General features: G+C 40.6%; 2 protein-coding genes across 4 annotated transcripts; one reads left to right on the top strand and one right to left on the bottom strand.

The window, feature by feature from the left end:
- Nucleotides 1-1966: 1966 nt before the first annotated feature.
- Nucleotides 1967-12847, bottom strand: dzip1 (DAZ interacting zinc finger protein 1). Of its 3 annotated transcripts, none has more exons than XM_042513333.1 (19): nucleotides 12776-12847; nucleotides 12041-12188; nucleotides 11250-11849; nucleotides 8430-8514; nucleotides 8101-8216; nucleotides 7786-7911; nucleotides 7528-7665; nucleotides 7389-7451; nucleotides 7141-7287; nucleotides 6755-6803; nucleotides 6609-6659; nucleotides 6321-6380; nucleotides 5765-5940; nucleotides 5295-5496; nucleotides 4868-5042; nucleotides 3640-4001; nucleotides 3171-3292; nucleotides 2848-3007; nucleotides 1967-2703 (listed from the first exon to the last, which is right to left on the bottom strand). In XM_042513333.1, exons 3-19 carry the CDS (start codon nucleotides 11712-11714, stop codon nucleotides 2594-2596), a joined length of 2607 nt encoding a protein of 868 aa, XP_042369267.1. In that variant the 5' UTR covers nucleotides 11715-11849; nucleotides 12041-12188; nucleotides 12776-12847; the 3' UTR covers nucleotides 1967-2593. The 3 variants fall into 3 exon arrangements, with proteins under 3 accessions (XP_042369267.1, XP_042369264.1, XP_042369266.1); XM_042513330.1 differs by having other exon boundaries at nucleotides 12078-12188; XM_042513332.1 differs by lacking the exon at nucleotides 6321-6380 and having other exon boundaries at nucleotides 12078-12188.
- A 25796-nt stretch (nucleotides 12848-38643) lies between these two features.
- Nucleotides 38644-66144, top strand: LOC121962980 (heparan-sulfate 6-O-sulfotransferase 3-B-like). Its single transcript, XM_042513337.1, has 2 exons — nucleotides 38644-39540; nucleotides 64705-66144. The coding sequence occupies exons 1-2, from the start codon at nucleotides 38999-39001 to the stop codon at nucleotides 65459-65461; spliced, it is 1299 nt and encodes a 432-aa protein (XP_042369271.1). The 5' UTR covers nucleotides 38644-38998; the 3' UTR covers nucleotides 65462-66144.
- The last annotated feature ends 287 nt before the right edge of the window (nucleotides 66145-66431 follow it).

The following is a 66431-nucleotide window of genomic DNA, read 5'->3' as shown; positions in this document are numbered from 1 at the left end:
ATATTTAAGCTAAACCAAGCTAAGCTAAGCAGCTGCTGGCTCCAGCATTATATTTCATGCACAGACATGCGTGGTATTAATCTTCTAATCTACCTCTCTGCAAGAAAGCACATAAAAATATTCCCTAAAATATTAAACTGATCCTTTGATGAGGTTACCATGGCTGGAGATATGAATTACGTTACTAAAGCAAAGCTTTTCAACAGAGATCCTGCAACAAATCTGTTGTTTTTTTGTTTTTTTTGAAAAATATTTTGTATTTATAGCTGTCTTTCATCAGGCAGCATCCATCGTCTGTGGACCCTTTGAGTCTCTCTTGTCTGTCTGCCTGCTTTGTTCTTTTGAGACAGGCTGAAAGCTTCAGCATAAAAGAGAAATAATACACTCACTTTGAGCTAGAGTGCATCGGAGCATGTGATACCATTTCGTATTTGTTTACAAATCTGTCCAAAAAGAAAAGTGCTTTATGATTTAGTCACCTCGTGTAACCTTTCTGGCTGTCTTGTCTGCATCAGCTTGTTGCCACGTTCCTTATTTACTAGTTTTTCGACTTATAGATCACCACAGATACAACGTATACAAAACATTACCATCATTTTTTAAAATGTCTTTTTGTTTAATATATAATATGTAACTTTCTGCATTAAAATGACTGAAAACAACTTCACTAATGTTGTGTCTTGTTGAGTTGTGTACTTGCATCATCTCAAATGGTTCCAATGATGTTTAAACCAAGAAAAATCTGTCTTTTTAATCAAAGACACAGTCCATGTCACTCAGTTGCCATCACTTATGATGCATAATGCCCCAGAGTAATCTCACACACACACACACACACACACACATATACCGAGATGCTATAAGTCACATATCTGATCACTAGTAAACCTCAGATTCCATCATGTTGAAGGAAAAATAGCTGAAAATATCTGATAAATAAAGTGTTGTGTCCTGGGGGACAGTTGTGCAGTATGTTTTAGGACTTTGGCCCTCTGCGAAAGAGCCAATGATATTTCAAGGAGGCCAAAGCTGTCAGAGCAGGAAGTGGTCACAGCTGTCACCCCTCATAAAAAAACCCCAGTTGCTCAGATTACAAAAGACTTTCATGGACGAGGAAGCCAATCAGAATGACGCTCTGAAAGCCAGGATTTCATGTCTGCTATTGACTCAATGAGTCACGCTTGTAGGTGGTGGGAACTGGTGGAGGAAGTGTTTAAAACATTTAACACACCATAGCTCAGGGATACTCAACTTACGGCCCCAGGGCCAAATCTGGCCCTTGATAGGGTGCTGGATGGCCCCACAACAAATTCACAATAATAAAGTGATTTAATCTGGAATTGTCTTTGCACTTATAGTACACAAAAGGTGCCAGAGTGCAAAAATAGCATCAAAATAGAGCTTCTTTATCAAAAATGTGCCAGACAAGATCCCCCGAAACCCCCACCTGAGGTCCAAGCTAAGCCCCTAAAATCCCAGAAATCTTGTAAAATCATCTAAACATCCCAAATACTAGAAAAGTCCTTAAATCCTATAGACATGTCGTATGGGGCTGCTGCGATTGGCCCCTGGCCACCTGTCACTTTGCAAAAGTGGACCCCAAGCAAAGCAAGTTGAGTATCCCAGCCATACACTATTTACTTACGAACTAATTGTCAGTCAGCATCTTAGTGTCATGAATTAATATGAAAACTCTACTTGTATCTGCGGTGCAGCTGATTTAAACTGCTTCATCTACTGAAGGGTGACGTTAGCTATAACTATGCATCATCTTTCATAAACTCATGAGTTATAAGTCATCTTCATCAAGTCTCGCATGCCTGGAAAAGTTATTAAACAAAAGGGTAAAGAAATTTGTACTAAATCAGTTTTGGTTAGTGTGCTCAGACAAAAATAAAGAGCCTTTATGACCCAGATTGTCTTGTTTGACAATATATGTATTTCAAAAAAACATTTTTTTATTGCTTGTATAAATATTTTCTATATAAAATCACATCTCATTTCGCCCAATTAGCACATGAAGGCGTTATAAAATTTGATGTACAAAATTTTACACAAACTACATACAGCATCTCATTTGGAGCGCGGGTTATATTTTATCGAGTAAACCAAATGACGAGTCTATCTAAAAGTAAACACTGGAAAGGTCTAAGGCAAGCAGAGGATTGGCACAAGGCATAGGGTGAAATAAAAAGTCAGTCCAAGCTCTAATCTCAGTAATCTCTATCATATTTATGATACGGTATTTCTTCTAAAAACACATCTGAATCTCTTTGTTACAAGGTCACTTTGGTCATTTTCAATATGGACCCTATTTAACCATATTTCTGTTTTCATGCGAATGATGAGAGAACATTTTTTGTGCTCTCCAATACTGGACCAATTACAAAAGTTCTGCTAGTCAGTGGCACTAAAACATGGGAAAATATGGTCCAGGCTGAAATAGTTACCCTTTAAGAATTATTGCCCTCTCTGTCTTACAGCGTCCGTGTGTTATCAGTATAAAATATGGCTATTCGGCATGGACTGCAGGAGTCAGAGGAGTTGACTGAGGTCTCAGTGTCTGTGTTTGGCGTAGAGCTACATCACCTGATCAGCTGTAGAGTTTATTGTACTTATTGCTAATATCCTCAGAGTCACTGATGTCACTGAGGGAGCACAGGCTGCTCTTCAGGGTGCTTCCTGTTCCAGCTTCAGTCAGACCTGCCGGGAACAAGACAGCTGCGTTTACTTTACTGCTTTACAAGAAAAGTCCAATATAATATTCATCACACCATATTACTGAATCAAAAGCATTTACACTTAAACATATTCTGCTGTAAAGATCGTAACAGATGTGGGACTGACCAGATTTGGGACCCTTTCCTGTGGAGGTTCCCCAGACGCTGGTGCTGGGGGAGTCCAGGCTCTTTTTCATTGGTCCAGAGCCCTTAGGCGCTTTAGACATTTCCTGTTTGTCCTCCAAGGAGGAGACGACCCACTCGCTGCTCTCCTCGAGATCCGTGTACTGCCGCCACACACAGAAACATTATATTTATGTTTTACCATCCACAACAACCTGCTTCAAGCTTATGCTGTTTCTCAGTAACAAATAATAATATGAAATGAGCTATAGCAACACTGTGCACCAAAGTTATGCACTGATGTGGCATTATCGAAGTGAATCTCACCGTGAGCTCCTGAACCTCGTCCTTCCTCTCTGGTAGGATGCTGACGCCCCCTGCTGGTTTCTTTGACACTCTCTCTGTAAACTGCTTCTCCATTTTTCTGGCCAGGTCATTGATTCTGTTCTCTGAGAGAAATAAACACAGTTTCCATTTCTAAATAACATCTGATGACTTATCAGTGTGATTTTTATAGGCCGTGTTTACATAGCAGGGAAGTAAAAACAAACAAACTAATAGCAAGTTTCAATGTTGAAAATAACAGATTTTTTTAAGGATTGACTGGAACCCTGAATACATACAACTAACCTCAGCAGAAAAATCTATACTAATATCTAATATTCCATATTTACTAATAAGACAAACATAGTAAACACATGTTTTCACTATCATCACATGTACCTGTACCGTGACTAAATAAAGGGGAGTTATTCTGATGGATGGTTTGAGCTGGCAGTGTGGAGCACTGACTCACCTTTGCCAAAGCTTTTCTTCTCCAAGTTGCCGTTCTGGTCTTTGTGACTCTGGAGACGTTTTGGGTCGATCTCCTGCAGCTCGCTGACCTCGGACCACTCGTCGTCCTCATCACTGTCGATCTTTGTGACTGCTGTCTTGGTCACGCCGCCAACTGACCCCCTGACCTGCTGGGAGTTGGAGGAGGATGAGTGCCTGGCTGGAGCCTGCTTGGACTGGACCGGACTGGGTTTGCTTGATCTGATTTGGACCTGGTTCAGTCTGGGCTGTGGTGATTTGCCCCTCTGGTGTTTCGGGGGCTGTTCTTCCTCCATATCTGTGTCCTCTTCGTCAGATTCCTCATCTGAACTGAAAGGAGGGGTCCTGAAGAGTCACAAAAAGAACAGATTATACCCAACATTCATCATTTCTCTCAAAGCTGTTCAAAATATTAACCATTTCTGATTTCCATTAGACCTAATTCATAACCAGAATATATTTTGATTGTTTCATTATTTTTCTGGGCTTTTTATGCCTTTGATTGGATTTGAAAGGTCAAGCATAAAAGGGGGGAGCGAGAGGGGTGGCGACACGTAACAAAACGCCGAGGCTGGACTCGAACCCGTGGCTGCTGCGGTGAGGACGCAGCCTCTGTACATGGAGCGCCTGCTCTATCACGGAGCCTCCGGGCTGTAACCCTTCATGTGCTTGTCCCTGCAAAGTTCTTTCATTACACAGCTGCACAGGCATCATGTTTTGAGGTCTTGAGGTGTGAAACTGGCGGTGCAGATTTCCCTGAATTTCGATCTGTGCTTCCATTTTACACGTGACCCCATACGATGTTCCTGAAAGCATTCACTGGTCTGGCGCTTCTGAAAAACTGTAGCTCACAATGAACGTTCACTGTTACATTCATGGTTTACTGCTAACTGGACATCCAGCTCAGCTGCCTGTCCCCAGTGCGCACACACTGTCTCTTTCTCGTCACTCACCACATGTACCACACTGAACTGTTCTGTAGAGGCTGATACACTCCTCTGCTTTCTAACAGTGTTTACCTTTTGCTTGTGGACTGACCCTGAACCACAACAGTTTTTGACCAGAGCCAATTTAAAAACCTGAACATCCAATGTAACCCTTTTGAGTTCGGGCAGAAAATCAAAGGTCTATCCAAGAAACACGTTAACATCAATTAAATATTTGTGGATGACCACGAGGTTGTTTTTTTATTTTAATTTTTTTTTCTTTACTTGGCTGTGAAGGTCCTCAGAGCGGTCTTGGTGTTGGGTGTAGACGTCTTGGGTTGGGTGTTGGTCTTTGTCCTTGGTGCCGGCTGAGGGGTCTTGGACTGTTTGACAGCGGGTCCAGACATCACCTGGGTGGCCCTGGAGGGCAGGCTGCCGGAGCGAGGACGGATCTGCAACACTGCACGCAGACAGAAACAAATAATACAAACACAGTTAGCAGTCAGTCACTGACGGTGTGTCAGAGCTTTAGCGAGCTTATGTGGCGGCAAACGAGCTTTTCAGATTACACTGATACAGTGACATGTACACAGTCAAAACCAATTACAAGCTGCCAATGCAAAAGTGGGTCCAGTCTGAAGTAGTAATGACTGTGGGCAGAGTAAGAATATAGAGATGATCTCATGTGCTAAGAGGCTTTCAGATGACTCACCTTGAACTGATCTGGATCTGGCTTGTGACTCAGGAGCAGGGTCGCTGCCTCTCCTCTGCCGTCCCAGCTTCTTCTCCACAGTGCTGGCGATCTCTTCCCGATGGCGCCAGTAGTCAGGCAACCCCCTTGCAACGCTCTCCCGCTTTGAATTCACCTTGGCCAGGATGGAAGTGAGCTCTCTGTCCTTCAGACCACTCTGATCCTGAGAGCAGGCAGAGGAAATAACAAAGCAAGTGGAGTCAACGCTAGTAGCTAGTAGCTAGTAGTAACGCTAAAGAGCATTTTCTTTTAGATTCTGCTTTGTTCAGTACTTCATAGGCTTACTCAAAATTGTGGACTGGAGGAGACAAGATGCAGCAAAGGACCACAGGTCAAACCTGCTGCAGCTGCAGTGAGCTCAAGGTGAACTACTGGACGCCCAAATTAATTGAGATTTTAAGTGAGATTTGTCTTAAAAATTGCAAACTTACAGGCTTGACTCCCAGGTTCTCCAGCTTGTCAATAAGAGCTTGCTCCAGATCGGGCCGCATCTCTTTCTTGATGTTGGGGTTCTTCTTCAGAGCGCTGCTGGTCCCCCTCGGTTTCCTCTCCGGTGCAGGCTCAGGCTTCTTCTCCACCGGCCTTTTCTCTGAGAAGCTGCTCGAGTCTGTAAAACAAATCTCACTTTATAAGCCACTTATGGATAATCACTATCTAAAAACACATGCGGCAGAGAAAAAAAAGGGAAAAAAATGAGCATGCATTTGCCAACTTTCAGCAAGCTCCATGCCAGAGGTAGAGTCTGGTAAATGGATGTGACTGCAGTGGGGCGGGCAGAAGAGGAGAATGTCTACAAACAAGGCAACGAGATGACGGATGGATGCAATGATCAGCGATGCTGACATTTCAAGCGTCAACAAAGAGCTTACTTTTCAAAAAGTGTGATCTCAGTCCTGACACACTCAAAGAAAAGGCCGCCCACTACAGACTGATGCATCCATGCAGACAGCATGCAGTCGACTGGCTCTGTTGGTTTGCCTGTTTTACCTTTCTCCTCCTCTGACAGCTCCTGTATAGGGTCCAGCTTTAGAGCAGAGACTGGCTCCTCTAATTGGACAGCACATGAGGTCAAAGGTCATGAAAGGTCATTAGAAGTCAGATAAATCTGTGTTAAAGGATGGCGGGGGGGGGCTAATGTGGTGTCAGCACTGCTTCATTTAGAGTTTGCTGTCTGAAACAGCATTATGGAAATCCTTCATGCACAAAAGCACATGCTCTCCATCTCTGGGAGTCATCATGGTATATTTTCTTATGATAGCTGCTCTCTGAACTTACCAAGTACCACTCTTTTTGGTTTTGGCTCTGGAGCTTGTGCGCTGATAATCACTGAAAAACAGAGAATAATATGAATGTGTAGGATCATACAAGCAGTTTCCTTTAGTGAAAAACTTTTATGATGACAAAGTAGCTGACATTCATACCTGGCACTTCCACTATTTTTGTGGGTGGATTGGAGGAAAGATTCCTTATCTGCAATTTGAAAAAAAAAAGAGCAGTTATTACATTTGGTCTTTTTTTTTTGAAAGAGGATTCATTTTACAGATGTCAAGGAGGAATGGAACAGGAAACAGCAGCCGCACGTGTTAGCAGTAACGATGGGAAAATGTGGAGCTATTCCAGGAAAAGCATCAGCTTCCTGTTCGCTGAAAATCCCATCAAACGTACAGTATCATCATGTCTCAATACAACACAATCTGAGTCCATGCAGCAAATAGAGGAAATCCTGAACAAGCGCTGACCCTCCGCCTCACTTCCTCTCCCCACATAATCACACTGGGCGCTGATGGCCGTGTGAGTCGGTGCTAACCTGCTCCCTTTGAGCCTTGATGATTTGCTCCTTCTCCTGCAGCCTCCTCCCCATCTCCTGCTGCCTCCTCCCCATCTCATGCAGCCTCTGGATGCTCCCCTGCTGCTCGGACACAGTCGATTGCATACTGCTCAGCTCGTTCAGCAACTGCAGCATGACGGACAGAAGACACAGCTTTTAACAAAAGCTTGTTAAATATTTCACGTGCTTAAAACGGCACAATAATTATGACAAATGCAAAAACATACCTGGTTCTTTTCAGACTCATGTTGGGCCTTTATTTCCTGCAGCCTGGATTCCCACTTTTTATCCTACAAGAGAAGATTTTGTGCTCAAAATAACTTCACTTACTTCGATGTTCTTAAAAATATCTCCCCCTTCACTGACCTGTTTCCTCATTTGGTGCTCCAGCTTTTGCATGGCTTGGACCTGCATCTCTTTGTAGTTGTCCAGATCTCTCTCTGGCTGCGAGTGAACAGGGCTAGCTGTTTTTTCCTGCCTGGCTGTCTGATTCTGATTTGCTTCCTATGAATGAAACAATGTGTCAAATAGTCAATAAAAAGTTATGCTGGAGACCAAACGGAGGTCGCGTAAATACGCTATTAAAAAGCTACTTAAGGGTTTATCAAAGTATTCTTTTCGTACATTGAGAGCTTGAATATTTCGGGTGTAAAGAAATTCTATCTTTCTGTCCATGCGCGCCATCTCCTCGGCCTTAAAGCGCTCCAGTTCTCTCTGCTGGTCTCTGTACATGGATTGCTGCTCCTTTTCCTGAAATCACAACAAAAACAAAAAGAGCTCAGTCACTATGGAACCACAATGACTGGCAGAGTGTAGAATCTTTTTTAGGATGCATGTTTGGCATCTCTGCTTTAAAAATGATTAAAAATAGCATCAAATAAATTTACAGTCAAATCAATTAATGATTTCAGCTTTGTCAGAATGGCCCGGGTTTCCTACCTGAGTTGTTTTGGCCTGCAGGTCCTGCTGCTGCTGAACAATCTGCTCCTTCAGACTGCTGATCTCAGATTTGAGATTTTCAATCTGAGATTTCTTCTCACTGTCAGACCGCAACTCTGGTGGAATGAAAAGGGAAAAAATATATAAATTATGTGAAACAATGTCAAGTGAGGAAATTCTTATTTCACCTGCAACTATATCTCCACAAGACTCCATCCTCAAACTGTGTCATTTGTGATTTATCTGATCCTACCTTTAGTTCATGTATTCTCACTCTCTCTCTCTCTGTCCCCGTCTGCCCAGCAAACCTTTCTGACTTGTTGACTTACCGAACTCGTACTCGTCAGGGTGGCGGCGCTGCATGTGATTCTGGAGAAACGTGGAATTGAGGAAGGATTTATCACAATGCGGACACTAAAAGAAACAAACAAAATATGGGTGTTAATATATCTGCTAATGTATATTCAACAGATAAAATAAATCTCAAGCACTAAATATGGTGACTGTGATTCTTTGTGGAAACAACCTGCCCTCTCCCTCCCAAACTCAGACCAAACTATGATTCAACTGTAAAACAGATAAACCAATGCTCTGTTTCTGCTTTGCCTATTTCTCGCCTAAAATGGTTTTAGGAAAAAAAAAATCACTTTTTGACTGTTATAGGATCAATAACATGACATCTAAATTTTCTGTCCAACTGCAATTTTTACGGTTAAAGACAAATTTAAATGCAAAAAAACATACCATATATATATAGTACCTTTCCCATGTGTATACTCTTACATAAACAAACAAAAAAGACATTACTTATTTTTAATTTTCATGTATTTTAAGTGTCAAAATATCATGTCGTGCGACCGTCCTGCCATAACTTCTGTTTTGAAAACTTCTCTGAAATATCTCTAAATTTCTTCAAATTCAGTTTCTGCCCAAACTGTTTTGCAGTTCTGTACAAAATTGCACATACACATTTTTTCAAAGCCATGGGAAAAAGGCGGTGAGCGGTGAGAAGAAATGACCCAAGAATTAGCAATAAATTAGCCAAAAGTACTGGAAAATTACATAAAATTGGTAAAAATAAATAAACAAATAATAAAGATGAAAAACAAACAGAAAGGGAAAAAACTCATAAAAACTGGGAAAAGAAAATAATAATAATGATTCTGCAACATAATGTGAAACATGTAATTATCATATGTATAAATATAGATTTTCCAAAGCTTTTTAAAACCGATTTTCTAAATCTACTCATTTTGTGCAATTAATGGAGCATTCCTTATCGAGTTGCTTATTGCCTCATTGCTTTTTCCCATGTTTTTGAGGGAAATGACACCAATTTGCTCAGATTTTAAAGAGTTAAATGCTCGTGACAGGCTTCGGAAAGCAGCACAACAAAAGTGATGCTCGCTTAAGGAGATGGAACCATCAAATATTTCAAATTTTTGCTAGAAAGTTGACAAACTCTCAATCAATTATATATTTTTTTCTTCTTACAATCAACAAATCAGCTGATTGTTTCAGCTATACACTGTGTGCACTGTGTGACATCTGCTTTTCTGACTTGGACAAAGCCTTGGTCAACATAAAGACAATGATCACGCTCCAAACAGGAGCATCGTCTGAGTTTAGGCATGTGTTCCCAAACAGACAGATAGCGTGAGTGATGTTGATTAGCTCCCTGCGGCAGGCGTCCTCACACTCCAGCTCACTAACACTTAACAATGAGAATAGATGCTGCATACGCGCTACACACACATACACACACATCACACGCTACATTTCACTCCGCTGCTCATTGTGCCACTGACTTCATTCAATGTTAAACCTGCTGCTACTGATATCTTGTCGCACCATATGGCAGCAAAGATCTGATGGCAGCCATATGACTTGGAGAAGTGTGCTGCGACAATGAGAACGTCTGTATGTGATGCAATGACATTAGGGTTTGGAATAACTGTGGAAATTGGGAGCAGAATTAAATTATTGTTCAAATGAAAGCCCTGTGTGTGTGTGTGTGTGTGTGTGTGTGGACTCATGCCAAGCAACAAATGCCAAAGGTCCTCACACCACACAAATAAACACACAGCCTCTCTATCAATTATTGAGCCACCTCTGTTAGCTGAGCTACTAGCGCACACCTAGCAACCACATGCTGTCATGACACACTATATCTGTTGCCTTGGTAACTGCTTGGCGAGGTCAGCGGCAGCCGTACACTTGAGGAACAGAGGGAGATTTTTGATTTGTGCTATAAATAACCTAATGGTAAGGGAGCTACGCTATCAAGCAGAGACATATTTACAGGTGAATGGATCCAACAGATAAACCAGTGGTGTCTAATGTACAAAAAGTCTTCCACCATCCTAAAAAGCATTTTCATTACCAATTTTGTGTGTCTCACTCTGCTTTACTTGTCATCATGAAGAGGTTAAAAGGAGGGTTTTGATCAATCATTAAAATAATAATAATAAAAAACCGGTTATCAATTATTTTGAAATTTTACAATGCAACTTCAGAGAAAAAGTGATAGATAAAATCCTACTTCCCATCTCTGGGTATTTTTAAGACTTTTGAAAAACGGATTTAAGACATTGTAAAACCAATAGGGGCCTTATTTTTAGATTAATTAATTCAGTGCCTTATAAGACTTTATAAAGATCCGAGGGAACCCTGACGGAGGACAAAATGCCCTAAAAGGACATGTATATATGAGGGTGAAGGAGGTAGGAGTCAGCCAGTCATCTTGCTTACTGCTCTTGTCACCCTTTTGTAAGTGGATTAAAAAAAACCTAATTGCCACCAAATGACACCATCTGCTCTGCAGCTCAAATCCTATTCTTCCTGTCTCAAAACAAAGCTTATTATGACCGGACCAAAGCAAGGCAGCCATGGCAGCTTTTACAGTACAGAGCACTCATTTTTAAAGCAAAATATCGCTGTGCTCTGATAGTATTTTCCCTCCAACCCTGATGTGAAATGCACAAAGCCGGAGCTGTGAATAGATCTTGGGAACAATGACACAGAGGGGGCCCTGGATGGGAGGAGCGAAGGGGAGGGGGTGATGGAACTAGCTGCTTGCCAAACATATGTGAAATGCAAATGGTAACCGATATCCCCCAGAGGGTGAGCGTTTAGTGTGTCAGCAGTACCTTCTGGCTGCTGATGATCCGTGGTGCGAGCATGGACTGCTGGGTGCGAATAATCTTCTTCCTCTCCTTGAGCTCGTTGGTCAGCGTCTTCACCTTCTCCTCCAGCTTCTTCTGCTGAGCCAGCAGCTGCTCGCGCTGATTGCCGGCGTTTGCCAGCCTGTCCTCCGCTGCTTGCAGGTTGAGGGTGAGAAATTCCTGGCAGTGGAGGAGCCACTCCACTGTGAGCTGGGCCAGCCGCAGGAGCTTGATCAGAGCTGGATCCACGGGGCTTTGGCACCGCTGACATCGCTCCCCATCCAGGCTGCAGAAGGTGACGCTGCTGATGTGCTCCTGAAGGGCGTCCACATCCAGCTGGCTCACAACAAGGTCTATGTCCACTGCGTTGATGCGCCGCCAATCCACACTCTCCCTGCGCAGGCGGAACTTGAAAGGGAGGACGGTGGAGGCTCCGCTGGATGGAGTCATGCTGGGTGCAGGTACAGAGTGGCCGTTTACAGAGGGCTGGCTGAGCGGGGAATTCAGGAGAGATGGGATCCCCGCTGATGAATGGGTCCCCTGGGTGTCACCAGTGTAGGGGTAGTATGCTCCGTTGTGAAATGGCTGAAACAAAGACAAAAGACAGATTTTGAATCCTCATCAAGACACAAATCAATTCACATTAGCATCACATGCCCTGCATACACCACACAATCACAGGAGGAGAGAATGATAGAAAAGACAGCCAGCAGCATCTGCTTTAGGTAACACAGCAGAGCACAGATTTCACTACTGACGAATAAATTTCCATCTACCTATAATGCTGTCCTGATGCAGCCGTGCTCTGCTTACCATCTTCGACTGATTTTGCCTTCATGGGAAGAAAGAAATCGACCCGTCGTTTCTCTCCGGTTCCGCCCCCTTGCAGGCAGCTCGCGACAACGCCGAGCGTCCGCCACGTTACTATGGAGACAGAGACGAGCGTCCCCGAGGGGAGAAATGTTATCAAAACACTGCATGCAATCAGCAAATGTTTCCCTACATCGTGTAGGAAATGGTCTATCTCCTGAGGGAAACACAGAAACACACCTTTTAGTCCTTTACTTGGATTAAACGGCGTGTAAAAACAGTAAAAACGCAACCTAACGTAGCTGCACGAGGACGTTCAGCGAAAAATGGTTTCCTTGCTAAGAGCCGCTAATGTGTCGGCATCACGTTTCCGAAACAATCATTTCATGTCGAGGCAAGCTTTTTAATCCCCTTGCTTGACCTCAGTCCCAAACAATAGCACACATGCTTGAACTTGTCTGAGCAACCGTTAAGATGTCTTACTTTGAAACACAAAAACTTTCACAACATGTCACACAAGTAACGCGGTTACCTCGCTTAACCGTTACCTCTTCTTACACGGCTAGCTAACGGACATTTTTTTTAGTCTACGAGTTTTAAAGCGTTAAAAAAACGTAACTAAAGCAGTATTATGCATCACTAACAATTGTGAATTTTACATTTAGAGTTCTAAACTGCTAAAGTGCATTGAAACAACTTACCGGAGTGTTTGTGTTTCTATTTCATAGCCTTTGAAAAAGTTTTCTGACGACGGCACCCCAGGCGGTTTGAGGGTGACGTAGCTGCTGGGCTCCACATTCCTAAATCCCTGCTTTAAAAAAAAAAGGCCCGCCGTGAAGCTTCCTGCAATAGAAGCATAAATTTCCGGTGTGTACCTTCAAACTAAAACGTCATGGATAACAGACTGAAAGATAAAAACAAAATTCAAGGACCATCTTTATGGGTTGGTGTCGTTTTGAAAAAAAAAATGCAAATAAAAACGTTTGAATTAATCGCACAAATTTACAGATGTGCAATATTCCACAACAATGCAACTGAGATGAACTATATAAACACGAGGAGTCATATGCATCTCATTTCCGGTGTTATTGTGGTGCATTGACGCAGCTCGCAGAGAAGGAGGGGGATGGGACCGCTGGGCTGGAAAACGGGGGAGACTGAAAACAGGGATGAGGGAGAAGGAGCCGAGGTTTTAGGTTTTTAGTTCCCACTTATGATCACGGAAAGAGAAATAAAACAAGACGTAAACGTTGGAAGCAGAGTACATGTTGAAACACCGAAATAATATCAACACAGCTAGAGGGATGCAAGAGAAGATTGGGAAACTTTGCGACATGATACAGAAGGTGTGCCGGGCTTGTTTTAGAGCTCCACCTTGTGGCTGAAATTAATATTGACTCATCAACACCTATTTCACATTGGGGCCCAATAATAAAATGCTGTTACTTTTTTCAGTTTTTTATAATAATAATAATAATAATAATAACACCAAACAAACAAAACTGTAGCAGTGAGGAAAGCATTCATATCCTTTTTTTAGAGAATTGTTTTTCAAAATTTGCAATAACAAAGACAGGGATGACATACGAATAGGATAGGAAGGTAGGGGTGGGTACAGATTAATAATGTACATAAAATGAATATAGGGAAAAACTGTTAACATTGAAAATTGAAATAGAGACATTAACTGTGGATGTGCAGGGAGAAGATGTAAATAGTTATTGTTGGGAGGCATCTTGTGGAGCTGGTGTGGGCCAAAAAGTATTTGAGTCATAATAATATTTGCAGCAATATTAATAATATAAATTTATAAACAAGTTTTAGGGCCACATTGAGGAAAAAAATGGTGACCAGTTGACCCGTGCTCTCACCTGTTTTTTAGTTTGCTAGCAAGATGTTTATTTCCGTAATACAATATCCCTTTTCTTGTAAAGTTACAACTTTTTTCTTGCAAAATTGTGACATTATACTCGTAATATTGCAACTTTATTGTGATAAAATACAATTTCTTTTCTCACAGAATTACTATTTTTTTCTCTTAAAATTATGACTTTATTCTCATCAGATAGATTATAATAATCAGCATAAACCACCATGTTCTGAATAGACAAACTATGAACACTAACAAAGAGTGACATTTGCACTTTGAGACATAAAACGGCTCAATTAAACTGCAAAACCACAAACTACTCAGTCCATCACCAGGCATGATGGGAAATGGGGCGTTGGCACAACACGGCCTACACATAGACTGTCTATGAGCCTACAGCCTAAAATCTCTAAAACGAGGATGATCGTGAATAAAATGAGGATTTAGTCAGACATGATTTTTTTGGAAAACTTTATATTTATCACGTTCTTTGTAACTAAATCAAACACGTACAAGCTGTCTTTTGGGACACTTTGACGTGCAGCTAAACTAAGCTTGACAGTTGCGCTGCCATGGAGCAGACTTGTTCGGCAGCATAAGTTACCATGGTTACGGAGCAGAGACTCACATAAGCCACGTTCATGGAACAGATCTCTCACTTTAACTCGTGAGACAGGCTTTTCCCTAATCCACCTTGAAGGAATACCCCCCCTGTATTTACCCTCTACCTGAAACACTGGGTTCTGCAGGCTGGTAATGACTGTTACAGCTCTGTAGCTGCAGCTTTTGATACTTTCACAGTATTGAATATGGTACCTATAGCAGTACCTATACCTGCATTATGATAAAAAAAAAGGCATGACAATCCGTCTTTTTTTTTTTTTTTTTTTTTTAAATATAGGACATTTGTTTTTTTGTTAATGTCACCATTATGTACAGCGTAGCCTCTAGTTCAGTGAGTAGAGTGTGCACCCCATGTAAGCTGACTCCTATGCGGTGCGCCAGGGTTCGAATTCGAACTCAGCTTGAGGCCCTTTGCTGTGTGCCCTCCCCATTCTTTCCCCTTTTCCTTTCACTCTCTGACTGCATGAAATTAAAACAAAAACCTGAATTCAAGATCTTCCCAATGTAAAAGAACGGAGCAATTATCGGGAAAATGTACTAAAAACTACAGTAGATAACTTCTGTTAAAAAGGTTTTTGTCATTTTTGCTGAGACTGTCACTTTATCCTGACAGTAATACATGAGACAGATAATCATTGAAAAAATGAGGTTCCTCTGGCTCCCCCCAATGTTCCTAATAGAACAGAGCGCATCAAGTCCCACCCTCACCAATGGGAAAACAATAAATTGCTCTCCATTGACTTTGTATGGAGTGAAGGTGCCTTCTTGAAATTTACGTCTGCTAGAAAACAAAAAAATGTTTAAAAGCTCTTGTTTGATGACATGCACTAACGACAATGTAAATAACCCACAGCTAGACTTTCAGAAACCTCTAGCTCACCAGGTAGAGTGTGCATGGCTAAGGCCTCTGCAGCAGCCCAGGTTCAGGTCTGGTCTGATCCATTCCTGCACGTTAGTCCCTCTTTTCTTTCCCATCTTTCCTGTCTATCTGAAATTATCCTGTCAATAAAGGGAAATAAAAATAATGTTTGAAAGAAAGAAGCTGCTGAACTGAAAAACTGACAATATGACAAAATATGACAAAATGTTAGTGTATAAAAGTCACCTACTGCAGCTTTAAATGATCAAAGTAAGGTTAATACAACTAGGGGCCCTTCAAAGGGTTACAAAACAAACCCGAGGGATCATAAGAAAAACAATGGTGTGGAAAGTTTGAAATGTAGTGGAACAAAAAGTTCAATATTTCCATTTTTTAAGTGAGCAGCAGGAACATTATTTCACCAGTGGAGGTCAGTCGTGATCTGATGTGAGCTCTGTGGCTTTATTGTAGAGGAGTGATGGTGATTCCCCCCTCCCGTCTTCTCTCTCTGTCAGAGCAAATGCTGCCTACTGCTGCTGTGATGGAGAGCAGCCGCAGGAGGCGACAGTCTCTGCTTTAATGGGGAGCAGCGCTCAGCGGGGTGGATCCACACACACTTGTCTATGCACGTACGCTGCTTGTTTTCAACAATCAGTCTTGAAATTTTTCTTTCGATGTTTCCTTTAAGCATAAAATTAAAGAATGATTCACATGCAGGATGAAGCAAGCGCTGGCTCAGCAGTAACACAAAGTGAAACAAAGTGTGAAGATGGGTGGAGAGCTCCTTTTTTCCTTCTTTTTTTACATCACACACGCTGTCAAGAAACAACCTGCATGGGCACATCCCAGAGTGCTGAACTCTCCATCAGAGTCCCACTGCTGGAGGAGGCTGACTGTGTGCCATTTTCCCGTCCAGTCCCCAGACAGCTTCAGTCGAGTCCTGATAAATAGAGATTTTAATTCCTCCGGACAGGGCCTGTGACTGTCAGGATAGCCTGAGGCGGGCAGGGGAGACTCTCCTCACAGGCTGTGTCCGGGTAAAGACAGGCAGCTCTCACCAGTGGCATCACAATGAGGCGCTGAAGTTCAGCTGTAGGACAAGACGCTCATGTTTCCCGACACAAGTTTCCCCCCTTCCTCCGTGTTCCCACTCTCACTGTAGCCTCCAGGCCAGAGTTATGATGTTTACTTGAAAATAAAAATCCACACTTTTTGATGAGAGTTTACCAGAGCGAGAGACACACGCGCGGGCAGAGAAGTTGCGGCGTTGCATTAGTCATGCAGTAAAAAGGAGCAGGGGTGTGTGGAGGAAGAGGAGCGGACCTCTTGAGATGAGTAAGCACAGCCCTACACTCAATTTACTGCTTGATTTATGAGTTCATTTCCTGCGCGAAGTTCTCAGCGGGGGTGAGGTGGTATATCTTTCCCACTATAGGTAGCAGTGGCTCCACTTCCCAATCCCCCATGAGACCCACTTTCACCACTCTGGGCCTTAGTGGGACTATAAATAATGGCCGCTGTAACAAGTACACATTGAACACAGAGAGGAGAGGATGCTGAAACATCTTTATTCATGAAGGAGGTTCTTATCTTCCCCGGCAAAGGACGAGATGGATTCAGACCACTCTGCATACTGAAGTGCTGCGTACAGTCAGACTTCCTGTGTTTCTGCTTCCAGATAAGCGTCTGGAGATGTTTTGATGAGAAGGGGAACAGAAACCTTTGTTACAGCTGATTTTTCTGTATCTGTGCGTGCACATGCATTTCATAAATGAGGGAGGGATTCATTTAAATATAGTGACTTTTATCTTTTAAAACAGTTGAATCAGATGCAGCCTGAGGACTCGTCCACATGTACACAGATATATTTGAAAACACAGCTTTTTTTCTGTGTTGTGGCCCTTCGTCCACACGCACACTACATTTCGGGTCACTTTCAGTAAAACTGCTTCCAGGATAAAGATTTTCTGAAACTTAATTTCGAGTGTTGAGGTGTACAAAGGGAAAGTGCTAAATTGGCGGAAAAAAGGTCAACGAGGGCAAACAGTACGGGACACACCAGGGCGACTAGGGCCAGGGACGCTCAGCACTGGTCCAACGTGGGTGGACCATGGCTGTATTATAGGGAAGTGTGGACGCAGCCATGGGGGCAGGGCCTCGTTCATTCCGAAGAGAGCTGCTCATTGGTGCATGAACCAGGAAAAAGCTCTTTCTCCGAGTGTAGAAGTATGTAAAATAACCAGATCTACTGGCCCCTAAAGCATCCACACTAGAAACTCACGGCAGCCGATTGCAGCCGAGTGTGCCCGAGCGGGTAACTATTACCGGCGGAGCGACTGACTTTCTGATTAGTGACTCGCAAGCTCGAATGGTAGTCTAAAAAATGTAACCTTGCAGCTCTTGCAGACTTTACAAATGTTATCAAACAGGGGGGTTTAAATCTAGATCGTGAAATGAGTCGTTTCGTGGGGGTTTTGGCGCTCCCAATTTTTTTTTTTTTTTTTTTTTTTACTGATTTACAGACATCTTTTTCCCGATGTATGACAATGGGAAAAAAGCCTCTCTGGGCCTACGATTATATCCATCTGTTGGTTTGACATGCTCTTGACAGCGCTTCAAATGTGTTTATACATCTTTTAATTGGACAGAGGTTGGTTTTATAACAATGCTTGATTTTTGAGAACCAATTAAGGGAAACCCCGTTCTCAAAAATACCCTTGTTCACGCGGGGGGACTGCCTATTTTTTTTGACGGCCCAAAATCCTGAAGCCCCCCATTAGTCCAAAAAATGTCATATCGGACCAAAAGCCCATTTCTCTGACAGCCTGTTACCTACTGCTCCAAAGTCTCATTTCGACAAAAACACACACACTACCTGCAGTTAGACGACTGAATGTCCAGAGAAAATGTGCGCATTGTATGTTTCTGTAAACCACGAATATGTTACGTTTGTGAACAATGTTGTAGTGAATGTATGGTTAGGTTTAGGCTCAAAACTCATTTGGTTATAGTTAAGAAAAGATCATGTTTATTGTAAAACACCCACGTTTGGTGGCAATAGAAGTCAGTGGGGGGTGCGTTGGTAAAAACACCTGGGATCAGTGGCTCAAATGCAGCTGGGAAATCTCGTGAAAGGTCGATAAAAATACCTGCAATGGGTTGCTGAAAAGCCACTGGTACACTAAAACTAACTGCAGTATGCAGCAGTGTATTTTGGGAGCTATGGGTGTTTGTTGTGATAAAGGGCTGTCAGAGAAGTGGGCCTCTGGTCCAATGGGACATTTTTTGGACTAATAGGGCTTAGGAAATTTGGTCTATTGTAAAAATGGCTTGTCACCCTTAGAGGAGGGGTGCAAAGTAAAACGGTGCCACAATAACTTTGTCAAAAGTGCTTAAATGAGTCTGCAAGGAGGAAAACTATGGAAGATTTAAAATGCCTAAAAAACAAATTCATGTCACAATTCATTCACTTATTCATGTCAAAAAGCTATTTGCCATTTAACATGTTTTTCATTCCATTATGTCACAGTACCAGAGTTCCCACACATTTTCACTGACACAATTTCAAAGCTTTTCCATGACTTTTCAAGGACCCATGATATTTTTTTTATACTTGCCTCAATTGCCTGGTGTTTTTCAAACATAATTTCAGCTAGCAGGCACACGTGAAGACAGAGACCGGATGAGGGGAGAAGATGACATATCAGAGCAATGTTACATCAACAGCTTCACAAAATTAATTTTCAGCTGTGCTACATTACGTGGAAGGTTATCTCCACAAGATTACTGTAACAATTTCTTCAAACACAACAGAATTCCATGACTTTTCCAAAACTTTCAATGATTTTTAACTGTATGAAACCTGGATCAACATTTATTTTCTTGTGCTGCATTCAGATGCTTTCTACGAGTGTTTGATTTTAGAAAACTGTAACTGTAACTGAAAAAAAAAGGGAAAATATTGAAATAAATATATTTATAATTAACATAATTATCTATTTAAAATAATATAATTCTGGTTATGTCCATGTTATTTATTTCATTTTTCACTTTCCTTTCTTATGTTTAGGTAATCGTCTCTTACTTTTTACCAATTTGTTGCAAATATTTGGGTAATTTCTTCTCAAAAGTTGCTTGTTGCCTTCTTCCCATTTTTGAAAGAAATTTGCTCAGGTTTCAAAGGGTAAAGGGGTAAAGGGTTTCGTTTAGTTTTTCTTATTCCATGACTTTTCCAGGCCTGACAAATGTGCTTGTGAAATTCTAACCCTTTATTATTTTGTTTGATTTGAGGCATTTTAAATCTTCCATACTGCAAAGTCTGACAGGCTGGTGTTTTGTTAACGCTCACAGATGTGGGTGCAAGGCAGTGCCAGCTCGCTCCCTTTTTACACGACTAGAATCCAGACAAATGGAAGTGTCATCTCAGCGAGAGCGCTCGCCACTGCCTGACCAACTTGAAGCCGAGCAGCAATCTAGCCCACAACTGCCCACCGGTTTTCATCTCAGACACTTTGTTGTCTATTTTCAACGAGGCAGCCGCAGGGGTCACAAGTGGTGAATCAGCCTTGTGGGAAGGAGAGATGAAAGAGCGCTGCGGTGGGGAGGGGAGAAAGAGAGAAGCATCCCACCGTTTCCTTTCATTGTCCCCTATGAATGTTGCACAGGTCAGAGGAGGTACCGGCACCAAAGAATTATATATAGCAGACAAATGACGAAGTTTGCACTGATTTTTTTTCCCTTGTCCTCCCACTGAGCTGCGAAGTTCGGGCTCTATAGGGCAAATCAGCCACAGCAGCAGCAGCAGCAGCAGCAGCAGCAGCAGCACATCCTTCAGAGGGAGCACGGGTAATGGAGATCGAATATGTGGAGGGAGTACTGTATGACGAATGTGCTCATGGGTATAAAACTTAACTCAGACTTTATTGTAAGGCAGAACCGTACTCTGCGCATTTCCTCCAGGAGCATCTGATGAATTCAGGTTAATTGTTAATGCGTCAAACTTTTTCACATGGAACACTTAAGGCTCTGGCACGTTTGAAAAGCTCTGGCTCCTACGTCGCATTTAACGTCACATGAAGCATACAACGGACCTTGCCTCTCTGTCCATGATGGATACCACTATGTGTGTGAAGCCAGCAGTCCGCAGGAGGTCCATATGCGCCGTCAAATGCCAAACACAAGGGTATTTGATTTAAATTCCTCTTGTAACTGCACACAGTTTAAATATTCCATTTCACCGAGAGATACGTCACAGTGCAGAAGCTGAAGAAGCTCTAGCTTTTGTTTTCAGGCGTTTAAGTTGCCAAATTTAGCGAGAATGTTGCTACATTGGCAAAACTGGCTGTAGCACTCTCTTATCATTAATCTACACCCAGCAGTTTAGATAAGCTAACAATTAAAGCTACAGTGTGTAGGAATTAGGGGCATTCATTGGCAGCAGTGGAATAAAATATTCATAACTATGTTTTAATTAATGTATAATCATTTGAAAATAAGAACTGCTGTGTTTTCCTTACCTTAGAATGAGTTGTTTTTATGGAGCAGGTCATTCATGGAGTCCACCATGTTGTTCTTCAGTAGTCATGCACAGACAGACAGAACACTGGCTCTAGATGTGGTCATTTGTGTCCATTGTAGTTCTCCTTAACGTTTGGCACACAGGAGAGCTCTGCAACCCCACTGCTCCATTTCACTAAATCCCACACAGTGGACCTTGAAAGACAGGAAGTAGGAGAAAACAGAAAAAAACAACAAATTGTCACTTTGACAGTTTTTGTAGAGATTTAAAAACCAAGATAAAATGTCTTGACAGCTTTAGAGGTGCTGGTAATAAATGTATCACTCTAAAAGTTGTTCAGAGGGATCACTTTTAGAGCAATTTGATGAATGACTGACAAACGATGACGCTTGCAGGGGCGTTAGGGCTATAGAATGTCGGGATGCACGATAATATCGTCAGTATCGGCAGATACTGGCTTGAAAATGAAATATTGGAAAGCGCCCTGATCAATATGTGTTTTGTATTTTGATTTCTGCTTGCAAAAGTGACATCAACCCCGCACATTACAGGAGTACATAGATATAGTAAATAATATTTATGTTATGAAAAAGATTACTTTCTCCCTTTGCCTTCAGAGAAATAATAAACAATTATAATGTTCTATTCTAACTGCTGTTCTATTTTTCCTAAGTCGCCACCTAAAATATTTTACAGAACTTTTATATGTACACTTTGTCTCTCCAGAATTGTAAAAAGTTCTTACATTCTGGAAAATCTGACAGTAGGGGAAACTGAACTGTCTTGATTTATGTTTTGTACCATAAACTGCTGTCCAGAAAAATAATTAAAAAACAAAACGGAACACGGGAATCAGCCATCATGCTGACTTCTGTTGACATCACAAATCAATATATTTCTTTTTGAACTAAAAAAGTGAACATGGACAAAATATTAACCCTAAGTTGATATATTTTTCTTATTTTACACAATAAATGAATATTACATACTTTGAAAAGCCTTGTCTTTTATGTGTTGCTGCTGGTGAGCATGCATCTTAATTCCACAACAGAGGAGACTTGATGATCACTAAAATTAGGTGGGGATAAAGATGTATTTATTTACATCGGTATCGGTTGTTGGCCAAATTAGTTGTTTTTATATCGGCATATCGGATAATCCAAAAATCTAATATTTGGCATCCCTAGTGCTATTGTTCACCGGTGTGGATGCTTACATCATTAAAATGACCACTGTCAGTGTGGACGGTCACAGACAGACGTGAAAGTTATGTGACTCTCAGCAAAAAACAAGCCAGCCCAAGTGTTCAAATACTCCTATAACAGCACTTTTGCATAAAATTTTTGTGACAAAATCTAGAGAAGCCTCTCTGTGTCTCTGCACTCGCCGTTGAAGTCACCACTTGTTTTAATTGCTGAAATTCTCGGTGCACTTCCCCAACTTGTATTCACATGTACCTGTGTGTGAATGACGTTAAAAACAGCACTGCGCTATTGAAAGGAAACAGACAAGGAGGAATTTAATTCCTGTCTCACACTTAATCAGGCGCAGCTCCACGCAGCTAAAGTAGCACCTTGTTATGACATTAGCATTTAAAGGAGGCATTATTTCTAGACCATTGCTCTCCTGATTTCTTACCTGAAGGATCTAATTATACTTTCCTCTTAGTATTAAGTTACAGGATAATTAGTGCACTGCTTTTGATATACCTGAACTGCGGGGAGGAGTGTTTTAATGTGAGTTATGTTGACTATAATGTTAATACCAGCGTTCCAAGCAGCTACAACCTACGCTTTACAAATGTTGCCAAAATTCAGTTAGGACCATGACAGGAAGTGTTTGCCGTCCTTTGGGTAGCCCTATTAGAGACTAAATGTTACTTTTGACAGTTTGAACAAATGAGGGAGAAAGCAGGAAAAGAGGAGAGAAGATAACTGTCGCTCTCTTTGAGCTATGGCAGCCATCCAGTATGGGCCTCCTTTGTATTCAGAGAGCACCTCGTTTTTGTGTCAGTGCGGGACAAGAGAAGCACTTAACGTGACATTTAGAGATGCTCAGAGATTCTCTCTGGAGGCCAGAGGGAGGGAGAAAAGAACCAATGATGTTATCGCAGACATGTGTTTTAAATGCCAGGAGGGGTGCTTTGCCAGAGAGCTTTGGCCACAAAGATAAGGGAATAACCCGGGCCCTCTGGTCTTGCACCTCTTGCACCGGTTGTGGGGCTCACGTTAAGCTTTGTCTGAAATGGTTTCATCTCTTTTTCTATCAGATATGATCTTTTAAGGCTTACAGAACAATCTTCTTAGATTGTACATTAGGGCCGCTGTTATCCGTAGAAGAAATCCACACATGCACGGTGCATTTTAAATAGTCGGCCACAGGATGGGACACACAGCTTTATGAGTGGGCGACAGAAGCTTTCTGGGATTCTGAATCTTAACCAGATGGTCGTAATACACATCTTAACAGTGGATCACAGCCATTTGAAAGACTCGCAGTCCCCTGAATAATGTCCAAAAATCTCCCTGCTATTAAACTAAATATCTCTTATTGATGTGGGTTTATCCTGAAGGGACCTCCACAACAAGGCAGCATGAATATTTAACAAGTGAAGAAAGGTCAGGAAGGAAGGTATGGACGCTGATCTAATCAATCATCATTTCTGCGTGAAATGTGTTCAATTAATGCAAAACTTGTTTACGTGGCCGCCAGATGCAGACATTACAATAAAAATATATTTCTTATCAAACAAATCCGCGTAATGAGTGAATGTTTTGCAATTCAAATGTGCCCCATTCATCCATCTTTCTTCACGCGGCCTATGTAAGCATTTGTACTTGTGCACGAAATGCCGTAGCGCTTGATGCAAGGTCTAGCGACTCCTCCATACCCTCCTATAAATCAGGCAGGGAGTTAGATGTATGAAGATCGAGCTGCATAGTGATGAAGCTGCTGCGCGGGGAACGGAGTTTAGGGAACAAGGTTAGCTATTCATCACAAGACATCCTACCGACAGATCCGGAGAACTTCCACAGACTCATTTTTCCATTTGTCTCCCCGATATGGTGACTCGCTCCTGTAGGCTCTTTTATGCTTCATCACAGCCTCAGACACCTCCCTGAACAGTTTTCTTGGAAACGGCACCTAATGTGGGAGGAGAGCACAGCAGAGGCATCACAACATTAATACTGTCACTGCTGACAGCTGGATATTGTGGATTGGTTTTACCGGTACGAGCTGGGGAGGAAAGCTGATTCTGTTTGATCAGCATTTTTAAAAAAAAAACTGGGCATCATGCAGCAACGTTCTCTTCAGTTTTGCTTCTATTTTCTCTTAATTTTATGATGAGAAAGAAAAATCAAGAAAAGTTAAAAATCAATCAAAATTTTCATGACTTGAGTGCAAAAATTGTAATTTGTCAAGTAGTTATTTAATAATTGTAGTGGAGTACAATACTCCCCTCTGAAGTACAGAGGAGTAGAAGTAGAAAGTGGCATGAGATTGAAATACTATGAAGTAAAATTACCTCCAGTTTGTATTTAAGTACAGTACTTGAGTAAATGTACTTAGTTACATTCCAGCACTGGTCAGCAGAGGGATGCACAGAAATGACAGTAATTGGGATCAATGCAACAAGTATAAAAGCATTTCTTTAGCCCTGAAAATGAAAAAATCCACTCATTATAATTACTCTGAAACATGATCAAAATTAGAATTCTTAAAATGTTCCTCAAATGTAAAAATTATTTAACACAGCGCTGAAAGAAAATGTTTTTCTGTTATCCTTGTAAGAGTTCTCTCCACCACTCGTAAAATGTTCCTCTTACCTTTGAGAAGAGAAAAAATGAGAAAACATTGGTGAATTCTAAAAATCAATGGGGGTACTAACATAAAAAGAACAAATCGTGGATACAAGAGAAAATGCGTTGGTATATTCTTGCATGAAGAGCATTAACTGCTCTCATCATATTCTACCTTTTCTCATCATCTTGAACCACTGCAATTTGCCAAATGCTCCCTCGCAGACCCTTTTTCTCACTCCGCCACATGCTTATATTCTGTGTGTTTACTCAAGGAGGAATAATCCATTTGTACATTTCTCGCCATCTGAGGGCCTCTTGAATATTTAAGGCTTTGATGTTTGGTTGTCTAATGCAGTAACCTAAGCAGCTTGCCATAACCGGCCTCCCAGAGATTCTCCCTGCACGCTTCTCCCCTATTTTATGCAATGTGTGTGGATTTCGAAAATAAAGTATCCTTTTGAAGCCGCTCCGTGCTGCCTCCAGGGAAGGTGTTTTCTGTAGATAATGACTTCTTTCAATTCACACCTCACCCTAAGAGTGCTGCACAAATCTTTTTCTTTTTTTTTTTTCTTAATTCGTACTTGCTAAAGGCTTGAGTACCTGCAAATGTTGTGACATGAATTTAATCATGGTCCATTGTTGGTGCGAGCACACACGGCAGATTTGGCCAGACATTAATTATTCCATCTCTATGGCTAATACAACAAAGACGCCCAGCTGCCAGGTAGCTGGCATGGAGGCAATTTGGAAAAATAGAAGCATAAACAAGGCTGAGGGCTGGGACAGTTTCCAGTGTATGTGTGCTTGGAATGTGTGATGACCGAATTCATGCGGCATGCAGTCTTAAGCAATGTTGCTGTAAATTGGCAATAAAACAGTGAACTGTTGACTGCCAGAGTTACTGGGCACGTGGCCCAGACAGGCCCTGACTCAGCTCAAAGGCACGGTTAACCTGGCACACACACACACCAGCTGGATGGACCATTAAGCGCTATAATCAGTAGGAACCTCACAACAATGACATACTCGTGTCTGTGTGCACTGCATCATTTTCAAATGTAGAGATCAAACCTTAGACAAACTGGTATTTTCATTTTTTGTTGTAACACAATAAATGCAGTGTAATAAAAGTTTCCCCTGTTGAAGACAAACAGCTCAATCCACCACACAAAAACAACACTTAGCTTACTTCAGAAGGGTCGGTACTAGGCTCGATTAACACATTTTTTAACTGACCAGGATCGGTTATTTTGGCAACACCTGATCCCTCGTTAATGTGGCGTCGTAAACGGAGAGCATGACTTGCTGCAGATATTCAGGTTTTATTGTAATGCTGCTGCTCCAAAAAGGAGAAAGAGATGTTTTTTACATGTTCAGCTGAAGCTACTACAACACTTTAGGTGGAGTTGAGATTTTTGTTTTTCATTTTTACTGAACTAGTTTTAATATAATGCTATCATAAGTGTGTAATTGTGACCATTTTTTTCTGTTGTGACTGAAAAAGTTCAGCTATAATAGTGTTCTGTACTTAAAATATGCTGCATTAGGTGGAATTTTGATAAGAGATGTATCAAAGTATTTTTAGTTTGTTTACTTTGATATTTTGCAAAAAAAGAAAAAAACCTTGAGAAAGTGTTTTGATGCAGAATGCTTTTCTTGAATTGCACTTTGGTTTGGTGTGTCCCTGTGCAACTTTTTGACCGAGTCACGGTGACGTGAGGGCGACGCAGCAGGGGGCTTTCGTGAGAGTGAGTTCTTGGATGTCGGCTTGGTGCATTACGGCCTTAAGAGAACTACAGTGGCTGAGACCAAAATGCGAAAGGCCCTATGGAGAGCCAGTTGTATTTGGTTTGTCCTTTCTGGGCTACTGTCGAAACAACATGGCTGACTCCGTGGAGGAGGACCCTCTAAGTATGTAAACTGCTCATTCTAAGACAAGGAAAACACGATTCTTAGTTTCAGGTGATTATACACTGACTGGGCCTTTAAATTATAAAATGAGCATTTTATAAGAGTCTTCCTAATAAAAAACAGTGACTTTAAAATTACTGTTTAAACGAACATGCACACTTTTTTCTCTCAAAAGAAGACATCATGCCTTTTTAAGATGAGAAAGTGTTTTGACACAATTAAGTTCAAAGAGAAAAACACTATTTACAGACATCCTCAGAACACATTGACCTAATTAAACTTTTTGATCCGGTAATACTCGACTGCTTTGGTAGATATGTGACTTGTTGGAGAGGCGCTGTACATGTTGACAAAGGCAAGAAGATAAAAAACTAAAAAACGACTTGGCAACTGTCAAATATTCCATGATACTTTTTTTTCTCCTTAGCCTTGATCACAACTTGAGTTCGCATGCATCAATAATCACATTTCACTTTAGGGTTTCACTTTGAACACTATATATGCAGCTGCATGAGAAATGTGTTTGAAATGTTTTCTCAAGAATGAAGGAATGTTAATTAAAAGATATTTACCGGCGAGGTTTAGACGGGCGCTGCCCTTAACGTCTTGTTATTCTTTTATAAATGTGATTATTTTTCTGTCTGTTCTGTTATTCGCTGCTTTAAATCTAATGCGGCACATTTATTCTGTCCTTGGGACTGTCTGTGCTAAAGCCTCCTCCTGAATCAGCCAGTGGAACGTTTACTTAGTGAATGTGAGCAATGCGTCTCTTTCAATTAATCTCTCATTAAGAAAGTAGAGCATAAAGATGTTTTGTGTATCTTACTTTAAAATGTGTCAGGGTCAGAATTCAGACACTTTGTTTAAAGTTTGAAGACAGTGGCTCTAGTGGATTAGTCTTTTTTTTTTTACTAAAGGAGGTTCCTAACAGAGTGAAAAAAAGGATCTAAGTGGCAGCCATGATAAGAGCTGATTGAATTCTCTAAATGAGAAAGAAAGGCGCGTCAATGCTTCCTTTCTTATTTCCTTTAGCAAAGGATGCACATCCTTTACCAAAGGAAAGAAGATAATGCATCCTGTAACATTTAAAGCAGTGCACCGACAGTTGAGCAAGTTCTACCTATGTTGCATACATTTTAATCATTATTTCCATCAAATCATACTAATTGAGATTCATGTTGATAAAAACGGTATGAGTGGACAGAAAGGTGAACACGAGCAACCACTTTTCAAAGTGCAAACCAGGGTTTTAGTAGTTTGTCTCCGGGACAGTGCGGGAATCTACCGGACAGACTCATAACGCAGATTTCTGTGCCTCATTTTGGTTCCAGTCTGTGTGAGCTGTGAGACAGAGAGCATGCCCGTGTGAAAAGATAGAGTGAGCGAGACTCAGTGCCAGGTCCACAAAGAAAGGATGCGCCCGCTAATAGCACTGTGATACATGCATGCGTGAGTTAGCACCAGCACTCTTTTAGCACCATATCCACAAAAGAATTTGCACTTATTAAATGCGCTAACACGCCCACGTTTGGCAGCTAAGCGCAATTTGCCTTCCTTTCACGTTTTGTTGGGTAAGCAGATATTGTCCCAGTGTTTCAGGCTTTTCTCCATATATCAGAGCACAGAGAGCATAAAATTTTACAGAAAGCATCAATTTTGTTTGTTGCCCATATATGTGTGTGTTGCAGCTAGCTGCAGCATCTCACAGCAGTCTCCAAAGTTAGACAGGCTGTGCGCTTTTACGCACGGAGAGGCGGTTGCTTCCTTTAAGAGGTTCAGCCGGAATTTTGAGTATTCTGCTTCACATCCACACAGGTCAGATGTCACACACAGATCCAAGGTTCAAACGGTGACATTGTTTGTTATAAGGCAGCCCTTATGGATGAATCCAGAGCACCATCAGAACTGTTACATATCAAAATCCAATATACGCTCACAACCCACATGATTCCCCCTCTGACTGTAGATTTCGCTCACAATATCACTCAATATCAGTTTGTATGCATTTCACCCTTTGTGCGTGCTTTGTGGATTGCACACTAGATTTTTCTCTCATTGCACAAGTGTAGCAGCTGCAAAAGCAGTGCAGTGCTTTTGTGGATATGGCTCTCAGTGTGCAAAGGCCTTTAGACATCATAGTTAAGGCCTTGACAGTGTTTAAAACTCACTGTTAGATGTGCATGATATGCACATCTAACCATGAAACCATGAAACTGTTGTCAAACTTGGCAGACCACATCCGACCAGGAGCTAGCCTCGTCTGTTGCAGCATAGAAGCAGCATAATGAAACTTTCCAAACTTAAAGACACAATCAACATATTTTCTAAGACTTTATAAAGGGAGTTCTCTCCACGTTGGGGCCCTGGATACTTTGTTTCCCTAAACACTCACGCCCTTGCCGGGAAATGCTAACAATATTTGTTATCAGGTGGGCTCTTATCTATAAAGCTACACGTGGTAGTGTTAGTGTTATCAGTGCAGCTTTGATAGAACCGCTGCAATGGGAGTCAAACCCTCAACCTGAAGTTTGACTCTCACTGCATCATAATCTAAAGGAAAATAAGTTTCTGTGCAGCAGGAAGAGAAAAAAACAAAGGACAGAAGCAAATGTAGAATTTTAAAAAAGACATACATGTGGTATGTTTGGCACTGAAATTGCACAGCAGTGTGTAAATGAATCAGTGCAGCCAGAAAAAGGTGACCTTAATATTAGGGTACATGCTACAACAAAGCTTGACGAGCGAAATTACAGTAATTTTCCCTCTGACATTCACTCAGTGGCTCGAATCTGCTGGAAGTGACATGCGGGGCCCTGTTTGGAGGAGACGATAAACATCCATCAGTGCTGATGGTAAAGACAGGAAGGCTGATTAGGCCGCGGCAGGACACATCACCATCAGCAGTGTCCCCAAAGCTTCAATTACCTGCTAGAAAATGCAGATTGTATCACAGACCTCCTCTCCGATGTCCTCGCGCTGTAGTGGAGAGTAGACCAATCTGGGTTATTCTCTGTCGAGCTGCCAAGGTGCACAGCATGGGCCAACAGCTTCCTTTTCATGCGGGACCAAGTGGAGAGAGTGTCCCTTTTGATTAAGCGTTTTGGACGGGGCTGTGGTGGGAGCCCGGCACAGGTTGGCGTGGTGCCGTCGCTGCACTGCAGGTCTGCGGGACTGCTGGTGGATCCCTGTGGTGGAGAGTTCACACGTCTTCAGTCTATCGCTCCACATGCAGCCGAGGCAGACTGCCAGAGCTGCCAGTTCACTGAAACCAAAGCTGCTCTATGGCTACGTCTAATAATATCATTTACAATCTACACATTCAGTCCTGAAAATAAAGCACAAGGACAATGACAGTACACCTCTAGAGACAGTGCAGAACAAATCACCACTAACTGCTAAGATGTTAACCCTCTGAAACCTGGAACAACATCAGCTTTCTTGTGCTGCGTTCGGAGGCTTTTCACAAGCATTTAAGCCTTTGAAACACGGCCAAATTGGTTTGATTTCTTTCACTAACATAGGAAAAAGGCACTCAGCCTTTTGGGATCAAATGTCCTGCAATGTAAAAAAAAATTTTTTAAAAAAGGTGACAAAAAAATTAACTGAAAATGAGCTTTAAAATAGAGAGTGAGAGAGACAGAGACAAAATCATTCGAAATAATAAAATAACTAGAGGAAAAAATCAAGAAAATATTTATAATTATTAGAAGTATATTTCTAAAATTAGGTTACAGAAAACAATTTTATATTATTTATTTTCATTATTTTATTTTAGCGCTTTTTTTTTTCTCAGGTAATTTCCTGTTTTGTATTGTTTTACTTTTTTTGTTTTGTTGCTAATTTCAGGTCATTCACGTTTTGCTATATAGAAAAGTAATAGTAATTAGTATGATACAAATAATAATAATAAGACATTTTATTTGTAGGCACCTTTCAAATCACTCAAGGTCTCCTCACTAGGTAAACTAAAAATACTAAAAATAAAAAATAATAAAATAAAAATAATGTTTTGGCCATTTCTTGTTGTGTTGCTCATTGCCTTCTTTCCATGTTTTTTTTAAAGAAATCAAGCCAATTTGCTCAGGTTTCAAAGGCTTAATGTGCTAAATTATCAGATGAAGGTCAGTACAACATACACAGTTTCTCAATGAAGTGCTTTCTAAAAAAAATGAGAGAGATGAATTGACTTTCAGCAGAGAAATTAAAAGTACTTACAGGATTTGACAGCCACCATATCTCCAACCATGTTTGAGCAAATCTGTGCCAAAATGAATACAAAGACACCATTACTGGTGACGACACCTACTGTCAATAAAATACAATTTAAACACAAAAATTATTTCTGCCAGTCAAAGTAGAGCTATAGACTGTATGTGGTTTCACTTACATGCAAAAGCAGTTAATTTAGGCTATTAAAATGGTTAATCTCAACCAGCCCCACGGAAGCGTTAGCATGGCTACACGTGGTAACAGGGCCGTATAGTGGCACCTTCACACTATACGACTTTTGTTGGTGTACTGATCACATTTTAAGAGTAACATAATGGAGTATCTTGAAGCTATTTATGGTTTGCACATTAAACAAGTGATCAGCAACAGTGGGCCACACATTACAAGACATTTCACTAGGAAGTCTCCCCAACAAATCTGTTTGGTCTCCCAATCATGACACACACGACAAGTGTAAAGACACATAGCCAAGTGTGAAAATAGGAGTTCTTTCCTTCAAAAATGGATGGATGCAAGAAGCTAGCAATCCAAGTTTTTTTGTTATCTGATGTGCAGCGAAAAGCCGAGAAAGAATAAAAAGAGAGGATTGTCTGTTCTGCTTGCTGATGTTCTGTAGCAGCTGGTACGACTCCTAGCCCCTCTTATTTCCCTCACATTGTATCTCACACTTTTATTGGCTTTTGGTCTGTGGCTGATGTCATTTTGGGTCCAAACTAATTTCACACCACAGGATTGAGACGTGCAGACAGGTCCAAATATTTAACCTATTAGTTATCTTTTGAATGTTTTCCATGCATCGTCGCATTTCTCGGATCATGTCGTTGAAAATTCAGCGATTGTCGCTCACAGAAATAAGCACAGATTTGCCTCTGATCCGGAACTTTTTCTCTGTGACCTCGAAAAAAAACTTTCAGCAAGTGGAAAATCAGGGCTTAAAGCAAGTAGTGTAAATTCTCCATTAGGATATGGCTGTGTCTGTATTAAATCTGTGGATCAAATTTAGACTCTTCAGATTAGTGGCTTAACTTTGATACAAATGACTTTCTTCCTGCCTGATGTCTAATAATCTTTTTATAGTTAAGTTTAGTAACATTAAGCCTGTGCTGCCTTTATTTGTTCTATCTTCAAACATGGCACCATGATTTGGCATCCTGAACTTTCCCCAGTATTTCCACCCGCTCCAACAAATAATGAAACAACTGGGACCAAATTCTACCAGCAATGCAGAAAAACCGACAGCCACAATGTCAATATTAGTTATTATTATCAGATGTAGGTCAGCAAAGGTACACAGCTTCTGAATGATGCACTTTCTAAAATATTTGCAAAATATTTTTAACAATGTATAAAGGTTGCAGGTTCAATTCCACACTGCTGCCCTTTACTGCATGCAAAGTCTTGCTTAATTTTGGGTCATTTCCTTCTTCCCATGTCTTTGAAAATTAAGTCAATTTGCTCAGGTTTTAAGGAGCTAAATCTGCAAAAACAACTCTAACAAACTGGATTTAAGTGTCATTCAGTTGTAATGAATGGCCAAAAACTGCCCAAAACTTTGGAAAAAAAAATACACAGTTTCCTGCTTCCATCTGTTAATGCTGACATGGCACAATTATATGGCATCCTGGCTTTTTCCCCCCAGTATTTCCAGCTCCTGTAACAGTGTAATGAAAGAACTGGGACCAATAAGCAGCCTGCGTATAATCAGCAACAGGTTGCCAGTCAGCACAACAAACAAACCCAGAGACAGGCAGCGAACCATCCGAGACAGAAGGTGGTTAGAACACATACGGGAAATTAGACAGGAAGCTGCAGCAGCACCTGACAAACGCCAGCAGGTAATACGGCCATTAAACACACAGGAACTAATGAGGTGATGAGGAGAAGCTGAGCAGTCAGGTGACGGCCAGGTGATCAGTGACAGCAGCTAGTGGGCAGGTGAGGCATGACACAAGTCTGACACCCAAAATGCAGAGGAGCAGGAGGCAGAGGAGGCAGAGGAGGACGAAGCAGCAGCTGTCGCCATGACAGCACTGCCATCTGTACATTCCTCAAGATGACAGCTTACACAGCACATCTGCATGCTCCGAGCTTCATTTTCACATGTGCACAGCCTCCACCTGTAGAGCCGATAATGATGATGTGAGCAGAGCGGCCTGCTGGTTTTGTCACATTTAAGCATCGTAATATTAGAAACTAGACGCGCTTGAATGCCTCCGTGCACCAGTCAAGCTGCACTCGGTTTACATCGATGTCTGTGAAAACACGGACGTTTAACACACATCTTCCCCACAGCAGCACAGAGGATCTCTACAATCAGCAGAGCCTCAAGACTAGTGTCAGCAATTCAGTATCTGACCAAATGTCTCCACATCTGTTCTTAAAATGTAACACTGAGTAATGGACAGAAAAGTGTTTTTGCACAACATTACGATGTCACAGTTGACGTTTGACCTCTTGGAAATAAAATGTAACAACTTCCTCATTATAACCTACAACATATTTGTGTAAAATTTAAGCTAATGAATTATTAAGTTATGGCCAAAAACATGTTTTACGAGTTCACCGTAACCTTGACCTTTAACCACCAGATTGTAGTCAAGTGTACGTTTTTGCCTTTTTTTTTTTAATTCCCTCAAGTCCATCTTCAGATTTTACATTCACAAGAATGAGACAAATGCAAGGTCACTGTGACCTTGATCTTAGATCAGGGTTGGAAATTAGCAACAGCCAGCAGCCAAATGCTGGTAAAATATGCAAGTGGTAACTAAATTAGCTTTTTTTAGCAGCAACTTTTTAATCTACTGAGTGGCTGGTAGATTTTAGAATCCATTAGCCACAGTGTCAGGTGGACTGCTTTAGATCAGCAAAATGCAAACACCTCATCCTTGACTCTACTTGAAAATATGTGCCTAATTTAAAGACAATTCCCTAAAGGTATCCTTGTGATATCACTTTCACAAGAATGAGACAAACACAAGGTCACCGGGACCGTAACCTTTGAACCCCAATATCCAATCAGTTTATCCTTGAGGCCAAGTAAATGTTTGTGCCATATTTGAAGAAATTCCCTCAAGGTGTTATTTGAGATATCGCATTGACAAGAACAAAACGGATGCAAGGTCACAGTGACCTTGACCTTTGAACTATGGCCAAGTCCAAGTTGACATTTATGCCAAATTTGAAGAAGAGGAAATTCCCTCAAGGCATTCTTTAGATATCGCGTTCACAAGAATAGTCCAGACGGATGGACGACCTGAAGACATAAGTCCTCCGGCCTCGGCTATCGCCACCACAATTAATTAATTAATTAATTGATTGATTTATTTAAAAAAAAAGAGCGAGATGAACATGCTGTGACTTTGCCTCTGCGCATTTTTGCATTACTTTAAGTATGTATGCTTGTTAAAATGAATCATTTTTATCGTCTTCTTCTCTTTGTGTCTTATTCTCATCCTACTCTACAACCTGGAGAACGAGCAGCAAGAGGCAGATATTTCTTGAGGCTGTTACGTTTTGGATAATTTTTCATTCTCTGCAACCGCAGCTGTGATACCCTACAGTTCTTTTTTTTCCCTTTAAATGTTCTCAATTTTTCTTGTGCAGCACTTTTACATTCCATTTGCTTTCCTAATGTCTCAGGCTGCTCATTTGCGAGAAACGCCCAGAAACTCTCAGCTCGCCAGAGGTCCCACCGCAAGAGTCCGAAAGTGAACCCTCTCAACATCATTTTAAAATCAATTCTAATTCCAATAACTACAAAACACGAACACATCTGCAGTCGCATCGGACCTGGGCCCTCACTGGAAATGAAAAAGACAAAAACAGATAAACAGAAATCCCAAACCAATCCAATCATAATTTCCAGGAAGCTTCAGTTCCATTATAGGGAGCCCTGTACATTGCTGCACCCGGCTGATTCAGCACTTTCCGAGGTTATTTCTCATAAGGCTTGTGTAGTGAGCGTCAGGGACCTCGTAAATATCCCAGCTGCACAGCCAGAACAACACAAGTCTCGCTTCACTGCACAAAACATTAATGCAGATTCTTTCCCATCAGGGATTCTGCTCAGATTTTAATCAGCGTGCCATTTGTAGAGACGGTTTCTGTTGCAGAATGAGGACTGTATCATATCTGGAGGAGGCCTTAAAGGTAAAGAGCACGCTGACACGGGATGTTATCATCACTGAGGCAAAATACCTAAAGTCCAGCAGTCCACTTCTGCATGACCTTTAGAAAATGAGATATTTCTTGTCCTGACACTTTCCATAACAGATTCCTTTCATGCACCCACTCCACCCTCCCTGAGGAGGAGGGACGGTGACTCCTCTTTGACACAAAGAGAGGTGAGCCACAGACTAAACTGCCATACAGATTAAGTCGATGTCTGAGCATGAGGGCAAAGTGCAGAAAGAGGACTGAATAGAATACATACAGAATGCATCCTGATTAAATCCCTTGATGGAGGGCATTTAAGGCAAAAATAACAAAAGCTTTTGATCAGTGCGGGCTTAAAGGAAAACCATTACTGAGGGCTAAAGTGCCTTTAGTTCTAGCCTGTAGTGTCCATACAGTAGTGCTGTGTATTCAACTGTACTGCATCACGTGTTCAAGTCTGTTGTCCAGGAGTAAAGGAAAACCCATTGATAGAAGAAGCATTAAGCTCCTTTACTTAAGTAAAAGTACTAATACCACCCTGCAAAATTACTCTGTTATAAAATAGTACTTCAGTAAAAGTGATTATCAAGAAAATGTACCTTAATTGTTAAAAGTAAAAGCACCTAATGCAGAAAAATCTTTCCAAAAGAACACACATTCACAAAAAACAAACTATAAAAACAGTAAAAATAAAAAAAATTCAAAACTATTAGAACAAGAATATATCCCACAAAGTCTAAATTATGCAAAGAGGGAAAAAAAACACCCCAAACTTAAAAAAAATAAAAAAACAAAAGAACAAAGAAAAACATTCCCAAACTCAAAATGTTTTAAAATAAAAGTTGAAGAAAAAACAACAAAAAATTAACTCAACATTAAAAAAAAAAGAAAAAGACTTCAATGTTTAACTAGAGAGTTAGCAATACATTTTCTTTCAATCAACTGATGATTAATCAACTTATTGTTGCAGCTGGACTTGTAATAATAAACTCTTCTAATAAACTCTTCTTTGGTTTGTTTTTTAATACAAAAATCTTAATTTGAAAAGTAACTAAAGCTTTCAGATTAACGTAGTGAAGTAAAAAGTACAATATTTCCCTCTGAAATGTAATGAAGGAAAAGTGTAACGTACCACTACAATGAAATGCTCAATTAAAGTACAAGTACCTCAAATTCATATCTAAGTTCAGTACTTGAGTAAATCTACCTAGTTACATTTCAACTCTGGGAAAACCTATGTGGGATGATGATGAAACGGTGGGCACTCACATACACACACAAGCGCGGGCATGCACACACACATTTCTCTTACAAACGATGCCAATTATTGACTTGACATGTTGGAATCTGTCCATGGTGCTGAAATGACTCGTTGCTCGCCTGAGGATTTAACGCTTTCCTGTTGGCTGCATGCTAACTTAAATCACAGCAGTCATATTTTCACACCATGGAAACCTGCTTACAATAATCTTATAAAAAGATATTCAGATATATATCTACACCACTGACACACAGACTGAACACAATAGACCTGAACCAGTGATTATATCAGTATTAAAATGATAGCACATGGAATAAACACATACCTCTTATCATTTAAAGTCACTGAGTAATACCACAGGCACACACATTCACTCAGTGAAAAATCATTCAAATAGATCATTAAAATCACTGTTGTTTACATCACTTCCGCTGTAAGTCCCTATAGGTTTCCTATATTATTGGAATTAGTGATTTTCTGCTCGCAGTTGTTCCAGGCCACTCAAATTGCCACTGTGTGTGTGATTAGAGATGCGGTTGCGTCACCGGCTCGGCAGCCGGGACAGATGACTGGCGCAGATGTAGAGTCAAGCCCGCCAGATTAAAACCAGAAACCTTATTTTATGGTCTTCAAAATAAAAGCACGGAAATATTATTTAAACTCCAGCTGATTTTGCTCATACTTCCTCCTTAAGGGTTAACAGTCTTGGGGTGAAGAACATGCCTGTACCAAGTATATACAGGGTGTCTGCAGCTTAAGGCGAGGCAGATTTAAGACTTTTTAATAATTTTTAATGCCACTCAGAAGTTTAAGACCAATTTTTTTATAACCTAAGTTGAAGGATAATTATTTTGCCAACATGTTTATTATAATGTTAAACATTACTATTCAAAGAGTTAATTATCTATGTCAAATGTTGAAAAACAACAAGCCTTTTTAAAGTGGAACACATGGAAGACAATGAACACATTACATTATTAGAAAATTACAAATTTGGTATGCCGACAGAAGTGGGAAATATCTGGCATTTCTGGACCGATTTCTGGGCAATTTTGTTTGTCAATCTGTATGTGATATTCCAGTGCTTGGATTAAGTCAATTTAAAATCAATTATGGCCTTATTTTTAAATAATGGATTTAACACCATTTAGGACTTTTAAAGGATCCGCATAAACCCTGTATATAATTTTGGCCTGACAGTAGGTCGTGAACAGAGACCCCATTCTTCAGACTAAAATCTTCCTGTTGGCTCTGCCTCCTTTAATGCAGCACTGAGATGTGACAGTCCAAAAGAAGAATCTCCAGACTATAAGAATACTGTCAACAGTAAGTTGATGTAAGCATTTCATCCAAATTGGACAACAAAAATAGCCGCACTTACAAACACAATTTGATCAAAATAAAATTGTGATGTCAACTTAATTATGTTCACCAGATGCCATAAAGAATATTACTGATTTACTTTTTTTTGTTGTTGTTGTTGTTGTTTTTAAATCAATTTTATAAACTTTTGACAGTTTTACTCATAAACTTGCCAGTGTCTAGTTTTTCAGGCTGAAATCTAATAATTAGATTTTTCCCACATCAATTTATCCAATTATGTTTCCCATTTGCAGCAAAGAAACAGTTGTAATTTGGTTTTGACATAATACGCTTGTGATTACCAAGTTGTTTTTTCTGATTGATTTTAGCTGAATAGAGAGACTAATAATTTGATCTTTCCCTAATCATTTTATTCTATACAAAACAGTTCGATATTGTAACACGCTGGCAAAGTTTTTTATTTTAAGATCCTTGTATCAGCAGATATTGGCTGCTGCTTTAATGGGCGAACATGCTGATTTCTGCCGATATCACAAACTGATTTTTTTTTTAATTGACAAAGCAAGGGTACAAAACATTAACCCTAACTTGGAGTAAATTTTGCACAATAAATGAATATTACACATATTAAAAAAACATCTCTGCATCTACTGTTGGGCCATCACAATAAGAGTATGCATAATACGAAGTTAATTCAACTACAGAAAAGACTTGGTGAAAAATTACGATAAAAGTAGATATGTTGATATCAGCATTGTTTATCAGCAAAATGGCGGGTTGCTTTTATATCGGTATATCAGATATCAGAAGAAAAAAAATCAATGTTGCATTGCATTAATAATATTTTCATTATTTTTTAAGCAGTTGCAATGTTGTAATATGTTGACCAAAATTTTATTTTGAAAGCCTCGAAGGGAAGTCATAGTATGAATTGTGTCCAGCCTGTCTCTGGTGCTTCTGGCTCAGATACCGATCAGCAGTTGGCAGGACAGCCGAGCCCGAACGCGTCTCACGCGGGGATGTGCCGCTTTGCGCTGACGTCTGGAGAGGTGTCATTGCGCGCGAGTTATGCCAGCAGTTTGTCACATATAAGGAAAAAGGGTAGCTTAACGTTTTAGGGAATAACTGGATGTTTAGAGTGACAGCCTCAAGTTTGACAAGTGGACCTGTTCTCGTGCAGGACGAGATCCGTCAAAGCTGCCCTGCAGGACGTGTCCCTATGTGCCGGTGGGACTCAAACTGCTGCTTTTGAGCAGACAGGAGCTGCACGTTTTTAAAGTGAAGCGGCAGGATGAGACACGGGGAAGAGGAGCACGACTCGGACATCACGTTATCGTTTGTGCCGCCGGCGTGACTTCCAGTTTTCCACCATGGAGGAGAAGTTCAACAGACTCATCTTCATTCCCATCGCGGCGGTGCTCTTCTTAATGATCGGCTACCAGTATGTGTGCCCGGCGGACAGCAACACCTGCTACTTCACCACTGACGACAAAGGGCTTTTCCAGCGCTACTCCTCTGGGTTGGAGTTAGTTTATACGGAACCGGAGGGGGACGAGGACCTTCCCTCCAAAATCACATCCAAATTTAACTTCACGGAGCGGGACCTGGACAGGCACGTCGACTTCAACATCCGCGGAGATGATGTGATGGTGTTCCTGCACATCCAGAAGACCGGCGGGACGACGTTTGGGCGGCACCTGGTCAAAAACATCCAGCTGGAGCAGCCGTGCGACTGCATGCCCGGCCAAAGGAAATGCACCTGTCACCGGCCCGGGAGAGCCGAGTCCTGGCTCTTCTCCCGGTTCTCCACCGGCTGGAGTTGCGGTTTGCACGCAGACTGGACCGAGCTCACGAGCTGCGTGCCCGTGGTGATGAACAAGAGGGACAAGAAGAGTGCCCAAAAGAACAAAAGGTGAGGTGTCACCCGAAGGACAGGTGTACTCAGAGAGTGGGCGGTCGCTCACTCTTTTATGATATATTAAATTTAATTACTCAACTCATTAGCTCATTCACTCATTCATTCACTCACGCACTCATTCATATTTTCATTTGCTTCCTCTTGTTTTCTTTTACTCAGTTTTCATTCACTTAGTCACTTTATTTTTATAAACTGATTTACTGGGTCACTTATCTTTTAGGTCAGTCAGTTACTCACTTATTCACTCCTTCCCTTTCTCATTCACCCCCTCAGTCACTCATTCATTCATTCACTTACTGGTTCACTCCCTCCTTCTCTCATTCACCCCCCCCCCCCAGTTACTCACTCACCCCCTCACTTCAGTAGTTATTCACTCACTCACCCATTTATTTTCTCATTTATTCATTCACTTACCTATTCACTCACTTATTCTCTTACTCCCTCACTCATTCACCAATTTACTCACTCACTTATCCACTCACTCATTCACTTACTCTCTCATGTATTCACTCCCTCCCCTCACTTCCATAGGTATTCACTGACTCACCCATTCATTCGCTCATTTACTTACTCACTCACTCACTCATTCATTCACTCCCTTATTTACTCACTGGTTCACTTACTCCCTTACTTATTCAGTAATACACTCACTTACTTATTTACTCACTTCCTCGTTCACTTATTCTCTCACAAATTCACCCACTCATCCCCTCATTTCATTAGTTATTCACTCATCCATTCATTCACTAATTTACTCATTCTCACTCACTCATTCACTCACTTACTCCCCCTGTTAAAAGCCCTATATAAGTCCTATCTGATATTATATTTATCAGTAGTAGTTAATCACTCATTTACTCACTCACTCACTCCTTCAGTCGCTCCTGCACTTATTCTATCACCTATTGACTCACTCACACTTATTCCCTCACTTACATCATTCATTCATTCACTCAGAGGGTTGGTGTTAAATAAGTTACGAGAGTGCACTGACAGACTCCTGAGTGTAACTGAAATGATACCTTGATTAATTGATGAGTTAATTGACAGATAATTTATGGACGACAGTTTTCATAATTAATTAATCGCACAAACAACTAGAGGAGTTTTGTCAGCAGATTGCAGTGAGCTGGGATGCGTCTCTTTATCGCTTAGAGGCACTAAGTCAAAGGTAACTGGATTTTGTAAGAGAGTAGGTTGTTGCACAGATTTCTCCCTGGCTTTCAGTCTCCTCCCCGGCTGCTCACACCAGACATGGGTGTTCTTATTGGCATGTAATGTGGGCTACAGAGCTGTTAAAGCTGCCGTGTTAACATGCACACCACATGGCATGTCAACACCAGCAGCCGTCTCCTCCGGCACATTCAGAAGCAGCCAGCAGACGGGCCGCTTCCCTCTGTGAAGGTCTGTTTCAATTTCCTGTAATTACAGAACCAATACAGCTAAGCTTAAGGGAGTAAATCACTTAAGAAGGGCAGGGTCCTGTGAGGTGTGCCGCCTGCGTGTTAGAGCCAATTTGCCTTGCAGTTGGTCCAGAGAGCAAATCTCCATATGTTACAGAGAGCGTTAAAGGGGGACGGGGAGCGCCTTCAAGAGTCCTTCCAATCCATTAACTGTCCTCTGTGGCAGCCATCAGACTTAATTTAACGCTTTTAAATAGTTTTGAAGCAGCGCCTCTGAGCCATATCAGCACTATGAGTGAGTCAACAACACTCCAGTCAACACTTGTCAGCTCAATATAATAGTCAGTGAAAAATCAGCATTCATTAACATTGGCACTTAGCTGTGTAAAGGCTGCAATCAGACATGAGTTGGCTTCATTTTTTAAAGATGGGACCAAAATTGCACCGTGCAGCAATTTCCCCGCTATGAAGTGTCAATTTTTTGATTAAGGGAAGTGTGTGTTAGAGGGTCATGTTTCCACTCGGAGCTAATGAGTGGGGAATTAACTCTTGTGGGTGTTGACTTACAGGCTGAGCTGTCTGTGCTTTATCACTGCAGCAGCAATATCTGATACACTATGATACTGCCGAGGGTGATCTTTAAGCGTACTCACTGATAACGCGATACCTTATTGATCCATACAACAAAATACTCTTTCTGCCTGTTCCCTAGGGAGGTCAGAGGTCAGGGAAAATCCTGAGCAGCTTTGTCAGCATCTTGAGCAAGGACAATTTTATATCCGCTCTGTTGTTTTATCATGCATATTTTATATATCATTTTTGTCATGAGCTATAAATTCTATAATGTCTTACAGCAAAGTTTTATGTCAGAGCCAGATTTTTCCCAAAGGGGTGGTGCTTGAGTCAGGGTACAGACTCAACTTGCTTTGCTTGAAGGCCACTTTTACAAATTGACAGGAGGCCAGGGGACAGTCACAGCAGCCCCATACATGCTTATTTATATGATTTTAGATTGTTTCTAGGATTTTAGGACATTATCAGGATTTAAGGAAGTTTCTAGTATTTGGGGATATTTGTAGGATTTTAGGATGTTTCTGGGATTTGAGGACATATCTGGAATTTTAGGACATTTCTGTATTTTAGCATGTTTCAAGGATTTTTGGGCATTTCTAGTGTTTTAGCATGTTTCTAGGATTATTAGAACATTTCTAGGGGTTTGGGACGTGCTAGAATTTTAGACAATTCCTATGATTGTGGCTTTTCCTAATTTCTATGACTAAGCTTCATAACCCTATAAGAATGTAGAACTTTGGGCACCCTATGCTCTGTACCCCTATAAGGGCATAGACCCATAGTCCTAGGGGGGCATAGGGGGGTGCACAAGCTCTATCCCTGAGAAGATGTTGTAATCGTGTCCTCCAGTTATCTGTTTACACTTTTAAAAAAAATTAGTTCATTTTTGTTTTCCAAAACACAAAGAAGACAAAATTTACTCAAATCTGCTAATACCATATGTTTTCTTTTGTTTATTTCTTAGTGTTGTTTGTAGTGAAGTTTTTTATTTGTGTTGTAGCTCTTGTTCTCGTTAATAATAAATATATTAAATATGAGATATTTATTATAATAATAATAAATGGGGGGTGGGGGTGTCTTGCATAGGGCGTGGAATGTCCTAGGTCTGGCACTGTGGCACTGCCTGTGCACAACTGTCACATATGACTAGATGCAGTATATATGTATGTATATTTCGAGGAAGGTATCAAATTTGAGCCAAACGCAACATGAGTCATAACTCAATCCATACCCATGAATTTGTTGGACGACTCATGAGTCAGAACTCGTCCAACAGCCACAAATCTGTCACATGAAGTTCTCATTTCCCAGGGATAATGCCTGGTTGATTTTCCGTCCGCACACTTAAAACACTGTAAAGAGAATATCAGGGGACCATTGGATTGGCCTGGAAATAGACCATCAAATTAAGTGAAGCCCTCCTGTCGTTTCAGATCAAAGCTGCTGAGTAAAGACTTCACAGAGCTTATTCTGCACTCGATGATGTGTTGCCAGCAGGTTTCGTGTCGCAGATTTATCAGACCTGAAAGGCCCTTGTCCTGTCACTTTGGGCGACGTAGCTCGATTATGACAGACTGTGACGCACAGTTTGTGCATACGTCTGTCTTTGTGCTGAGGCATGTTACTGCTCAGCTTAATACAATATTTAACGCGACTCTGATCTGTTCTGTACGATCACCCTGCTTTGGTAGATTTAAGTTTGCTTTAGCTTTTTTCCATCTGTTCTTAGAAGTTAAGAAAGATTAGTTGTTTTCCAATAATCCCCATGGCTTTATACTGTTCCTGGAGTCCAGACATAATCATGAAGATTTTTGCAGGCTGAACCAATTTCATGTTTTTTCATGTCTCAAAACATTTTTTTCCTAGTCTGTTTGCAAAACACAGTCAAACTCAGTAATAGCATGTTTTGAAAGATGACTCTCGTCTTATACAAGTCACATATAGCTATGGGAATGCAGACAGCCAGGGATCAAACATCATGGGAATGGATGACGCCCACACCTATCTTAGGGCTACATCCTGCAGGCTGTGATGTAGTTTGCAGAGAGAGTCTTATCTCAGCCCTCAGACCCTACACTGGTTTATTTAACTTTTGAGCACAAGATGTACAGCATTCCTACAAATCCCTCCTAGAAAGTACATTTACTAAAATACCAAACTTTTGAAAAATTTGAGTAATTCCGTTTTCTGCAACTTTATGCTTTTACTTCACTAAATTAATGCACATTTTCATCTGCTGCTGTGATGTGAATACAAGGCGTTTTGCACATTGAGATTAGCAGTTGGCGGCGCTAGTTCTCCCATCAGGTACCATTAAACCACTGCAGAAGAAGAGGGAGCAATAAGATGACATGACTAAATAAGGCAAAACCTCAAACAATGCAAAACAGGGGAAGAAAAAGATTTAAAAGTGTCATTTTTGTTTGTATCATGAATTTATTTTAGTAAGGTGGTCTCCTCATCGCCGCCAGTTTGTGTCTCTTAAATGGAGCTTGGAGCTACAATGTGAACGTTTTCGCGATATTCTGACCTAATTTGAATTTCAAATTTTAACTTCAGTATTTTGAGATTTACTTTGTGAGTTGTTGCCAGCTGGTATGCACCAATGTATTGGCCACACATAAATTTTGCGCAGGCTAAAAAGCTAGGCTCGAGACTAACAACATCCCGGGGACAATAGCGAATGTGTTTTGGACAAAAAGAGATGTGCCACAGAACGCTGTGAACACGAAAGGATGCTATAAACTTGCTATCAATGCGTCAGGGAGTGCACCCTTTTTTCATGGTGAACAACAAATCCATATTGAAACAGCTGGAGTAGAGCTAGGTAACATTATCTGTTAGCAGCTAGTGGCCGTAACTAGCAGCTAACAGAGTTTGCATTGAGTTACATTATGATGTGTTCAAGCTCCATTCAGTAAAAATCAGTATTGGGCGAAGGTAAATTATAAGGTTCTCATAATATCTTCAAATGTAATCTTGTAAAAATTCATCGTTGGCACAAAACGTGAATAAATACAGAGGAATTAGTTTTCAAAAGAATATATATTGGAGAGGAATTTTGATATAAAAGTAGTAAAAAGTCTTTGAAGCAGCTTTTCAAAACAAAAAGTGATAGAGAGTAATTAAAGGTTGTTTAATTATGTTGTGTGGTTGAATTTGCACTATAATCTCTAATACAACCCCATTAATCACCTCAAGACATGTCAGACTTATTTTTTGACCCACTGGAGGGGACTGACCCTGAGGTTGAGAACAACTGGACTAAATAGCCTAACAGTATATACATTAGCTACACCTTCACCAGCTATAGCATTAACACACTGATGCTTCAGTATTACTAATGTAATAATGTCAAATTTAATAATATGTCAGCCACAGTGGACATTTTTCTGCTGTACTTTACTCAGTTAGAGTGCACTTGTGTCTTCTGCCTCTGCTCCCTCCTTTCTGTCCCCTGATGAAATATATTTAGGTCTCAGCGGGGTTGTGAAATGAGGAGAAGAGTGGCTAAAAACTCTTCGTTGTTCACTGAATGTACAGACTTCTTTACACAATCATCTCAGTTGTGTCAAAACATCAGAATTGGTAAGAGATAAAGACTTTTTGACCTTTTCACTGTATTTTATGATGAATGTATTGCCCATTTGGTGTACATTATCCTGCTGGTCCGTTCTGAATACAGAAGCATCTGTCTGCTTTTGAGCACTTCATAGTCACCTTGAAATCACCTCTCTCCTACACACCACACCGGTAAAAAACACCAGCAAATACATAACATGGAGATTAGTAATACAAATACTTGGCCATACCTACAATGTATTAGGTGCTAATGTTTCATATTTTAAATTATATTTTTAGTATAAATACCTGCGCCGTGTTTGTGGGCTGCTGACATATTAAGTTACTTTAAAGTAGACACTTGTACATGCTTAAGCATAAATAGAGCTGTGCAGTATATCAGTGTTACATTGTTGTGGTGATACAAGACAAGATATCGTCAAGATTTTGGATATTAACTGCTGCATTACAGTAAAGTGATGTAATTATTCTTAATTTTTCAGAATACCTGTTTTTTATTATTTGACATTACCCACTTAGTCATATCCTATTACTGATAATTGTTTATAAAAAATCTCATTGAGTAAAATTTTTGTGTGCAATATGTATTTTTTTGCTCCTTTCTTCCATCCTTTGAGCATTCACTCCTGACTTGGCATAAGCAGCATATGCTGTATTAACCTGCATCTATTGTTCCGCCCTCCGTATGTCTGGCAATTTCCCTCCTGCTACGAAAAGTTTAGTGAGTAACTCGTGGCCGGTTCAAGTAGTTTTTGATAGGCACACCAGTGGTCAATGGCTCCTGCGGGGCTTTGCTCACAGCACGGGGCCACAGCATTTACATCGCAGCGGGTTACAAAATTGCTGTACGGACCAGACGTCAAACCTGCTTCAATTGCCTGGCCGCCCTGTTCGTCCTCGGCAGCCGGCCTCACACTGAGCAGTCAGAGTGTGTAACCTTATTACTGACCTCATTATTTCAGATTAGAGCAAAGAATGCAGGCCGGCCAACACACAGATCAGCCTGAGACTAATTAGCCCAGTTCGCTCTAGACACAGTTAAGGTGGTTTAGCTATTCATTTGACAATAGCACCCTATTACTGGTGACAATAATGACACTAACGGCATTAAAATATGCAAAAATATGCAGGAAGTTGACATGGTTTAGTAGTCACACAGGGATGGTGAAAAAGATGATTTTATCAAAGTGCAGTTTTCAAGATATGCAAGTTCCCTCTTATTCAACCATGTTTCACTGATATACTTAGCAGACTATGTGGGGGAAAAACATCTGGTTGCAAGTTTTTGACATTAATCTCCCCTTGCAGTCACAGTGAGTCAGTTTAAATCCTCAACCAAAGAGAGCCATGTGCGGAGATTGCAGAGAGGGATGTACATTATTGAGAAAATTTGTTCAGTTTGAAGCAGAGTATTTCTTAAACGCTTTAGGCGTAATACTGCCCTTTTACTGTCAACGCTGCTTTTGACCGTAGCGTCAGTCCCTAAGCTTACACATCAAGTTAATTCAAGTTGCTGACAGCCACACATTGTTGTGAAAACTCAATGTGACAAGAATGCTGATTGACAAAAAAATGTGACCCTCAGTCGCCAGAAGTCATACAAACTGCACCGAGTGGATCTGTGATGTCTTAAAGTGAGACGAGGGAAACTTTTTAGTGAAGAAATAGCACATCATCTCACAAAAAAGTTCATAAGCAATCATAAGAAGTAGAACTCAATAATGCTCAATTAAAAAGACTCGCAGGTTTTGCTGCTACAGCTTTACTTGGTCTGGTTTGACCCTTATGGTGGCTAAATGTTAGCTCATGTTAACAAATTTGAGGTAAATATGGCTGCATGACAGACATTACAGCTTGCTAATTTTATATATGCTCAGGCTGTTCTCATGCACTGTTTGTATGTATACCTACGAAAAGTAATACACCAAAATTCATACTATCCCACATAATAATTCGTATATAATCCAACAGTGCGCTGATGGAATTTAAAAAAGAAGCAGTTTACCTTAAGTGTGTATCTTCATTCATTCATTCATGGGCCGGACCGCTGGGCCCTTCATCAGGAGAGCTGTTGAAATAACATTTGGTTATTCTGGGTTGTATATACAATTTGGGAAGTTCATACATAAAATTGAGATATCTTTCTACATTTACACGATAAAGAAATCAATAGCTATATACTGTACATAGATTGATATATAAAAAGGTGGTAGGAATAAATAAGTGTTTTCTTCTTCCCACTTTATGTCTAAAATTACATTTTAGTGGTTTGAGTATTTGTGGATTGAGACTGACATATAGATTTTGTATCGGCCTTCTTTTTGGTCTTTTTGTTTTTGATCATTACACTTGGTTGTAAGGCTTGTTTGTCTGTTTTGTTTTGCTTTGATTTTTTATGTTAGAAATAAAGCCTCATTCGTTCTTTCATTCATTCATTCTTTGCACCACAGACGCAGCAATATAGCGTATGGTGTACTGAAGGTGAAAATTTCACTGAAAGTCTAAAAGTCTGCATTCACTCGCAGCAGCTGCTCCTCTCACCCATCGATCTGATAAGCTCTGAGTGGATCAACTGATCAATTATCTACCCTGCAAGTCACAAACTGCCTCTGAGGAAGAAAAGAAGAGATGGAGAGCTGTGCTGCACTCACTCACCTGCAAAAACCTTCTAAATTTAGAGAAGGGACACAGAATAATACATTGTGTCACCCACAAGTGGGAGTGTTTATTGGCCTGGTACGGAAAGTTGCATTCTGGTAGTTGTAGGTTTTTTACCTTTCAAGCAAAAGCCACTGCCACAGTCTGCTCTGTTTTCTCTGTTAATGTAGGACCAATTTTAAAAGTATTTGCATTTTGCTCTTGCATAGACGTCCTAGTTTTATGCGAGGATCCTCTTTGTATCGTCGAAATACTTATTTAAAGAATCTCGGTCAACTGAGGGGTCTGATGATTTCAATCTTCGACTTTTAGTGGGCAGCCCTAAAAAGAGGCATGAGTTCTAACACTGGTGAGTTGGCTTTAGTACTTTTTAAGAGACAGTTTGCATTTCACTGAAGTTCTGATTCGTCACTTCTTGTGGGTGGTAAGGTATATGTACAGCACCTGACACCAGAGTTTTATTTTTGGCAAAGGGTGAATGTGCAGGTCTTTTGGGAGATCCTATGCTGCAGCGTGACGTGGTGATGTAGGCTGATGAAGCATTAAAGTCTCCCAGGGTAGCATTTAGTCGTAGTTTTTTGTCAATACTTCCTACATGACTCTGGCTAACCCCTGTGGAGGAGGCCAAGGCAATGACATCAAACATTTACAGACATTACGTGTGCTCATCCGTGTGTGTGTCTCTTCACACTCGTGACACAACATATCCCCACCAGCCTGTCGATGACGTCTGGCTGAATTAAGAATATCACCGTTTGCATGACTTGCCATATTGTGATTTATGTCTCAATCTGCTGTGCCAGTATTATGGGAAATACACTCACATGCATTAAAGCAGAGTGGTGATCATGTTAGCAAGTGGCTTTAACTTAAAATTTATGTTATCTTTTTATTAGCTTTACCTTAAAATGTACAGCATTAGTCGATTAGAATCAAAGGACAAAGCTAATTATACCATTTAAGTTATAGCGTGACATTTTGGAAACTTATTTGCTTTCTTGCCAAGAGTAAAATGAGAATATCGATAACACTCTCACACAAAAGTGGTGTCGTTCTTCTCATCCAACTTTCAGCAAAAAAATGTATTCCCCACGTTATTTTTTCATTTAGATCTGTACTGTCGTGGTTTTCTCTCGGCTTGGGCAATATTTGTGTATAAATTAAGAAATCTCAGCATTGTGAATCTCACCATCGTCAACAGTGCAGACGATGCTGAGATGCTGTATTAAGGTGATGCATGTGGTGCACAGCACGCACCATCAGAGGTCAGTTTCCTCTGGTGCAGCTGAGCTGACTGACATGGTAACAGCAAGTGATGGGGATAATGTTACAGGACTGTAAAGCTGTAAAAAGCGGTTGGACAATTTTAATGGGTTGCCCAATCCTAGACAATGCGATACATTTTACAATGACTAGTATCACCAACAGCTCAGCTTTTGCGTTTTGGTTTTTTTCCCTTTTTTACACAAATATCTTCATGTACTGTACACCCTGGAGAAATGTCAGTAAGGTATGAAAAAATAGACACCACCTTTTTACAGTTCTGAACTGCTTTCCAACTCCAGAAAGCAATTAAACACATCCTGTCTCAATAACTCACACACTTCCATACACACACACACACACACATACACACATACACACATACACATACACACAGAGCCCTTTTTTCTGTCTTCTGGAAGCAATTATCATGATTTCCAGTTATAGCGCCCCATTTATTTATAACTTTAGCATTGGACACACTTTTGCCGTATTTCTACTGCAAGGTTCTGCTCGACTAAACTCAAGTCACTGTAGGTACCATATCCTTTTCTCTCTTTGCTTTGCCACTGTAGATAACACCCCTTCAGCTCTAGGGGGTTCTCAGCTGATCCATACAGTGACACCGTGTGAAATTACTGTGACATCATCTTAAACGCAAGGTACTGAAACTGCACTTTTGCAATTGAAAGGCGTGGTTAAACATGTTGCCTTTCTTGTACTTCTGGGATGAGTAAATAAAACAACTGCAGTCACCATTGATGGTATCTTGGCCATTAAAAGTTTGCGCAGACTGTCCCGTTTTGCGCAAGTAAAGATTCTGTCCAACCAAGCAGTGGTTTTCAGGTTTTAAGCTCCGCCTTCTAGTAACAGCTCAGATTGCTTGGAACCTCAACTACGAGTGTCCCAAAGAAAGTGCCAGATACTATCCACAAATTTTGCTAATTGAAAACCAAAAAAGAGTGGGCCAAGAAATTGTACAAGAAATTTGGCATTTGCTGTCTGCGTCATGGTGCTGTCCCACTGTGTTTCTGTTATATCTGAAGGTACAACAGATCCCTAATGTGTATACATCATTGAAACACCCACATTTAAAATCTGCATTTAAACCTAAACCATAAACAAATTAGAGCAGATGCAGAGCAGGGCAGTTTATTGCATGAGTGTGTGTACGATAATGAACTGATAATGATTTCTAAACCCAGCACTAATGATGAATTTTGATGTTTACTGCTTGTGTTGATGACATAATTATGCAGTCGGTGAGGTCTTGTGGGAAAATTCCCAAATATACCGCTAGCAATTACACAGTGTTCCTGTGTGAAAACATTTTGTAGTTGGCAGCAAAAAACCAACACTTTCTGTCATAAAATATATGTCTAAAGACATTTAGTGATAATACTATTTGCTTAATGCCCTACTGACCAATCAACTCATTTTAAAGTCCAAGTAACACTGCTGTAAGTTTCAGCCAGCAGCTAATTGGACACTGTGTGAAGGCGAAAGGAAGAACATTTCTGTTACTTGGAAAAAGAAAAAAAAAAAGAAAATTGATTCATTTTTTTTTTTATCTTGATGCGATATACCACTTTAGGCATTTCTTACAATCAGTATCTCAATCAAATAAATAAAATTTTAAAAAATCGAATTGTAATTATCAGATTCTGGGATTTATTTATTTATATTTTAAATTTAAATTCAATTTAATTTTTTTACTTTAAATATATCAATCTTGTAGCCAATCATTGACATATCCCAAGCTGTGATAATTTAAATAAATAAAAAAGTAAATAAATAATACTTTGCAGAGAGTATAGTGAAAATGATTTATTTTATGTGTTGTTCTTTTGCTTTAAATGTGTCATCATGAAAAAAAAACCCTGGCATTTAAAGGGTTAAAATCCTCAAAACTAATGAATATTTGATATTTATGATTAAGACTGATGTTGGTTAAAAATTAACTAAATGAAAGTAGCAAATAATAATAATGTATGTTTTGTTAATGTATGTAAAATATGTTTTAAAGCTTGATTTTAAAAAGCGCACTTTGTGTGCAGAACAATACGAGTGTGCAATATTAAAGCAGGCCCTAAGAGTTAAAGATTAACATAGGCGAAAAACACGACAACAACTACTTCCCTTTTCTTGGTTTGTGAGAAACAGAAGGAAACTGCAGCTGGTACCTGTGTATTAATACTGCAGAAAATGAGTATTGAGACTCAGAATCAATATGTCTCAATAAATCAATTGACAACACTGATATAGGATCAAGTTACTCATCCACAAAGTGCGTTGTTTTGTTAAATCAAACCCTTCAGTGCACTCCCTCTATGACAGTGAGCAGCGTCTTGTATTCTTGTGAGAAATGTGAGATATTCAGAGGATCTTGGTAATCTCCACACTCCTAAGGGGGATTAGGGGCAGTCGGAGACAGGTTTTATTATACGAAGGAGGAGGAAGGGAGGGGGGATTAATCCTGAAGTCCAGATTTATACGGAAACCTGTCGACTGGATTGAAGATTTCTTTTTACAAAAAAGTGTTTGTTAAAAGAGAAAAAACATGGCAGAGGGGAAGTCTCTACTAGAAAGAACATTATGTGCTATCCATCAAACTTCCTCGTGGTTTCTGTTTTCTGCCGTCTTGTAGGATGGATGGAAAGTCATCAGGGACTGAAACTGTTCAATAGCATGAGAACTGCGTCACATACAACAAAGTCCTATATCTTTTATTTTCGATGTGACCCTTACATAAGAATAGTATCTAGCGAAGTGTATCGTTAATTTAATTTCCAGAGTAATAATAATGGGATAAATACACGCTGCACAACACTCAGGGATTTCAAAGAGCCAACGCCGAAATGCTGCAAGAAAACATACAACACAGTCTTGGAAGAAGCCTTCACATATTGCTTAAAAGTGGATTGCCTTTCAGAAATTCCTCAGTAGTTTGTGTGGGTAGATGTGACCTTTGCAGAGTGCAGTCTCCCATTTATCCTTTCCATATCTACATGGGCCGAGAGGACTGGCTGACACCTCACAAAGCTGCAAAGATTAAGATGTCAAGGAAAGGTTAAGGCTAAGACGCTAAAGCTACTAAAGCTGCACACGCCAGGTTGTTGTGTGTGCGGATGTCCTCGACACTATGCCCGTCGTGGGTGTGTTTAAAAACCGCATGAACTGCGGGATCTGGAAAATTGTATCTACCTTCAAACGCAGCCAAATTTTAATAAATACAAATGGAGCATTCTGTCCCCAGAAGATGATCTGCATCTTTTAATCTAAGTCTTAGCTGCAGCTCCTCCCAAGAGCTCCCCTCACCTAGTTTTCAGCAAAACCACATCTTCACACCCTCGCTTGCCCGGACACCTCGTCTTTCCGGAAGCGCTCTCGGTTCCCTCGTCTCCACACCAGCATCCCTGGGGCTTTGCCTTTATCGCCCAAAATAGCATCTCATATCTGCGACCAATGAAGATCACAGTGCAGCACCAGTCTCCTTGCTCATCACTTCTCTCCTCACACTCTGTGCTTTTGGAAGATTTATCAAGTTATGCTACCTGCCGACGTTCCCTATAACTGGGTTATGTTGTGGTGTGCTATTGACAGATCATTTAGGGCTGAAGGAGAGTGTTGAATTTTTCGCATGTGTACGTGCTTGCTGGATAGTGATCCCGCTGTGCGCAGATGGGGACGGGGATCATTTTGCTTGTAATTGGCACGCAAAGATTAAATTAGTACAAGAGAGAGAATCAAATGAGTGAAAATGGATCCCTCTTGACCTCTTGTTCTGGAGACTGATGTGATGAGACTCCCCACGTCTCTGTGCAGCTGAGCAGCTTTGCTCAGTCATCTTGATAACATCCCCTTTAACATGCCGCCCTGCTGCTGCTGAATCTGTACCCTCTGACATTCCTCTTTCATTCATCTAATTGTCAGTCTCGTGTACTTTTTTTGGAAGCTGGGCCCGTCTGCTGTGTTTTATAGCTTGTCCCATTTGTTATCCGTGCTCCTCTGTAGATACCCATTCACCCACAGTCTGGTTGGCTCAGCTGAAAAAATCAAACCAGACTGATATTTCTTTCTGCTCTGCCAAATGCAGCGTGTTATTCACAAAAACTTTCTGGTCTAAAGGCTGAATGTTCTTCCTGTTAAGAGGCTCATTAAATGCAAAAAATAACCATTTTAAGAAAATATTCGGTTTACTTTGTTGTAAAATTCCATTCGTTTAATTAAATAAAGTTTTAAACTTTTTTTAGAGACATAAATATCTCTAATTAGCTAATAAAAAATCTGAATTAAAGTTTGTAAAAACAAAAAAAAACCCAACTTCTTAGTTTATATCAATTAACAGTCAAAAATTAATTAGGGATGTGTAGGTGTGCTTTGATCAGATTTGACAGTGCCTGGCAATTTAAGTAACTCATCTACTTTTAACACATTTTTAAACACATTGTTAAAAGATTTGCAATATCAAAACCTAATTAAATCTAAGCCAATTAGTGTTCAGAATGTGTCATCGCTGTCACCTTTTTCACATTTATTAAAATCCTTGAATTTACATAAATATAACTTATTTATCAAAGTGTAAAAACCTACATTCGCTGATTTTTGGAAAGCTGTTAAAACATTTTTTTTCAACTAGATGTAAGCCTGGAGTTGATCACACATTAGGTTGCAGTCTGCTGCAGCTAATTCCACAAACTACTGGACCAATCAGCCTAACAGTTTGTGTGCACATTTATGACTGTGTGCTCTAATAGTAGCTGTGATGCATAACTGTTAAAAACCCTGTTTTACTGACTTTTCTGATACCATCAACATCATTGACTGCTAATTCCTCCCTCTTTTTCAGAAATGATCTCAGCTTAAAACAAGAAGCATTTTGTAGTCTGTTAAAAGGCAGTGTAAGGAATTTAGAAAAATATTTGGGGGGCAGCTTTCGGTTCCACTGTCGGAATAGCTTTTTTCTTGTGTGAAATAAGACACGTTTAAAATGCCTTGTGCCTGCTCGGCTTGGGCAGTATCTATTTTTTCCCACCTTTTTTTCTTTTTTAATTTCACTGGGCTATAATGGATATGACAGTGTTTTTTCTACATCCTGACTTAAAAACTGACATCCATGCAGCATCCACAAATAGGTAAATTCTTGATATCTTATAGGCCATTAAAGTAAGGCACAATGGATGATTATTTTATTTATTTACTTAATTTCAAATCTTTGCTGACATCTTGACTGTAATTGAACCGAGACAAACAATTCCACATGGCACAGCTACGTTGTCTGCATGGTCAAAAGTGGCCATGATCAGTGATGGCAACCAGAGGGTGGCTTCCTTTTGGAGACCTCCTCTGTACTAGCTGCACTTTGCTAGTTGCCAAAAAAGTTAATATGTAGTGGCTGTACTCGACTCACGATTATGTCGTGAGTCGAGGACGGTCAGTGTGACAGTCGCAGTCACATAATATAGCACAAAGGCTAATGACATGAACTACAGGTCACAAATGTGCAACATTTTTTGCAGACATTAGATATCATACAAAAGCCAGAGACAGCAGCATAAGGTCGCTGAAATCTCACCAATTCTAAGCAAACCAGCAGCCTTTCTCTCCATCCCTGCCAAGTATCTCCTCCATGCTGCTACAGGTACAGCTGCTTGAACCAAATAGTACTAGGAAAGTCAAGAGCATTCACTGCACAGCAAAATCTGGGGACCAAAATATCTCCAGACGTACACTGCACAGCACACTGACTAGCAAAAGAAAAAGAAAAAATGACTGCTCAACTCGCAAAGCAATCTCAGTCAACTGAGGGGTCTCCAATTGATGATTTGACTCTCCAACTTAAAGGGGCAGCTCTACAAGACGGCACACTAGCGTTCATGTGGGGTGTTGTTCATCACTCGATAACTGTGATTCCAATATTAACTCTTTGTTTGGCTCTGTGTTGTCCTTTACCAACTGATGAGGCTGGCTCTTTCGCTGCTAAATGATCCACTTGCTTCGTTGTTTGCTGTTTGGGGCTGGACAGGGCTTTTTTTGGTCGCTGCAGCTGGAAACAACACAGTGATGCTGTCAGAGTGAACCTCAGCTGAAAAAGACTAACATGTTCTGTATAGTTGATGGAAACTGTAGAGTTAAGTGATGAAATCTGTGTGGGTTCATCACTGCAAATGACCCCTTCCACATTACGTACAGTCATTTGATCCATTGTTGATGTGAAATGAATGTTGTATGGAGGTGCTTTAGTCACATTTATTACCTGTGACATCTAAGATATTTTATTTCGTTTTCTTTAGGCTGCTGCTGATAAGCTTCATTATCTTATGTTTGATGTGAGAAATGTGTGTGAAGCTGTCATTATCACAAGTAAAGCAGCATTGAAAAGTGATTTCAGGGAGAATAAATTGAACTGTTAAAAAGATACATGTGACTAGAGACGGAGATGACTGAAGGTTATTTTATTTTTATAGTAATTCCCACTTGGAAGCTATGGTTAAGGGCTCCCTCGAGGGCACAGAAACACCTTTAAAATGGATCTGCGCCAAGTGTGCAAGTTATCAACACCTAACTTCAGTGTGAAATCGATGTGCAGTCCTGTGCTTGTTTTCAAACTGCCTTCTTCTCTCAACTTGGCAGATAGAAATGGCTGCCAGAGTGATAGTTCATCAATGGCGCTCATTGGAACAGTGTGAGGTGGAGCTGGAGCAGTAACTGTTCTCCAGAAACGCCTCAACTAAAAGCAACATGATGTATTTTCAATTTTAAAAAGATGAAATGAATGAAATTATTGCCGATCCAGATAGGTTTTGTACGGGCTGCTTCTTCGGCAGCATAAATAGTTTCCATCAAGGCTTTTATCATGAGACTGACTGTGTCCTTGATGGTAGTGAGTGAATTAACAAGGCAGATATTGATCTTTTGCTGCAAGTTTCCTCTGTAGCTTTTTGATGGTGATTTAGAGAGTGAGAGAGAGACAATTGGGGAGAGAGACAGAGAGAGGGCGATCAATAGTGTTTGCAGGTTTGCTATATGGAGAAAGGTGACAGGCAGCAAGAAGGGCATGAATGAGGCGTCGGATTGATCGGCGGCAAAATGCGACAAGCTGATTTAACTTTACGTTTAAGAGCAAGCCTGCATTATTACACAGACGTGCATGGTTGTCAATGATTGTGCCATTATCCGACAGAATTGGCATCTTGTACATTCACTTAAATCACCGTGAGAATATTAGATTTAAGCTCAATCAATCAGGCATCCACGATCAACGAAAATGTTCCCACTTTGTTCTGTCAGGCCTGAAAGACTTAAAAGCCATTTAGCGCATTAGCAAAGAGGTTAGGCACTGGCATGGAATAAACCAGAGCGAATGACAGATGATGTTTGAGAGAGATGGATGGAGAACAAAGGTTGTTTTAGCTCAGGTCAACCTCGTAAATCAGCAAACACCTCTAGGCACTGTTTCTCCTCTGGATATGCAGGGATTTCACAAGAGGAATGCGTCATTTTAAAACACTGGAATTATTAAAACTGCTATAATCAATATTTTTTTATCAATACAAGATCAAATTACTATGTTTAATACAAAGGGGGGCAGTTTTGGATACAAAAATGAAGAGAACTCACCTGACAGTTTAGTTTGACCCAGTTATGGGCAGTTTTAGTGTCTTTTTAGCATCTTTAGCTGACTGTTTTTGGATCATTCTCACATCAGGCTGAGTATTGTTTAAGTTAAGGCGGCTGCTGCTGGAGTGTGAGCTCCACTCCAGGGGTGGTTGTTGACAGTCCACACTCAGTAACAGAGCTAACTAAGCAGCAGCAAGTGATAGTTTAGCGGATCAGCTGGTAAACAGTGCCACAAAATGAGGAGTGCTTGAGACAGTCAGGTTTCGCCGAAGCGGGGCAGGTGTGTGTGTGTGTGTGTGTGTGTGTGTGTGTCTGGGACACACATAGCAGAGCAGCAGCAGAGCCAGGCGCCCCTGAATGACACCAAAAAAAGCAGTGACTCTCAGCATAAAGACTCACATGACTATTTCGGTACAAATATTTAGCTGCCAGCGTGGCAGATTGCCTTCCGAGATTTACTCACCAAGCGGAAAATTTACCCGCATTTGGCGCTTGGTGGGTGTTAATTTTGGATCCCGGTATCAAGTACCAATACCGAGGCCTATTCTCTCCGCTCTCATGAGTGTTATTTGTGACATGGCAGGAGGCTCTAAAAAACGACTGACAGCAGACAAAGATAGCAAATGCGTAGTGAACATAGTGAAGCCTTTACAGGCACAATAGCTCGACAGCAGAGTTGGTGAGGACCAAAACAGAGCGAAAACAGAGATAATATTGGAATTACATTCATCAGATGGCCAGAAACACAACTACAAAATAAACTATCTATTGAAAGCACTTTTTGACATTTTTGTATCAACATGCACTCCTACTGACACCATGACCGTTTTCTTCTTTAATAAAAGCTACAAGATGCCCAAGGTGACACTTCCTGTTTCCTGCATGAGAATCCTCAGCCATTCATTCATCTAGTAATTATTCTTGACCTTCATAATCTGACCCTGCCTGTGTCCCTGACACGAGTAAGAGGAGAGCTTTGACATTTGCTGGTCTTTGTCAATAGGTCACGTTGAAAGCACAGACGCAGAAAGGCGGGGTTGCATGGACATTTATTGATCTGGCTGTCTCGCGGTTGGTTGTACAGATAGATGATAGGCACAGGAGGAGGAAAAGACTGAGCTGTTTTCCAGGAAGTACAACAAAGGAACGCTTTGTGAGGCGCTTGTGTGTGTCCATCCATCTAGTGCTGTCCGTTCAACCCAGCGAAGATGGCAGGGTAATTCACTTAGCCTCCACTGTGGATGGCCATTATCTCTGGGTGGTGTGCCTGTCTGCGGGTGTGTTCTGCCATGATATCATCATGGCACTCACTTAAGTATATATCACAGCTGATTGATATCTGCCGTCTGGCAATAATTGCTAAATTGTAGACCTTTTAAGGCTGTTTGGCCGTGCACTCATTGCACTTCTCTCTCAATTAATCGAATTTCTCACTTTAGCAGTGAACTCGAAACAATCGCAGCCGTACAGATGCTTACTGTCAATGCTCCAGTGCATCTAATACACCGCAGATTTGTAACAAAACAACGTAACTGGTGGAAATTAATGCATTTCAAAGGTATTCCATGCGGGATTGTCGGTCACTCTCTGTAAATACGGTTTACTTTTATTCTGTTTTACACTGATATAACCATGCAAAGGTACTCAAAGGGTTGGTTTCTTTAACAAATAATTGTAAAGAATATTTAACATTATTACACAACGTCAACCAATTCTAAAACAAACAAATAACTGAAATTGTTAGATCTGTGGCTTAGCTTTGCAGTTATTTGCAGATCAATACAAAACATTATTTCTTTGAAGAAATAATCCCAAACTGCCTGTTCACTGTCACCTTTGCTGATAGAGGAAAGAATATTTTATTTAAGATGGAAACTTTTAAAATGCAGAAATGATTTTACTTGAACGTGTATTTCATGTCATGTGAAACTGATCTGATAAGTAATTGGTAACTTAGGATGTTAAATAAATGTTACAGAGTAAAAAACACAATATTTCACTCTGAAATGTAGCGGGGTATAAGTAAAAAGTGGCAGAAAAAGGAATTGCTCAGATCAAGCACAAGTACCTCTAAATTGAACTCAAGTACAGTAATTACTTTAATATCATGAATTGCTTGAGTAAATGTAACTTGGTTACTTTCTACCACTTCTCTCCAAACTAGCTATTAGATTGATGCTACAGCTTTGTTCCTATGCTGAACCACTATTTCACTGAACTGCAATCAGAACATTTTTTCTTGCTTATTATGAAATTAGGTCATCTTGAGCAACATTTTTCACCGTTAATATATAACATTAACTGTCACAAACAGTGACTCATGGCTTGCTGTTGGCATAAAAACACTTATTCTATCTCTAGTAAATGCGACAACTGGATTTGATTGGGTGGAAGGCGTACCAAACTTCAAGTTCTCTGTGACAACATGCACACACATTAGCTTCCTCTCAGCTGAAAAGGCACAAATTAGCTACTTGGTTGGCTAAGTAGTTAATGTAGCAAGTAAAATAAGGTGGTTGTCACGGATTGAAAGAAGGGGACACTAGGCAGTCTTCCATTAACCCTAAAATTGCACAAATTGAAGCTGTGAATATAAAATACACCAAATGGAAACACGTCAATGTTTTTCGCTTTTATAGGTCAAATGAGTCTATGGCTATGCGCTTGACCATCCGGAAGTTTTGAATCCACAATTCCTCTGTAAAATCGTGGACTATCACCTCCCAGAAATCCCTCATACATGGCCCCTCCAAGATATAAGGGACTCGCCTTTCCATTATTGCTCGCATAAAATGCTCACTCCATCTTCAGTTGGAAATAATGACAGCTAGTGCAGTGGCTGCAGTAGAAATAAACCTGCTGATGTTTTGAACATCCATCGCCACGCCATTCTTGTTATTGCTAAAGGAGAAGTTGCATGTTTTATCAACATTTCGAAAATATCTCTTAAGTTTTGCCCAAATCTGTAATGCAAACCCTATTGTTTATTTAATTTCCAGCACTGCAGCTCACCAACTAGGTCACTTCGTAGCGTGATGTCAACACTGAACAGACTCAAATCAATCTGCTTCATTACTGTTTTGACAAACTATAGCTGGTTAACTTTAGGTATCTTGCTAACATAGCAAAAAATGTAATAACCTCTGAGTATGAGTGACACAGGGGTTGTCAGGGACAGAATTAACATTATATTTATTTGTATTGAAATGGGAAAAATTATGTCATTGTTTAACTTTATGTATTTCACAGCTCGCTGACAGCTTACAGTGAAGCGATCACGAGACAATTACACAATTAATAAAACCCCCAAGCATTTTGCTTTATATGATCAGTAAAAAATTATTTCATATAATTCAAAACATATACTGATATACCAGTTGGGCTCTCCTTTTGTTTTTCACTGTATTTAAGGCTTTATTTTTTTAAATTGATCCTTGACGTAATCAGGAAATTAAGTTTTTATTGTGCTATTAGTCAAAGAGGAAAATTTGCAAAGGCTCACTAGACAGCAGTCAAATGCACATCTTGAAAGGGAAAGGGTTAAAGTAAAAACATAGCTTCCTGACACCAGAGTTTGGCAACAGTCAGTCAGAACAGGTGGTCCAGTGTGGTGAAGCGGGTGGACAAAAAAAGAGCCAAGGGGTTATTATCAAAGCGCACAGAAACAGGAGGACTAAAAGGCTGGAACAGTGGCAGCACAGATGGCTGCAAACAATAACTGAAGGCCAGGTATACTGAGGTACACTGAGAGCTGATGAGGGAGTGTGGAGCAGGTGTGCAGGTGTGTGTGGAGGTCAGCTGATGTTAAAGGTGGCAACACACTGGGGACCACTGCTGGACATGGAGGGAACTGCATGTTCCAAAAAAAACAGGAGATATTAGGGACTGTGTGAGAGTTACTCGGCGGGAAGCGGTGGTCAAAATAGGGGGAGGGTTTTTGTGTTGTTTTTTTGTTGGATGTTTTTCTTTTATTTCCCAAAGGAATGCTGTATCAAGCCTTCCCTTGTTGGATTAATTATATATAAAAAAGAAAATTTTACTAAATAAAAAAAGATCAAAACAGTTGCAACAAAATGATGTTTTCCATGTGTGCTCATTAAGGTTTGCTATATTCAAAGGACAACAGTGATGTCTGTATCATGGCTTTATTTTTTAATAATAATCGCATAATTAGCTGATAGGATGGATGTGTTTGTTTTGCAAAACAGAGCAGAAGTGATTGAACATAAACTCTAATAAAAAGTGCTTTATTTTTCAATTATTCTATTTTAATTAATTCTGTTAAACCAAAAATTTAACTTCTATTTAAATTGTAATCAAGTATTAACTTTAAACCTACACTTGAGGATGATTAACTTAATAGCTTGCCTTTTTCAGAAGGACTGATCAAAATAATTGTTCCTTGAAGAAATTTTAGGGACAGATTCAACACAATTTCGTTTTATGATGCTGCTGAATTGCTCTCAAGACACCAATTCAGCAAAAATTGGACCAACTGTCAAACATGGCAGTGAAAAAAAAGAAAAGTTAAAACCGTCTGCCAGTTGCTGCCAGGCAGCCTCTTCCTTCCTCCCTGTGCTGTTGCCCATCTTTTATTTTTATCTTCTATTATTTGGCTGTATTACTTCATTTTTAGGACCAATGAGTAAGAGATATTAGAGCATCCCTGCTAAGCCATCTCGAGTAACTTCTGGCACTCTGATATTTTAGCTAGCTAGCAAACTATGTAAATGTATGGTTTGCATCAATAAACTTGAATTAATTAAACAGATTAAATTGTAATTGTGCAACAGAGAACTGCTTCATTTTAAATCTGAATGTACTGACTTTAAACCTAGTTTACTTAAAATCCAATTAGAACTAATCTTTTAGATCAGCTTAATCTTTGTTGGTACAACCCAGTAAATGTTTAAACTGCCTTGCTTTCTTACCACTGTTTCTTTACACATCATTTTAAGTCACTACAGAAAGGTTTTACAGTGATCAAAGTCAGAGGTGTCATTCCTACTTGCTGGACTGCTAAATGGCATTTAGTGTGTCTGTTTTAAGATATACTATGCCAGATTTTCCTAAAAAACACAGTACTACATCACTTCGCTTCTGTAAAGGTGTTGTGGGACTGTACTTTACGATCAGAGGAGGGAGGTGGCGGGAATGTGACTTTTTATTTTTAAATAAATACAAAATACTACCGGCATAGAAGCTAAGCGATGTACTGCTGTTGACACGACTGCAGCAAAACATAGTTTGGCCACCTATAAAATTAATATCAGTTTAAGTGTACATTATATTTGAATATTTACTCCCTTTATGTCACACAACAGCTGATGGAGGCAGCGGTAGAGCAGCAGCTCTGCCGCTTAGTGGAGTAAAATATCCGTTTCTCATGTTAGAGTCTGGTGGCTTAAAAGTAATCAGTTTAAGGAAGAGTTTGTTTGCACCATTTATATGTGACGCAGCAATGTTTTACCCCAAAGTTATTGTACATAAACAGCTGTGATTGTGATGTAGTCAAACGCATAGACTGTAGGCAATAAATAATATCGGTCTACAGCAACTAGCTGAACCTCGGTGGAGTCTGTCATACTTCCATCAATAAATCGATTCTCCCCCAGTGCTTGTAGACTGGGACAGGGACAGTAGTCCAATAAAATAGCCTAAACAAGCTATAAGCTCCATTTAACTGTGCATGTAAACAGACCGAGTGACAGGATACCAACAGATCAAAATAGGTTGAAAAAGGTTAATAATTATCTAATGCTATCACCAGCTTTTACTGTGTTGTAGCAAAAGAGGCTGTAATATAAATGTAGAGGGATTCAGGGTTTATTGAAGAAAGTAGTCACTCACTCAAATTAAGTGTTTCACCAGTTGAAATATGCCAGTGTGTGTCTTGGCACAGCTTTTGTCAACACAAATCGTCCAAACTTGCCCTCACCTAATCACACACACTCAGGTACTGACAAACCCGTAGAACCGTAAGGGATCTGATTTTTGGGAGCAAATCCAGCTCATCACAGCAGTATGCGCTCTTCTCAGCCAAATCCAGTCCACAGAGACTTACTTACAAGGAGAGAAAATCGAAAGGAAAACACTGGCGTACAGCAGCACGATAACAGGTAGCACAACAAAGAAGCATCAACAAGTTATAAGACTGCAAATAGGGAAAAGGGGAAACTGATCACTCCTGTAATAGGGTTTAAAGGAGAACTTTGCAGAGCAATGTTGCTGCAGAACGTCCTTGAATCTGAATTTTTTATTTAGTCGTTGAATGAAAGCTCCCAGAAAATAAACTGCAGCCCTGAGGAATGAAAGAAATAAAATGTTCAGCTTTTTATTTGGGCTTTATATTTGGTTGCTGTCTCTGACATCGCAAGGTCACGGTGATCTTTGCGCACAAGATGAACGTTTTCAATTTCCCTTTTATCTATGTTGTGTTCCTTTTGAAAAACTTTTTGAAAATGGCTGAAATTCTCCCGGCGCTGACTCCTTCAGTCACCTCGCTGTTATGCCGGTCATCTCTGAACTCAATAGATAAGAGCTGAAAGCTGTGTTTGTTGGTTGAAAGGTTTGCGCGCAGCTGGGTTACAGCAATTTTTTGAAACGTCGTTCGAGGCAGATCAGAGCGATCCAGAAACACGAAAGGTGCTGGAGACGAAAAAAACTCATTACCAGAGGTAGACAGGAGCAAATTGTTGTGACAAAAACAAAAATAATTTCACATCTGCAGGATATTAAATGCTATACCTGCTAAGTTTGCATTGCTCTCTGTGTCATTATTCTCTAAACACCCTCAGACGCACTCGATGATGTTTTTCATTTAAACTCTAATCACACTCTCAGTGCGCTCCATAGACTTCCAGCGCTGTGGTATTTCTTCCTGCTCATATTTCTTTTTTAACTGCAGCAGGATATGAGAAATTTGATGTATAGTTTCATCCTCCCTCACTGTGTTGAAAATGTGGCTCATGGTGTGCTATCAGACAGTTTCTACAGCCTTTGTATCACTCACTACACTCATCCAAACCTCACATACCGTTTGCCGCTGTTATTCAGCTTAAGATGTTGTTTTAAAACAGAATGCTGGGGCTGTATGAATGAAATAAAATTCATATTATTGATGAAAATTGGGCTGGGGCGATATGCTCATCTCCCAATTAGAGATTGAGAGAATAAGACTATTATGATACTTTTGTGCCAATTTGACATGTATTACAATTTTTAAGTATTGCGAAAAATCACGATACTTAAGTGAAACAATTTTTTTCTGCATCCCTATGTACAGAGGCAAAAAGTACGTCTTTATGCTAGGCTTAATTTACTGCCTCCTGGCTGTTGCTGCATATTCAGTGGAACTGATTTTCTCATAATTCTCAAAAAGAAAATGAATTAGTGTATGCCCTAGAACAATGTATACTAATACTACTGTTTGTATGACATCCTACGAATTAGCGCCCCACAAATGATGTGACATGCTCAGTGTCTCTAAATCCCTTAAAACTGTCAAAAATCTGCTGGAGAAATGCAAATTTCTAAGTGTTTAGAAATTATTTGTAGCTGTGGAGGAAAAACATTAAGATAACATTTTTATACAACCTATCACCTTGTTTCTAAATTCTGACTCCTGTATGAGCCTAATTGGACTAGTTTAAAAAACAATGACACAAGTCAGTGACTAAAAGTTGACTAAAACGTTCAAGACTTTTTGTTGGCTAAAATATTTTGAGGCGTCGACTACAACCAGACTAAAACTGTAAAGGATACAAATGACTAAAATGCGACTTAAACTTATAAACATTTTTATCTAAATACTAGCATCAATTCTAAAGTAGGTGCAAAAATTAACACAGTCTGTCAAGTGACTGCAGCCTTCTCAAATACATGGATTATACACAGTACACTTTCAGTAGGAAACCGTTTGAATAGTGCATGAGATCAGCCTGCACAGACTGAACAATAGCTTGAAGTCACAGAAATGCAATCTGGACACAAGCGTGTCCTTGAGTTTAAGAGCTTGTTAGACACCTCATCTTATGTAGCTCTTTATCTGTCTCTGCAGGAATTTCTACTACATCACCATGCTACGCGACCCCGTGTCACGCTACCTCAGTGAGTGGAAGCATGTGCAGCGTGGGGCCACTTGGAAAACTGCCCTCCATATGTGTGACGGCCGCCCGCCCACTCAGGATGAGCTCCCTGCCTGCTACAGCGGTGAGGACTGGACAGGCGTGCCCCTTGCAGACTTCATGAGTTGCCCCTCTAACCTCGCCAACAACCGGCAGGTCCGCATGCTGGCCGACCTCAGCCTGGTGGGCTGCTACAACATGTCGTCCCAGAGCGAGCTGGAGCGAGGCCGTGTCCTGCTCGCCAGCGCCAAAGCCAACCTGCGCAACATGGCTTTCTATGGCCTGACAGAGTTCCAGCGTAAGACGCAGTACCTGTTCGAGCGGACGTTCGGCCTGCGCTTCATCCGGGCCTTCACACAGATCAACAGCACGCGCGCCGCCAGCGTGGGAATCAGCGAGAAGGTGCGGTGGCGTATTGAGGGGCTGAATGCCCTCGATGTGGAGCTGTACGAGTACGCCAAGGAGCTGTTTCTGCGGCGCTACCAGTACAACCGGCAGAAGCAGCACCAGGAGGAGCGTCTGAGGAGGTGGCAGGAGAGGCAGCAGAGACAACGGCTGCACAGGACCTATCTGGCTGAGCTGTGGAGACTAGGAGGAGGAGGAGGACGGGAGGAGGAAGAGGAGCAGATGAAGGGGCTGGAGGAGGTAGCCACGACAGAGGACTACAGCAGCCAGGTGGTGAGGTGGTGAGGAGGACACGGGGACTAGAAACCAATGAACTGACTGATCGCTGTTTGATTCATTGTGCTTTACTCTCCTCCCTGTCGCTCCTCTGCTGTGAATCTGCCAAAAACCTCCTGCCCTCATAGCTCTCTGTCGGACTGCCATACGGTGTCTTAATATTTATGATGGATGTATTTGTCATGGCAACTTAAACATTTTGTATTTCTGTTTTTTTTCTCATGGCTATTTTTGGCACTGCAGTTGTGAATTGTATTAATTTATTCATTAGCAAGTGCTTTGAATGTCTTCAAAGCGGTGAAAACGTTTCTTAAAATTTCGCTAATAATTAGTAAAAAATATGCTTCATGAGGGAGGCCAACTTTAGTCTATTTTAAAAATGGTGAATGACTTGAAGGATCCTCTGTGTCATGTTTGTGATCTAGCGCCGTGTTGATCAGTGAAATCTTGTAGTTACTCTGTGGTGTTTGGCTTCATAAGAATATCAAAGCACAAACTTGGCAATAGTCTGCAGTGTGTTTTCTTTTCTCTCTCTCTGACTGATTAAGCTGCAATATACAGAAAGGCAATCTCTCGCAGGAAATGTGTTCAATAAAAAATATGCAGCATCCAGTGATGTAAATGTGTCCTTGATGGACTCTCTCTGGTACGCATGTGTACATGTTCTACCTTGATCCTTTTTCACAGCATGTTCTCACCATAAAAATCTAAAATCTTCATGCCGTGTGCCAACTTCTTCCATATCCACGCACGCACAGACACGCTGACGCACACTAATGAAGCTTCTTTTTTATTTTTTTCCTCTAGAAGGAGAGAGGAGAGCTGCGGGCCTGAAAGACAGGCTGTCAGAGCCAGTTTCAGCGCTCTTACATCACAGACAGAGAACATTGGTATTTCCACCATTAGGGCATTGATCACAGGCTCTTCACTTCCAAATTGATCATTTAAAGTTCAATTGACCATGACTCTGGCGCAGCAG

This window comes from Plectropomus leopardus, chromosome 24 (genome assembly GCF_008729295.1).
Source record: "Plectropomus leopardus isolate mb chromosome 24, YSFRI_Pleo_2.0, whole genome shotgun sequence".
In the NCBI taxonomy this organism is placed as follows: domain Eukaryota; kingdom Metazoa; phylum Chordata; class Actinopteri; order Perciformes; family Serranidae; genus Plectropomus; species Plectropomus leopardus.
This window is presented reverse-complemented; position numbering and strand designations above follow the sequence as displayed.

What these genes read in the sequence shown, in the direction of transcription:
- LOC121962980 (XM_042513337.1), top strand. Translation starts at nt 38,999, where the DNA reads ATGGAGGAGAAGTTCAACAGACTCATCTTCATTCCCATCGCGGCGGTG. An exon ending in AGTGCCCAAAAGAACAAAAG is followed by an intron (nt 39,541 to 64,704) that starts GTGAGGTGTCAC and finishes CTGTCTCTGCAG; the next exon opens with GAATTTCTACTACATCACCA.
- dzip1 (XM_042513330.1), bottom strand. An exon ending in AAAAATAGTGGAAGTGCCAG is followed by an intron (nt 6,660 to 6,754) that starts GTATGAATGTCA and finishes TCTGTTTTTCAG; the next exon opens with TGATTATCAGCGCACAAGCT. An exon ending in GCTGTCAGAGGAGGAGAAAG is followed by an intron (nt 5,941 to 6,320) that starts GTAAAACAGGCA and finishes TTTGTTTTACAG; the next exon opens with ACTCGAGCAGCTTCTCAGAG.